The sequence below is a fragment of the Rhinoderma darwinii genome, chromosome 1 (assembly GCF_050947455.1).
Source record: "Rhinoderma darwinii isolate aRhiDar2 chromosome 1, aRhiDar2.hap1, whole genome shotgun sequence".
In the NCBI taxonomy this organism is placed as follows: domain Eukaryota; kingdom Metazoa; phylum Chordata; class Amphibia; order Anura; family Rhinodermatidae; genus Rhinoderma; species Rhinoderma darwinii.
The window spans coordinates 633,571,768-633,637,363 of NC_134687.1; the positions used below are offsets into that span (position 1 = coordinate 633,571,768).

General features: G+C 44.2%; 1 protein-coding gene across 1 annotated transcript; it reads right to left on the reverse strand.

Annotated features, from left to right (window-relative positions):
- Positions 1–10,253: 10,253 nt before the first annotated feature.
- On the reverse strand, positions 10,254–55,035 carry LOC142658596 (uncharacterized). The gene is made up of 12 exons (XM_075834212.1): positions 54,946–55,035; positions 50,066–50,313; positions 42,084–42,247; positions 38,870–39,055; positions 38,674–38,740; positions 34,961–35,028; positions 34,761–34,839; positions 34,559–34,656; positions 34,369–34,474; positions 32,609–32,706; positions 30,753–30,864; positions 10,254–11,864 (listed from the first exon to the last, which is right to left on the reverse strand). Exons 2-12 carry the CDS (start codon positions 50,127–50,129, stop codon positions 10,642–10,644), a joined length of 2,265 nt encoding a protein of 754 aa, XP_075690327.1. The 5' UTR covers positions 50,130–50,313; positions 54,946–55,035; the 3' UTR covers positions 10,254–10,641.
- Positions 55,036–65,596: the final 10,561 nt, after the last annotated feature.

Here is a 65,596-nt window from a genome sequence, read left to right on the forward strand (position 1 = left end):
TAGGGGGTGTGGCACTATCTACGGGGGGATTATGACATGATCTACAGTGGGGTTGTGGCATTACCTACAGGGGGTGGCACTATTCACAAGGGGCTCTATTGGGGCACTATCTCTAGGGGCTCTGAGGTGCATTATCTACAGGGGGCTTTATGGGGCACTATCTACAGGGGCTCAATCTACAGGGGGCTTTGAGGGGCACTTTCTACAGGAGGGCTCTTAAGAGTGTCACGGCTGTGGGGTATGTGGACCCCTTAGACCGCTCTGCCGTATCGGAGAAGCAGCTGGTCAAAAAATAGTCAATAACAGTCTCTCAGACAAGAGTACCTGGGAGGATGTTCAGGCAGATTCTCTGAGTAGCAGGCATGTGGCACAGGTGATTCTTGGCGTGGCAGATGACACAAGACGTGGGAAATGATACCAGACATCGCAGATGACACCAGACGTGGCAGATGATACCAGATGTCATGGCAGATGAGGCACACACGACTCCAACAATAAGTTTAGGAACAGAAACGAAACACAGCAACAGGAAAGGGGAACACTGGGAGCAGGATACAATTAAGGGACCATTTTCATAGATGAACACAGGAAGTCTAACAACACTCAGGCAATGAGAGAAAGGGCAGAGCCCTTTTTAAAGTCTAGGGTGCCACTGCATTGATTGGTTTACTTTAGACAGGTGCGCACTGGCCCTTAAAGGCCTGGAGTGAGCGTGGGCGCACCCCACGGGACACGAGAGCACTGCAGCACGTGTGTCGGTGTCTCAGAGGAGGGAGACGCCAACATGAAGATATAGTCATGCAGTCACGGCTGTCGGTAAGTGGGACGTGCCCCCTCTTCTTAGGTACAGAGCGTAAGAGGAATTTTTGGATGAGAGCAGGGGCACTGATGTTCTCCTCTGGCTCCCAGGACCTCTCCTCAGGACAAAACCCTTTCCAGTCCACCAGATAGAATGTCTTTCCTGCTACCCTCTGGTAGTCCAGAATATCTTTCACCTCAAATATGTCAGAAGAACAGCTGGGAACAACTGCAGTACAAGGAGACTTACTGTAGTGGTTCGGAACCACGGGTTTCAGGTAGGATACATGAAATGAGTTGGGTATTCTGATGGTAGGAGGCAGCCAAAGTTTATAGGACACAGGGTTTATTTGTTGCAAGACTTCAAAAGGTCTGAGGAACCTGTGAGTTTTGTAAGAGGGGATCTTTAAGTGGATGTTTTTAGAAAATAACTAGACATTGGTTCCAGGGGGAAAATGAGGAGGTTCTCTTCTTCGCCTATCCGCATTCCTCTTCATGCAGTTAACCACCTGTAGGATAGTGTCATGTCCGTGGCTGCGGGCCATCAGGTTCACTCTCATCCTGACGGCTGCACCCATGGGTCTGTGAGCGCTGGCCCCAGTCTCCTCAGGAGACGCCGGCGCTCACTTCCACTCACCTCGGCCGGGTCCCATAGGGTGCGCGCACACGCTTGTGCCTGCTCTTAAAGGAGCAGCGCGTGCACCGGACTTTGATATGTATCAGCCCATGAGTGCCCTGGACTATGAGGGGCCCAGCCCCTTGCTTCTATGCCTGAGAGTTGTTTGTCATAATGTTCTCCCAGTGTTTCCTGTATCCCGTACTATCCTGGTCAAGTGCCGTGCTGTGCTGTAGTCGTGCTGTGCTGTATTCAACTCCTGTCCTGCTACTCCACGCCTGACGTTTACCCGCTGCCTAGTCTCAGCCGAGCCTGCCTTGCTACTGTCCGAGCTGCCACAGGTACCCTATACGAACTATAGACTGTGACCTGCGCCCTGTTGGCCAGCTGCCATACCGCCAATGCGGTACTGCCCAGTGGGTCCACGAACCCTATGTGATAGATAACCTGATCAGCTGCCAGATGTGAACAAAGTCCCCAAATGCAGAGTTAGCTGCGGGTACCTGAGATTTAATAGGAACTGGAAAAGGGGCCCATGGAGGTTGGCTCTAAACGATGAAGAATGGAGTAGAGGCAGTAGATTCACTAGTGTGCTTGTTGTACGAGAACTCGGCCCAAGGAAGAAGCTGCACCCAGTTGTCATGCTGAGCAGAAATGAAGTGACAATGGTAATTCTCCAATATTTGGTTAATTCTCTCGACTTGGCTGTTAGACTGAGCATGATAGGCAGAGGAAAAGTCCAATTTTATATATTGAGGAGTTTACAGAGGGTTCTCCGGAACTCTGAAGTGAATTGAACCCCTCGATCGGACACAATAATAGAGAGGTAAGCCATACAGACGAAAGATATGTTGTATGAAGAGGTTAGCCAGAAGCAGAGGGTAGATCAGTTAGTGGATTGAAATGTATCATTTTTGAAAAAACACCACCACCCAGAAAGTAGTGCATCCAGCCGAAGGAGGAAGATCCGTAAAAAAGTCCATTGCAATATGTTGCCAGGGAGCATCGTGCACTGGTAGCGGTTGGAGCAGGCCGGCAGGTCTGGAATGAGCAGGTTTATTAGAGGCACAGACAGTGAAGGAGGAGACAAAGTCCACAATATCTTTAGGCAGCATGGGCCACTAGTATTGGCGTGCAATTAGGTCCCGAGTTTTACGGATGCCAGAGTGCCCGGCTAGTGTGGCACTGTGTCCCCTGTCTCCTATCAGCAAGATGGACGAAGGTCTTCCCAGGAGAAATGTCTCTAATTTTCAAAGGATTGACGGGAATAGCACTGGAAGGATCTATAATATATTGAGGGGTCTCTTCAGAGTCTTCTGTCTCAAACGACCGGGACAGAGGGTACAAACTGGAATCGGGCGAAGAACAGCAACCATCTGGCTTGACGAGGATTTAACCGTTGAGCAGACTGGAGATAGGTAAGATTCTTGTTGTCCGTAAAGATGATGATAGGATGTATGGCACCCTCCAGCAAATGTCTCCACTCCTCCAAGGCCAATTTGATGGCCAGAAACTCCCAATCCCCAATTGAGTAATTGTGCTCTGCGGGGTAAAAAAAAAAGTCTCGAGTAGTAGCCACACACCACTGCTTTACCCTTGGAGTTTCTTTGGAACAGAAGTGCACCTGCACCAAGACAGGAGACGTCAACCTCCAAAGAGAACTGTCGGGATATGTCTGGATGATGGAGAACAGAGCCTGAAGTGAAGGCACTCCTGAGGCTGTTAAATGCGATCTCTGCATCCGGGGTCCATACTTTAGTGTTCACACCCTTTTTAGTAAGGGCAGAGATAGGAGCAGTCAGCGATGAGAAGTTTGGGATAAACTTCCGGTAGAAATTAGCGTATCCCAGAAATCACTGTATGGCCCTGTGGACGTGGCCACTCTGAGACGGACTTCACTTTCACTGGATCCATTTTGAGACCTTGATCTGAGACCATGTACCCCAAGAAAGGCAGAGAATTTTTCTCAAAGATGCATTTCTCTAGTTTAGCATACAAACGATTCTACTTGAGCCGCACCAGGACTTGACTAACATGCTTTCAATGCGTTGTCAAATCTGGTGAGTAGATCAGGATGTCGTCCAAATACACCACCACGCAGACGTAGAGAAGATCCCGGACGATATCATTCACAAATTCCTGAAATACTGCTGGAGTGTTGCACAGACCAAAGGGCATCACAAGATTCTTGTGTAACACCCATGGCCACGGGCCGTCAGAATTACTCACCTACCGATGGCCGCAAACATGGATCTGTGAGCGCTGGCCCGCATCTCCTCAAGAGACACCAGCACTCACTTCCGCTTCATTCTGTGGTGTCCAGTAGGCTGCGCACGCACACTCGTGCCCGGCCTTAAAGGGCCAGCGCGCTTACACATTAATTTAATATGTAATTAGCTCAAACTCACCCGGGACTATAAGAAGGGTCCTGCCCCTTTCCTTATTGCCTGATCATTGTTATGTTTACCTGTGTTAGTCTTTGCAAATGGTCCATTAGTGGTTTCCAGTTCTCAGTGTTCCCGTACCTGCTACCTGTATCCCGTGATACCTTGTTCCTGTGCCATAGAGAGTTGGAGTCGTGTGTTATTGTTGTATACTATCCCTTCTGTGTTACACTGCGCCTGGTGTCTGCCTGCTGCCAAGGTCCCATCTGAGCCTACCATCGCTACTGTCTGAATTACCACAGGTACCCTTATTCTAACTATAGACATTGACTTGGTATCCTGTTGGCCAGCTGCTATCCCGCTATGGCGGTACGGCCCAGTGGGTCCACATACCCACAGATCGTGACAACTCGTAGTGTCTGTCTCTAGTGTTGAATGCGGTCTTTCACTCATCACCCTGACGAATCTGGACCAGGTTGTAAGCCCCACGTAAGTCCAATTTAGTAAAAATCTTGGCTCCACGTATGTGATCAAAGCGCTCAGAGATTAGCGGCAAGGGATACTTGTTCTTGACCGTGATCTGGTTGAGACCGCGGTAATCGATCCAGGGTCGAAGAGAGCCGTCTTTATTCTTTGCAAAAATGAACCCGCCTGTGGCCGGAAGAGTAGACTTCTGAAAGAATCCCCTCTTTAGGTTCTCCTTGATATAAGCCGACATGGCATGGATCTCTGGCACGGAGAGCGGATATACCCATCCACAAGGAGGTGACGCATCTGGAAGCAGTTCTATTGGGCAATCAAAGGATTGGTGAGTTGGAAAAACCTCAAGTTCCTTTTTGCTGAAGATGTCCGCGAATCCATCATAATGTGAAGGTAGTCCTGAGAGTAATTGAGGCAGGGAAAGCTGGATAGGACAAACCTGTGGTAAGCAGCTGTGGAGACACTTGGAGCCCCATTGGAGGAGAGCTCTGGAGCTCCAGTCGAGAACCGGTGCATGTAAACGAAGCCAAGGCAGGCCCAGCAAAATAGGATTTACGGCTTTAGGCAGGACAAAGACAATTTGTTCCGCATGGAAGATTCCGACTTGAAGTCTCAGCGGTTCAGTCCTGAACAATATAGGATCGGGCAGAGGTTGCCCATTCACCGAGGCAACAGCCAGGGGTCTCTCTAGAGGAACCGTTGGCAATTGGAGATGATCTTCTAGATCCTGTTGAAGTTTGCCGGGGATCCGGAATCCAAGTAGGCAGCGACATTATGCATTTCTTCACAACAAACAATGGTCATAGGAATGGACAGTTTGGAAGAGGATTTGGCAACCAGAGTAGTTTCACCTAGGGTTATCTCTCCAAATCCTAGGCGCTGGAGTTTCCCGGCTTTTGAGGATATTGATGCACAAAATGGCCTCCGAGGCTGCAATACAAAGTTTGACCTGCGTCTACGCTGGTTTTCCCGAACGGACAATTTGAGTCGGCCCACCTGAATGGGCTTCTCAGGAGGAGCAACAGTAGAGGGTAGCAGGTTTCACTGAAACGTGGGTGCCAGTTTAGGCTACTTTCTGTCTGGATGAACCTCTTGGACCCGTTCCTGGATTCTCATGTCGATCCGGGTTGCTAACAAAATGAGGGTGGATGGAAGGACACGGGCAGCAAGCTCATCTTTTATTTGCGAAGACAGTCCTTGCCAGAAGGTCGCAACTAAGGCCTCATTGTTCCAGGCCAGTTCTGCTGCCAGGGTGCGGAACTGAATTGCATATTCTTCAACCGTGGTCGCACCTTGACGGAGGGTGCAGCTGCAGAAGATGACCGACCAGGTTCCTCAAAAACAGTGCGGAAAGCTGGTAGGGACAATTGCAGGTTGGAGATTTCGGGACCCTCACGTTCCCAAATAGGATTAGCCCATGCCATGGCCTTGCCAGTAAGGTGAGAGATAATAAATGCGATCTTCGTCTCTTTGTAGGGAAACAACCTTGCGTGCAGCCTGAAATGGAGCTGGCATTAATAAATCCTCTGCAGGTCTTCGCATCCCCGTAGCGAGGTGGTAGCGGCAGGGAGATTCTGGAGTCAGCACTGACAAGAGGAGGTACTGTGGTGATTGCAGCAGGAGCATCCAATTGATGCAAGATGGAGTTCACTGCCTGAAGAAGCTGATCCTGCCATGACTGAAGGTCTCGCATGTCAGCTTGGAATGCTGTCGTGGTCTTAAGCTGATCAGCGGGGTCCATGGCCTGAGCGTACTGTCACGGCTGTGGGGTATATGGACCCACCAGACTGCTCTGTCGTAGCAGAGAAGCAGCTGGCCAAACAAAAGTCAATCAAAGTCTCTTAGACAAGAGTACCTGGGAGGATGTTCAGGCAGAGTAGCAGACCCGTGGCACAGGTGATGCTTGGTATGGCAGATGTCACCAGACGTGGCAGATGATACCAGATGTGGCAGATGACACCAGACTTGGCAGATAAGGCACACACGACTCCAACAATAGAATTAGGAACAGGAACTAAACACAGCAACAGGATACAGGAACACTGGGAGCAGGATACAATTAAGGGATCATTTGCAGTTTAACACAGACTAAAAAGGGCTCTGCCCTTCCTCTCCTTGCCTGTGCATTGTTAAAGTCTAGGGTGTCAATGGGTTGCTTGGGTAACCTTAGACAGGTGAGCTGGCCCTTTAAGGCCGGGAGTGACTGCGCGCACATACCTTATGGGACACAGGAGAGCATTTCAGCCGTGTGTGTTGGCGTCTCTGATGGAGATGCCGACATGAAGATACAGTCCTGTGGTCGTGGCTACTGGTAAATGGGATGTGCCGGCGCTCAGCGAGAGCGGGCATATCAAGGAGCACTATCTACAGTTGGCTTTATATGGGGCACTATTTAGAAGAGGCACTGTGAGTAGCGCTATCTATAGGGGGCACATGGGTGTTACCATTCCCCTTGTCAGGAGGATGTGTTCCTACATAGTGTGATGCTGCCAGCGATGGTTGGAGACTGTCAGTATGTTGGCCGGGGCGGCGGTGACGGGGGGCCCATGATTGGGGAACAGCCCAGGGCCTATGGTCTACTTAATCTGCCACGGCTGACCCATCATCCATCCCGATGTGCTCTGTGACAATCACTCCATTCACCTCCTATGGGGCTGCTGCTCGGCTATCTGGCATGTCCCTTTTCTGAGGAATCCAATCCCTACCATGTGCCCTCACATTATTGCCTTGTATAAATAGACAGACAGCTCCTTTTAGGTCAATTCACATAATTTAATTCACCAAATTCCGTGGATACCAAAAAAGATTTAAACAACGTGAGAAAAAAAAGAACTTTATTAAAAAACAATTCTAAAAACGTTATACATAATGTTCAGAGCAGAATGACGGGAGACCATTGCGCGGCTGTGTCAGGAAAGGAACGGCAGTTCATGTAAAAACCCTGCTCTGTGGATGGTAACATGACCATAACTTTTTTTTCATGTATAAATTAAAACACCAATCTCATTCTAGGTTTACTTACATTCTCCTAACCTTCAAAATGACATGTTTAGGCTGGAATCGTAAACAGTTTTTGATTCCTTTTTCTAACCCAAGCCACAAGTGGATCCAGCAGTAAGTCGAAGTATGAGGTTTAATTCAAACATGGCAGATTTGGTTGCAGAAATTTTTGACTAGAAATGGAAGTTGCAGAAATCCATGCACCTGTTGTAGAAACAACCCCATGTAGATGAATTTAACTTATTTCCAGCCACTGAAATGACTGCAACAAAATCTGCCACGTGTAACTGCAGCCTAAAGTGGATCCAGCAAGAAATATGCACTGCACACGACCGAGTGCCACTTCACCGTTTTTTTCAAGGCATCCGATAGTTTTCACGAACCCGTTCTCTACAGTGAGTGAATCGGGTCTGCGAAAATGGACCCGACTCTCCATTCCGTGAAGAGATAGAACATGTCCAACCTTTCCACGGATCACGGAAGGGACTCGGGCGGAACGCACGGTGTGAAAGAGCCCTTAGTCTTTCCTTCATATTTTTCCACTTTTGGCTGTTTTAAAAAAAAATAAAATACACATGTAGTTTTTGATGCAGTTTGTTTCCAGCCTTCAGTGCCTAAGCTTCTGACTACAATCATATAAAAATGTAAGGACACCCCATGTAAAATATTTTTTTTAACATATATGGACCGATCAATATTTGGTCTTCAAAAGAGAACGGTGGTAAAATTTAGCAAAAATACTAACATTGTTTGCAATGATTAACTAAATGAAAAATTCACAGATCTTTTCTCCACAGAAGTATATTTATCACTACCTTAGGCCTCATGCACACGAACGTAAAAACACCCATAATTACGAGCCGTAATTACGGGCCGATAGACTTCTATTGGCCACGGGTACCTTCCCATATGCTTACGGGAAGGTGCCCGTGCCGTTGAAAAATATAAAACATGTCTTTTTTCAGGCCGTAATAACGGCACGGGCAGGCCCATAGAAGTCTATGGGGCTCCCGTAATTATGGGTGGCTACGTATGTGCACCCATAATTACAGGAGCGTCGCTAGGCGACGTCAGGGGATAGTCACTGTCCAGGGTGCTGAAAGAGTTAACTGATCGGCAGTAACTCTTCAGCACCCGGGACAGTGACTACCGCTGGAGTTAAAAGTATTAAAAGTTAACTTACAAGCCTATCACAGGCTGCAGCGGTCACATGGACTGCCGCATCATCCAAGGAGGTCGAACTGGATGTCAAAAGAGGGACGCGTCACCAAGACAACGGTATGTATGAACTTTTTACTTTCAATCGCTGCAGAAACTCTGCCCGAAACGGCTGCCCCTTCTCTCTTTCCAGCACTGATAGAGAGAAGGGGCTGCCGATTAGTGCAGAGAAAACGGGTCCGTAATTATGGGTGGAATACTGGTGACACCGGACCCGTATTTACGCCAGTATTTACGGGAGGAAAAAAATAAGCTCGTGTGCATGAGGCCTCAGAAATCTAAAACTAGATTTAGGTTCTCCAGATTTGGTAAAAAATGTTTAGAAGATTCTTAGGCTGGGTTCACACGACCTATTTTCAGACGTAAACGAGGCGTATTATGCCTCGTTTTACGTCTGAAAATACGGCTACAATACGTCGGCAAACATCTGCCCATTCATTTGAATGGGTTTGCCTACGACCTGTCATTTACGCGTCGTCGTTTGACAGCTGTCAAACGACGACGTGTAAATTGACTGCCTCGGAAAAGAAGTGCAGGACACTTCTTTGAAACGTAATTTGAGCCGTTCCTCATTGCATTCAATTAAGAGCAGCTCAAGATTACGAGCTTCAAAGACGCCTTGCAAAATGCGAGGAGCTTTTACGTCTGAAACGACGCAGCTGTTTTCTCCTGAAAACAGTGTCATTTCAGACGTAAAAGGCAGCTTGCGTGTGCACATACCCTTAGGGTGGATTCATACACGGCAGATTTGTAACAAAAATTTCTGCAACTGCAAATTGTTCCATATATGAGTGGGGCTGTTTCTGCAGCATGCACATGGATTCAGCAAGCCCCATTCAGATGTAGGGAATAGTCAAAGACATTTCTGCAACAAAACTGCTGTGTGAATTGCTTAGAAATCTGCAGTTTATTACAGTAGCAGCAAAGTGGATGACGTTTTAAACAAATCTCAGTCACAAGCTGCAAAAAAATTCTGTGCAGAAATTGACCGTGGTGCTAACTTTTTTTAATCCATAGAATTACAATTTATGCTGTGCAATGGTTGCATATTTGTTGCAAATTTTTCTTAGTGAGTTCAACGGGAAAGTAAAAATCTGCATCAAATGCCAAGGGTACTTTAACGGCCAAGTCAAAGCCTGGTTCTAAATCCCAGCAAGATACGGGTGCGGGGGGACTGCCTATGCATGCTCTCCAGGGAAGAGTAAGAAAGTCTCCCATATAAGAGGGTAGTAGACAGTAAAGCCTCATTTACATTTGCATATTTTGATCAGTATCGTCCATCAGTAGAACATAAACAGAAACAAGTATAATAGAAAGATTTACAGGTCTTTCATATTTAGATTGTTATGGTTGTTGGGTTCAACTCCATCTATTTATACAATTTGAATGAAAATCAAATACGGAGATGTCCACGTAATTTTTTTTCCCGCTAGGTCACTGGATTATCTGTCGGTGAATTTATGAATACAGTAATAAGAAGCAAGGTTCGCGGTGACAGTTCAGCTTTAGGCCGGATTCACATGAGCGTGTTCAGTCCGGGATATACGGTCTGTATATCGGCAGTATTTCCCGGACTGAGCACACAGCATGGAGCTGGTCTCCTAGCATCATCGTTATCTATGACGCTAGGACTCGCTGCGAGAAAACTGTCCCGTACTGAAAACATGTTTTCAGTACGGGACAGTAGTTCCGCAGAGAGGCAGAGACTCCTAGCGCCATAGATAACGATGATGCTAGGAGCCCAACTCCCTGCACTGTGTTCGGTCTGGGAAATGAGGCCGACCTGCGGACCGTATATCACGGACTGAACACGCTCGTGTGAATCCGGCCATATTGTTTTTTTTAAGTAACCAAGACTCTTCTCTTCTTCCTTATATCTACAATACTTCTATTCCATGGATACTGGTCACAGGTAAACATAATTTGGTTGTTTTTCGCAGATCCAACCAAAAAAATAAACTCTCCTATTGGCTGTTTTAATGTTGGTGAATAACCTGATGGTTAAAAAAAACAACTTGTTCTGCTCTTATAGCATTTCCCACATTCCAAACAAGAATATGCTGCTTTCTCCTCTAAGTAAATTCTCTAAATAGTTTCAAGATTTGATTTTCTTGCAAAACATTTTCTACATAAAGAACATCAAAATTATTTCTCCCCTGTATGACTTCCCTGGTGATCCCTAAGCTTGGCTTTAGTAATAAAACAATTCCCACATTCTGAACATGGATATGCTTTCTCTCCTGTGTGAATTCTCTCATGTTTAACAAGAGTGGATTTTTGTGTAAAACATTTCCCACACTCTGAACATGAATACGGCTTTTCTCCTGTGTGAATTCGCTCATGTGTAACAAGATTTGATTTATTAGTAAAACACTTCCCACATTCTGGACATGAATATGGCTTCTCTCCTGTGTGACTTCTCTGGTGATCCCTAAGCTTGGCTTTAGTAATAAAACATTTCCCACATTCTGAACATGAATAGATCTTCTCCCCTGTGTGACTTCTCTTATGTCTAACAAGATGTGATTTAACTCTAAAACATTTTCCACATTCTGAACATGAATATGGCTTCTCTCCTGTGTGTATTCTTTCATGTGTAACAAGATTTGATTTATCTGTAAAAAATTTCCCGCATTCTGAACATGAATACGGCTTCTCTCCTGTGTGACATCTCTCATGTGTAATAAGACATGATTTATCTGTGAAACATTTCCCACAATCTGAACATGAATATGGCTTCTCTCCTGTGTGAATTCGCTCATGTTTAACAAGATTCGATTTTTGTGTAAAACATTTCCCACATTCTGAACATGAAAATAACTTCTCCCCTGTGTGAATTCCCCTATGCTTAATAAGATTTGATTTATATATAAAACATTTCCCACAATCTAAACAGGAGTATGGTTTCTCTCCTGTGTGACTTCTCTGATGTGTAACAAGACGTGATTTATGTATAAAACATTTCCCACATTCTGAACATGAATATGGCATCACTCCTGTGTGACTTCTCTGATGTCTAACAAGATTTGATTTATGTGTAAAGCACTTCCTACATTGTGAACAGGAGTATGGTTTCTCCCCTGTGTGACTTGTGTGTGTAAAACGATCTGAGCTTTTTGTAAACGGTTTACCACATTGAAACCTTTTACCTCCTTTCTCAGCTGTACTTGTGGTCATAATTTGTGATTGGTCAGTTGAAGGTTCCTCATAATTTGGGGAAATAGATGATAGATCTGTACTGTGAAGTCCTGGATTTACATGAAAGGTAGTGAGGTTTTCTCCTGAATAGTGCTGCATGATTTCTTCATCTTCTACTTTATAATTAAGCGAGAACATAAAGTTTTCCTCGTAGTTCTTACAGGAATTTTCTGTTAGGATTAAAATGAATTTAGTTTTTGGGTTTTCCTTTTTTTTTATTTTTAAACCACAATGTATACAAATTTGTAACATTCCTATAAGGCCAGGAAAACACACACACACACACACACACACACACAAGTGGATACAAAAAAAAAAGAGCTGCATCAGTCCATGATTTGTACCTTTTCTTCCATCTGGATCTACTTCTGGCTTTAGAGCCAAAGACTGCATCAAAGCCGTGTGCGAGATCCTGGCCTTAGGCTTAAAACAGTGCAATATTTGATGAGGTTTTTTTTAGCCAAAGCCAGAAGTGGATCAGCAAAAAGGAGAAGTATAAGTCCTTCCTTTATATTTCCCATCCCTGTTAAATTAACTATTGCCATTGGCTAAAAAAAACTGCACCAAAAACTGCATGTGTAATTCCAGCCTTATAAAGCTTTTTCATTGATACATTTTTAAGGGTTAGGGTATGTGCACACACACTAATTACGTCCGTAATTGACGGACGTATTTCGGCCGCAAGTAGTGGACCGAACACAGTGCAGGGAGCCGGGCTCCTAGAATCATACTTATGTACGATGCTAGGAGTCCCTGCCTCTCCGTGGAACTACTGTCCCGTACTGAAAACATGATTACAGTACGGGACAGTTGTCCTGCAGAGAGGCAGGGACTCCTAGCATCGTATATAACTATGATACTAGGAGCCCGGCTCCCTGCACTGTGTTCGGTCCGGTACTTGCAGCCGAAATACGTCCGTCAATTACGGACGTAATTAGTGTGTGTGCACATACCCTTATACAAAGTCCAGGATTCTCATCTGCACACAGTGACCACTTTGATTACATAAGCCTAGAGTTGATAAAAATGTAAAAAGTTCAACCTTGTTAGGCAATCAAACATTTGGTGCTTCAATACAACAACTAAGCTTAATATTGTAAGACTGTGTTCCCACATAGCGGACACTGGCGTGGCTAAAGTGACCAAAACCTGAGCCAAATAGTGCTATTACCACAAAACAGAGTAGATTTCAATTTGATTTTAAATGGCCGTGCAGATTTGCAGGTAAATAGCAGTTTTACTCGCAAAACCGCGGGGCCGTAGCCGCTACGTGTGAACAAAGATTTGACAATCTAATCAGGTCCACAGTCTAAGGGTATGTTCACACACACTATTTACGGACGTAATTCGGGCGTTTTTGCCCCGAACTACATCCAAAATAGCGGCTCAATAGCGTCGGCAAACATCTGCCCATTCATTAAAATGGGTCTTTTACGATGTTCTGTGCAGACGGTCATTTTTTTTACGCGCCGCTGTCAAGAGGCGGCGCGTAAAAAAGACGCCCGCGTCAAAGAAGTGCCTGTCACTTCTTCAGACGTAAATGGAGCCGTTTTCCATGGACTCCATGGAAAAACAGCTCCATTTCATGTCCGTAATGGATGCAGCAAAAAGCGCCTCAACATGCCATTACGGCTGAAATTACGGTGCTGTTTTCTCCTCAAAACAGCCCCGTAATTTCAGCCGTTACGGACGCCGCCGTGTGAACATACCCTCACTTTAAAGGCTGGGCTTCCACACTGCAGATTTGCTGCAGATTTTGCCTGCATTTTGTAAGCCAATACCAGAATTGGATCCAGGAAAACAGAGCTATAAGGCCTTTTTTATAATATATAAATATATATATATATATATATATATATATATATATATATATATATATATATATATATATATACACATATATACTTACATATACTTCTACTGTTCAGGTTCCATTCCTGGTTTTGGCTTTAAAAAAAAACCAAAAAAAACACATGCAAAATCTCAGTGAGCTCAGTTATTTCCGTAACTCCCAACCAGCTCATCAGGAATTGGTCGGACCAACGGGAGCCGAAAAAGGTAGAACGGGGTTCAGGGAGCCCATTCTAGAGATAGGTGTGGGTCCCACATCTATCGGACATTTATGACATATCCTGGGGAGAAATCTTTGTGTTGGGAATACATCTTTAATCTATCCAAATCAAAATCCATTATACAGTTAAAGTCTCTGCTACCATAACTGAACAGCTGCCCTAATCGGCAACTAATATAAATTAAATTATTCATGACTTTGAATTAATACAGTGGAAATAGAAAAATGCCAGCACAACGCATGCCAAAACTGCAAACAGAAAAAAATATCATCCTTCACAATCTGAACTAAAAGTAATAGACACAAAACTCAGTTTTATGAATGGGAACATTATTGATTGAGTATGACGTTTGGTAGGAATGATATTCCTGTCCACTCAATTTTTATTTTTTTTTAACACAATGTACCTCCTGCAAGATGAATTTCTAAAAAGCATAACATTCCAGGAAGATATCTGGATAGAAGATCAAACGTGGCGAAACATTTTCATCTATCTTCCAGTCCCCTAACATTCCAGGTCGAAACACCCACCTCCATCCAAAATCATTAATAAAAACCCAAAAAACACACACACACACACACACACACACACACACACTCTCCCTCTCCCTGCCAGGATCGCCCCACATTCCCCCCTTTAATCTGTATATCCCTCATTCCAGAAACCCGCAGAACTCTAACTTCTGCACAACTCCAAACCCCCCCCCCCCCCCTCTAACTGCCAACCAAAAATAAATGCATTGCATCAGAGCAGGATAATACAAGTAAATTCATTCTGCTACTTCCTCATTTGATGAGAATAAAAATATTACCATTTCTTGATACACAATATGTAACTTTCCCGGTATGGCAAGACCTCCTAAGATCAGTTATTTTTTGACTTCTCTAAAGCTTTGTCTTTGTAACAGAGTTACTTTGACTAGTCAGGAAAAAAGAGATCTGGATATTATTATAAGAGACGTCTAATTTTTCTCTAGCTTTTTTCAGGATTGTGTCCCGATCTTTAGGGTAGGAACACACACCGCGTGTTCAGGGCGGATACGCTACGTTTAGCTGCACTGTGTATCCGCCCTGTACACCGCAGTGAACGCCATCCGAAAAACCGCACCATATTGTGGTGAATTTTTTCGGGCGGAATTTCCGCTGCAGAAAGCAGCGCCGGAAATAAAATTAAAAAAAGCATTCATACTTATCCCTTCCCTCTCTTCTGTGCGCGGTCTGGCCTCATGACCACTGCAGCCTGTGATTGGAGAAGAAGCAGGGAAATCTAGGCAACTTTTTTATTTTTCTTACTTGCGATTTTTGCATAGAAATCGCTGCGATTCCGCCGCATGTGTCGCAACACACACCACTTTGTTGCAGGTTTAAGCACCCCATTGAATTCAATGGGGAAAACCCACAACACAAGAGCAGCGATTCCGCATCATTAATGGACTTTTTTTTTCCACTGTGTGGAGATGACATTTGTTGAAATCTCACCCACATTGCTGCTACTGTATTACGCTGTCGATTTTCGGCAATTTGTTGCGGAAAATCCGCAGTGTTTACCCCTAGTGTGTTCCTACCCTTAGAGCACAAAATTTTAACCAACGTAGGTCTTGGGAGGCCTCCAGGAACAGGTTTTATACCTGGAGTTCTGTGCGCGCTTTCTACTCCAAATAATGGTGACCGGGACTGTATACCGAAGGCTCAGCCAGTTCTGGGAGAAGGTTACTGCGCCATTGTTGTCTACTCCAATAATATCCAGCATTTTATTCTTGACCTGTCCTTAAGATTTACTACACGCCTCAACATTGAAATTGCAACAGCAAGAAGGAAAAGTTTTGGAATTGTGGAAATCACAGGATCGATAGACATGTTAAAGATATGCAAATCATAAAAAAAATTGAAGGAAAATATTCCAAACATCTTGATTTATTCAGTATGGAGTATGAGTGCCACGCGCAGAAATACACGCACTTACACGCCTTGGCATGCTATCAAGAAGGTTATTAATGGTTGCCTATGGAATGGTATGACATGCTGATTGAATTTGGGCATGTAAATCATCAAGATTGGCTACTGGCAGCTCCCTTTGCAATTGCCGACCAATGACTTCTCATATGTGCTTGATGGGAGACAAGTCCGGAGACAGTGCAGGCCATGGTAGTACATTTAAGGTCACACAGGCGGCTCACAGTAGCATGAGCAACATGCGGCCTGGCGACCTGTTGAAAAACTGCTTCTGGGACACTTCGGAGAAATGGCAGTACCAATGGTTCCACGACCAAATCAATGTAACGCCGAGAAAAGTGTACCTGAAATGAAGACTAGAGGGGTCAGACTACCATAGGTCTGGTGTAACGTTCCCTTGTGAAGGCCTCTTCATGGCATTGCCCACGTGGTCTCCAGACCAATCTCTGGCTATCACTGCATCAGAAATAAAAGCGGAACTGATCCCTAGAGAGGATAGACCTCCATTCCAGTCTTGCTGTGCACCACGATAGCCTTCGAAAGCGGTGGAGTGTGGTCAATGGAACACCTGTAGCTGGACGTCTGGCTCGTAGTCCAGTGTCGTACAAACGCCTTTTGATGGTTTGTGTCGATACTGGTTGATGCACTAGACGGAATATGACATCCACTCAGCCAAATTCTCACCTATAGTGAACAACCCACTTTTAACGCATCTTAAACCCCAGGACACGGAGCCAATTTTCTCTTTCATTTTAGTTTTTCCATCGTCGTCGCATTCCAAGAGCCATAACCTTTTTATGCTTCTGTTGACATAATCATACGACAGCTTATTTTTGAGAGATGAGTTGTAGATTTTCATGCCACCTTATATTGTACCATATAATGTACTGGGAAAATGCTAAAGAATTCTTTGAGGGTTGGAATAAGAAAAAAAACCGAGCAATTCTTTTGTTTTTTTGGGTTTGGTTTTAACGGCGTTCCCTGTGTGGTAAATGCTGCATGTTCACTTTATTCTGCAGGTCTGTACGATTACAGCGATACCAAATTTATTTTTTATGTTATCCTACATTTACAAGGGAAAAAATATATTTGTTAAAAAACAAAATCTGTTTTGTCGCTATATTCTCAATGTAGCGGTGTGAGGGCTTGTTTTTGGCGCGGCGAGGTGTCGTTTTTATTGATACCATTTTGGGGCACAAAAGACTTTGATCACTTTTTATTCCATTTGTTTGGGGAAGCAAAAAAAACAGCAATTCCTGCATTGTAAATTTTATTGTCCTAAGGTGGTTACCCAGCGGACTATATAAAGGTGATACTTTCACTATCAATATATTTTATTACATTTTTACAATAAAAAGAACAAACGGGCAAGAAGTCAGAACCGATGCTTCTGCATTGTAGGAACAACATCACGTTATATTTTAATAGTTCAGACTTTTACGTACGTTAGGATACCAATTATGTTTATTTTGTTTTCTACACCAATTTAGGGTAAAAAAAAAAAATCTATGTATCCTCTGTACATAATCTATAAGCTGTATCGTTCACTAGGAGTCAATTCAGTCCGTTTAGCTGAACTGAAGTCTCGGCTGACAGTGGGTCCTGTGCGTCTCTAACACACCGGACCACAATAATATCCATCACATCTAAGTTAAAAAAAAAAAGCTGTGAGGGAAATACTAAGAAATGTATTCAATAAAAAGTTCAATTTTAAAAGAAAAGTTTAAAATCACCCAAAATATTAATTTAACCCTTCCCGCTCCTGGACATACTATTAGGTCATGGTAGCTGTATCTTTCGCGCTCCATGACCTAATAGCACAACATGGGAGTAACGGCCGTTTCGGCCGTCTTCCCGACACATACAGGAGCTGTGACAGCTGCTGTCTCGTACAGCAGTTGCCGCAGCTCCTACAGATCGCTGTGTCCCCACTGATTAAGCCCTTAAAAGCAACGTTCGATAGGGATCACGGCTTTTTAGGGGTTAAGCTACCATCGCCGGCCTACTATACGATAGCGGCCGGCGACGGTGACTATGGCAACCGGACGCCTAACAATGGCGACCGGCTATGCCATTGACGGAATCCTAGTGGGTCCTAACAAAGTACGCATGTAGTGCAGTGTATTAGAATTGCGATCAGGGCCTCCTGCCCTCAAGTTCCCTAGTGGGACAAAGTAATAAAGTAAAAAAAAGATGTGTAAAAATAAGAAAATAAAAGTTTTAAAAGTAACAAAAGTAAAAATCCCCACTTTTCCCTTATCAGTCCTTTATTATTAATAAAAACAGATAAACAAATAAACTATACATAATTGGTATCGCCGCTTCCGTAACGGCCTGAACTACAAAACTATTTCGTTATTTATCCCGCACGGTAAACGCCGTAAAAGAAAATAATAATAAACCGTACTACAATCACAATTGTTTGGTCACTTCACCTCCCAAAAAATGGAATAAAAAGAGATCAAAAAGTCGCTTGCACCTAAAAATGGCGCTGATCGAAACTACAGTTCGTTACGCAAAAAATAAGTCCTCGCACGGATTTCTTGATGGAAAAATAAAAAGTTCTGGCTCTTAGAATATGGCAACACAAAAAGTAAATGATTTTTTATAAGTATTTTTATTGTGCAAACGCCATAAGACATAAAAAAAACTATAAACATATGGTATCGCCGTAATCGTATCGCCCCGCAGAATAAAGTGAATGTCATTTATAGCGCACGGTGAACGCTGTAAAAAAAATAGAAGAAAAACAACAGTAGAATTGCTGTTTTTTAGTCACCACGCCACTTAAAAATAGAATAAAAGCTGATCAAAAAGTCGCATGCACCCCATGAAAACTACAATGAATTCCTCAAGGAGTCTAGTTTCCAAAATCTGTAGGAGAAGGTTACCGCAGTAAATGAGAACAATTAAAATGAACTAAAAACAATACACATTTTCATGTGTAAGAGGACCTAACAGTAGCGCCTCTCTTTTGGTCCTCTTACACATCAAAATGTGTATTGTTTTTAGTTCATTTTAATTGTTCTTAGTTTCCAAAATGGGGTCACTTTTGGGGGGGTTAAGACCTCTTCAAGCCAGACATGGTGCCTAATAAAAAAAAGAGGCCTCAAAATCCACTACGTGCTCCTTTGCCTCGGAGGCCAGTGCATTACCGCACTAGTTCCACATGTGGGATAATTCTCAAAACTGCAGAATCTGGGCAATAAATAATGAGTTTCGTTTCTCGGGTAAAACCTTTTGTGTTATAGAAAAAAAAAAATGTATAAAAAAGGATTTTCTGACAAAAATAAATATGTAAATTTCACCACTACTTTGCTCTAAATTCCAGTGAAACACCTAAAGGGTTAATAAACTTTCTATATGCTGTTGTGAATACTTTGAGGGGTCTAGTTTCTAAAATGTGGTGTTTTATAGGGGTGTCTAATATATAGGCCCCTCAAAGCAACTTCAGAACTGAACTGGAACCTAAAAAAATAAATAAATTAGGCAATACTTCACTTCTCCTAATGAGCAGCTCCTGCTCCGAGATGACCCCAGTTTTGACAGTTTGTATAAACGGAGACCCCTATTAGACCGTTTCAGTGCCCGGTTTTCCCAAGCATACACCTCCAAGAATTGTATTTCTATTGATGATTCCTTGGTACATTTTAAAGGGAGGCTTCAATTCCGCCAGTACCTGCCGGGTAAGAGGGCAAGGTATGGCGTGAAGATGTAGAAGGTGTGCGAGAGTGCATCAGGGTATACCTACAAATTTAGGATATATGAAGGGAAGGACAGCAGTATTCAGCCCCCAAAAGGCCCACCCTTACTGGGAGTTAATGCAAAAATTGTGTGGGATTTGGTGCACCCACTGCTGGACCAGGGTTACCACCTCTACCTGGATAATTTTGATACCAGCGTCCCACTCTTCACGTGCCTCGCTTCCAGAAGTCCTGCGGCATGCGGCACTGCTAGAAGAAATCTGAGAGGCCTCCCTAAGACTCTGCTTGGGCAAACAAGAAGGGGTGATAGCAGGGCACAATCTAGCAACAACATATTGTGTGTCAAGTACAAGAGATATGTCCTTGTATTGACAACAATACATGGTCACACCAGTACCCATGTACCTGTACGAGGTACCAGTACAGAGACCCCCAAACCAGATTGCATCCTGGACTACAATAGGTACATGGGAGGGGTGGACTTGTCAGATCAAGTCCTGAAGCCCTACAGCGCCATGCGGTGTGGTATAAGAAGCTGGCCGTGCACATCATACAGATGGCATTGTACAATGCGTACATGCTACGTCGATGTGCAGGCCAGAGGGGAACGTTCCTGGAATTTCAAGAGGTGGTTATCAAGAAACTAATTTTTAGGGACCAAGAAGGGGGGGGGGGCACCCAGTACTTCTGGAAGCGAGGCCACACGCATCGTACCAGGGCAACACTTTCCAGGAGAAGTTCCCCAAACTGGCAAGAAGGGAAAAAGTCAAAAGAGGTGCAAAGTCTGCTATAAGAGGGGGATAAGGGAGGACACAATAGATCAATGTGACACGTGTCCCGAAAAACTAAGGCTCCGTATGAAAGAGTGCTTCAAAATTTATCATACATCCCTTGGTTTATAATTTACTCCAATTTTACTTACCCTGATGTACTCCGCACAGCATATCCCCCTCATCTTTCCCTTCTGAGCCCTGCTGTGTGCCCAGGCAGCTGATAACAGCCACATGTAGGGTATTGCCGTACCCGTGAGAACCCACATTACAGTTTATGGGGTGTATGTCTCCGGTCAAAATGCTCACTACACCTCTAGATGAATGCCTTAAGGGTGTCGTTTTTAAAACGGGGTCACTTCTTGGGGGTTACAACTGTACTGGTACGTCAGGGGCTTCTGCATACATGACTTCGCACCAGAAAATCTCCAGTAGGCCAAATGGTGGTCCTTTCCTTCTGAGCCCTCCCATGGGCCCAAACGGCAGTTTATCACCACAAATGGGGTATTGCCGCACTCAGGACAAATTGGGCAACAAAATAGGGTATTTTATTTCTTGTGAAAATAAGAAATTTTCAGCCAAAACTACATATTATTGGAAAAAATTATAATTTTTTTAATTCCCAGCCCAATTCAAATAAGTTCTGTGAAGAAACTATGGGGTCTAAATCGTCAGCTACCCATAAATGCATTCCTTGAGGGGTGTACTTTCCAAAATGGGGTCACTTCTGGTGGGTTTCCATTGCTTTGATAACGCTGTGGCTCTGCAAATGCGACATGGCACCCGAAAAGCAATCCAGCAAAATCTGGACGCCAAAGAACAAATAGCGCTCCTTCCTTTCTGAGCCCTCCCATGGGCCCAAACGGCAGTTTATCACCACAAATGGGGTATTGTTGCACTCAGGAGAAATTGGGCAACAATTTTTTCCATGTGAAAATAAGACATTTTGATGAAAAATGACATCTTATTGGAAAAAATGTCATTTTTTTAAATTTCACAGCCCAATTCAAATACGTGTGGTGTAAAAATTGTAACAAACATAAATTTATTCCTTGAGGGGTGTAGTTTCCGAAATGGGGTCACTTTTGGGGGATTCCTACTGTCAACACCTCTTCAAACCTGGCATGCTGCCTAAAATAAATTCTAATAAAAAAGAGGCCTCAAATGCACTAGGTGCTTCTTTGCTTCTAGGGCTTGTGTTTTAGTCCACGAGCGCACCAGAGCCACATGTGGGACATTTCTAAAAACTGCAGAATCTGTACAATACATATTTAGTAGTGTTTCTCTGGTAAAACCTTCTGTGTTACAGAAAAAAATGTAATACAATTGAAATTCAGCACGAAAAATGTAATTTGCAAATGTCACCTCTAGTTTGCTCTAATTTCTGTGACATGCCTGAAGGGTTAAATAAACTTTCTAAATGCTGTTTTGAATACTTTGAGGGGTCTAGTTTTAAAAATGGGGTGTTTTATGGGGTTTTCTAATACATAGGCACCTCAAAGCCACTTTGGAACTGAACAGGTATCTTAAAAAAAAGGCTTTTGAAATTTTCTTAAAAATATGAGAAAGTGCTGTTTATGTTCTAAGCCTTGTAACGTCCAAGAAAAATAAAAGAATGTTCAAAAAATGATACCAATCTAAAGTAGACATATGGGAAATGTGAACTAGTAACTATTTTGGGTGGTATAACCTTTTTTATTTTTCAGTCGAAGTAGCTGTAGGAGGGCTTATTTTTTGCAGGACGAGTTGTAGTTTTTAACCCCTTAATGACCAGCCTACGTTTTTCCATCGTCTCATTCAAAGAGCTAGAACTTTTATATTTTTGCATCTACATAGATGTATAAGGTCTGTTTTTGCGGGACAAGTTGTAATTTTTAAAAGCGCCATTTTGGGGTACATAGAATTTATTGATTAACTTTTATGAACTTTTTTTGGGGGTGGAATAGGAAAAAAAATGCAATTTCGCCACACTTCTGTAGAAGTATTCCATAGAAGACACCTACACTCGGCGAATCTTATCGTCGGGTGCCGGTGGGATGAGAGGGAGCTCCCTCTCTCCCAAACCACTCAGATGCGGCGCTCGCTATTGAGCGCCGCATCTGAGGGGTTAAACAGGTGAGATCGATACGGATATCGATCTCACCTGTTCAAGAAGGGATGCCCCCAGCCGTAAAAAGGCCTATGCATCGGAATAAAGCTCATTAGTGGCCGCCGCAAAAACACTATGAGGCGGTCACTAACGAGTTAATGTCCTCTTTTCCGTAATATATAACGTACCGAGAAAATAAAAGACAACGACGTTGTGAAGTGGAATGGGAAAAGAAACAGCAATTCTTCCATTGTTTTTTTGTGCTATGTTGTTACGGCGTTTACCGTGTGGTAAAAGCAAATATTAAACTTTATTCTGCGGGTCAATAAGATTATGGTAAAACCAAAATCGCTAAAGTTTTTTATGATGTACAAACTGTATTCTGCAGATGATTTGCACCTAAATGGAAGGGGGTCCGCTGTGCTGGGGGAGAGAATTCTAGCTGGGGTGGCGGAGTATTTAAACTAGGGCTGAGGAGGGAGGTCAATGTAGAAAAAAAAGGGGTAGCCAGGTTAGAGAGGGGTCAGACTATATTGGTGGGGGGAGAAACAGAATGTGGGGAGAGGACTAGACAACAAGATAAGGAGATCCTTTCGTTACAAAACATCAGTGTAAATAAAAAGGACCGATTAATGTCAAATCACATTTCTGATAATAAAAGTGAAAAACTGACAGGCAAGTTAAAGTGTATGTTCACAAATGCCAGAAGTCTAGCAAGCAAAATGGGGGAGCTGGAGGCCTTGATACTGGAAGAAAATATAGATATAGTTGGTGTTGCTGAAACATGGCTGGACTCTTCACATGACTGGGCTGTAAATCTACAGGGTTTTACACTTTTTCGGAAAGACAGGACAAATAGGAAAGGTGGTGGTGTAAAAATGTAATAAAATTAGCAAAAATACAAAATGAAAGGCAGGTGGCCAAGGATAGTAAAACAAATCCCAAAAAATTCTTCATGTATATAAATGCTAAAAAGCCAATGTCTGAACATGTAGGACCCCTAGATAATGGTAATGGGGAGTTGATCACAGGGGATCAAGAGAAGGCAGAGTTACTAAATGGGTTCTTTAGCTCTGTGTACACAACAGAAGAAAGAGCAGCTGATGTAGCCGTTGCCAGTGCTGTTAATATATCCGTTGATATACTGAATTGGATGAATGTAGAGATGGTCCAAGCTAAATTAAATAAAATAAATGTGAACAAGGCCCCGGGACCAGATGGGTTACACCCTAGAATTCTTAAAGAGCTTAGTTCAGTTATTTCTGTCCCCCTTTTCATAATATTCAGAGAATCTCTAGTGACTGGTATAGTGCCAAGGGACTGGCGCAGCGCAAATGTGGTGCCTATTTTCAAAAAGGGCTCTAGGTCTTCCCCGGGTAATTATAGACCAGTAAGCTTAACATCCATCGTGGGGAAAATGTTTGAGGGGCTATTGAGGGACTATATACAGGATTATGTGACAATAAATAGTATTATAAGTGACAGCCAGCACGGTTTTACTAAGGACAGAAGTTGTCAAACTAACCTAATCTGTTTTTATGAAGAGGTGAGCAGAAGTCTAGACAGAGGGGCCGCTGTGGATTTAGTGTTTTTGGACTTTGCAAAGGCATTTGACACTGTCCCCCATAGACGCCTAATGGGTAAATTAAGGACTATAGGTTTAGAAAGTATAGTTTGTAATTGGATTGAGAATTGGCTCAAGGACCGTATCCAGAGAGTTGTGGTCAATGATTCCTACTCTGAATGGTCCCCGGTAATAAGTGGTGTACCCCAGGGTTCAGTGCTGGGACCACTATTATTCAACTTATTTATTAATGATATAGAGAATGGGATTAATAGCACTATTTCTATTTTTGCAGATGGCACCAAGCTATGTAATATAGTTCAGTCTATGGAAGATGTTCATGAATTGCAGGCAGATTTAAACAAACTAAGTGTTTGGGCGTCCACTTGGCAGATGAAGTTTAATGTAGATAAATGTAAAGTTATGCATCTGGGTACCAACAACCTGCATGCATCATATGTCCTAGGGGGAGCTACACTGGCTGATTCACTTGTTGAGAAGGATCTGGGTGTCCTTATAAATCATAAACTCAGTAACAGCATGCAGTGTCAATCAGCTGCTTCAAAGGCCAGCAGGATATTGTCGTGTATTAAAAGAGGCATGGACTCACGGGACAGGGATGTAATATTGCCACTTTACAAAGCATTAGTGAGGCCTCATCTAGAATATGCAGTTCAGTTCTGGGCTCCAGTTCATAGAAAGGATGCCCTGGAGTTGGAAAAAATACAAAGAAGAGCAACGAAGCTAATTAGGGGCATGGAGAATTTAAGTTATGAGGAAAGATTGAAAGAATTAAACCTATTTAGCCTTGAAAAAAGACGACTAAGGGGGGACATGATTAACTGATATAAATATATTAATGGCACATACAAAAAATATGGTGAAATCCTGTTCCTTGTAAAACCCCCTCAAAAAACAAGTGGGCACTCCCTCCGTCTGGAGAAAAAAAAGGTTCAAGCTGCAGAGGCGACAAGGCTTCTTTACCGTGAGAACTGTGAATCTATGGAATAGCCTACCGCAGGAGCTGGTCACAGCAGGGACAGTAGATGGCTTTAAAAAAGGGTTAGATAATTTCCTAGAACAAAAAAATATTAGCTCCTATGTGTAGAAATTTTTCCTTCCCTTTTCCCGTCCCTTGGTTGAACTTGATGGACATGTGTCTTTTTTCAGCCGTACTAACTATGTAACTATGTAGTACTTTTACAAAGAAAAAAAACCTATTAAAAATATATTATATTGTGTCGCCATATTCTGAGACCTGTAACTTTTTTAATATTCTGTCGATAAGGCGGTATGAGGGCTTGTCTTCTGCAGGTTGAGGTATGGTTTTTATTGCTACCGTTTTACAATACAAATGACTTTTTAACCCCTTTTTTGGGGGGGGGATCCAAGTTACAAAAAAAAAAAAAACAATTCTGTCGTGATTTTTTTTCCTACGACGTTCATCCGGCAGGTTAAATAATAGGTTTTTTGTCTCTCAAGTGATTACAACGGATGCAAAAACGTATCAGTTGCCATGAGGCTTTTTCATGATTTCTACTACAAAACCATCAGTTATCGTTAGTTGTCATCAGTTTTTACCATCCGTTTTTAACATCAGTTTTTACCATATTGGTCCACAAAATGGTAGTATAGGCTCTGAAAATGTGCCTCTGTATATAGTGCCACACACTCCCTGTAGATAATACCGCAGTGCCCTCTGTAGATAGTGCCACACCCCCTGTAGATAATGCCACACCCCCTGTAAATACCGCAGTGCTCTCTGTTGATAGTGCCACCCCTCCTGTATATAGTGCCACACACCCTGTAGATAATGCCACAGTACCCCCTGTAGATAATGTCACACAGCCCCCCTGTAGGTAGCGCCACACAGCCCCCCTGTAGGAAGCGCCACACAGCCCCCTTGTAGGAAGCGCCACACAGCCCACTTGTAGGTAGCGCCACACAGCCCTCTTGTAGGTAGCGCCACACAACACAGCCCCCTTGTTGGTAGCGCCACACAGCCCCCTTGTAGGTAGCGCCACACAGCCCACTTGTAGGTAGCGCCACACAGCCCACTTGTAGGTAGCGCCACACAGCCCACAGTCCGCTTGAAGGTAGCGCCACAGATCCCACTTGTAGGTAGCGCCACACAACACAGCCCCCTTGTTGGTAGCGCCACACAGCCCACTTGTAGGTAGCGCCACACAGCCCACAGTCCGCTTGAAGGTATTGCCACACAGCCCACAGCCCCCTTGTAGGTATTGCCACACAGCCCACAGCCCCCATGTAGATAGCCCCACTGTAGCTCCCTGAAGGAGCGAAATCCCCCTTTGTCTGGGGATTCCGCTCCTGGAGCACTCCCCTTCAGGTCTCTTTCCATATATGGACAGTCACATCAGGGGCAACTCCTGAAGCGGAATCCACAGACACAGCGTTGTCAACGCTGTGACCGGGGATTCCACTCCAGGAGAAGCCCCTGTCGTCTGTGTCCATTTATGGACAGTGACGTCACTGACTTATCTTGGAGTGGAATCCCTGGTCACAGCGTTGGCAATGCTGTGTATGGGGATTCCGCTTCAGGAGTTGCCCCTGATGTCACGGTCCACGGGGGTTCCGCTCCTTCAGGGAGCTACAGTGGCGCTAGTAGATAGCAGAGCAGGGAGATACCTCTCTGCTATAGTGGCATCGCTACCGCCGTAGCAACTGCTGCTAGCGGCACCGACAGCTACGGTGGGTCCCGTCCCCCATCCCGACGGGCGCCCTCACGCCCCCTGTCGCCGCTAGCAGCCGCTACAGAGGCAGCGATGCCACTGAGTGAAGAAGCGGCCAGGCGGAAAGGCGCTGGGCCCGGGCGCTTCTGAAACAAGCAGGTGAATGGAGCCAGCACAGCGCCCCCTTCCACCTGCTGGGGTGATGCACCATGTGCAATGGCACAGGTCACACAACCCTAAGGTCGGCCCTGGGTGGGAGGGTAGTCGTCAGGGTCTCTGCCTGGAGCGGAATCCCCGGCAATGCTACGACAGGGGATTCCGCTCCTAGCTCACATCCACCTTCCCGCCGGGTGCTGCCGGAAGGTGGATTCGGCAGCACCCGGCGTTCATTCAGCCAACATTAAAATAGATAAGATACGACGCCGGACCTCCCTGGGAGCCGGAACCAAAAACGCTGCATGTAAAGTTTTTAGATCCGGCTCCCAGGGAGGTCCGGCGCCACAACTGATGTCCTTCGTGCCAGAACAGATCCCACAGAAAACTATGGGATCCGTTCTAGCATCGGTTTGCCTCCGGATTTTCTTCAACACGCTGGAGGTAAACTGAAGCGGACGCCGTAAATATGTGAACGGCCCCAGTACCTTAGGTAAAAAATGGGAAAATATAAGTTTAACTTTTAATTTCTTTTGTACATTATTAAAAATGTTTGTCTTTTTTTTTAGATCCCCAGGGGAGTCAAACAGTCAAATGTTTGCTTGCTCGTACAATACTTATGTACTGCAGTGTATTATGTGATTTACAGGAGCAGAAAGATTGCAGCGGAATCGAAGTGGTTAAACGGCGAGTCCTCTCGGATCCCGGCCATTGCAGTGAGGTGTCCCATCACTCGTTTGTGCCAGTAAGGGACGTTTAGTCTACGTGAACAAGTTGTGGAATTTTATGCATATAAAATCCAAAACTTAATATTGCCTTTTTTGAAAAGAACACACAAAATAGGTTGTTCCAAACTATTATGCACAATGCAGTTTTAGAAAACATTCAATGGAACACAATGAGATTCATATAATTTCAAACAGAAATCTGTTATTTGCTGCATGGACAGATAATTTTCCATTAAATAAACGTAAGTAAAATCCAAAATACTATACTTACACATTCATATAGGAACCCACTTGAGAGGCCTTTAAGAACTATGCTATTTATTGAACTTGTAAGTCCACGTATAGCTTCTGCTCGTATTACCGTTGTGGATGCCAGTATTGCCTTCCGAGGTGCTGTTTTGAGGTATATCGATGGCCACGCTGATAGATCTTTCTTTCAAGGATGCTTCTCAGGTTCTCAATAGGATTGAGGTCAGTAGATGATGGTGGCCAAACCATGATTTTTTTTCTCTTTTTATGACCATAGCAACCAAGGAGTTAGGCCTCATGCACACGGCCGTGCCCGTAATCACGGCCCGCGATTGAGGGCATGGCCGGTCGCTGACCGCATTTTCGGGCCGTGCTCTGATACAAATTAAGGGAGCGTGGCCCGTAAAAAAAACTAAAAGTAGGACCTGCTCCATAATTTACGGCACGGACACCTATCCGTAGCGATAGGGAAAGGCGTCCGCGGCCTATAGAACTGGCCGCATTACGGTCGTGTGCATGGTGCCTCAATGGTGTTTTTTTACAGCATGGGATGGTGCATTGTATTGCATAAAAATGATTTTATTTTGGAAAGCACGATTCTTCTTTTTATACCATGGCAGAAAATGCTCAGTTAGGAACTCCACCACATATCATTCAGAGCTCATTTTGACACCCTCAGGGATCCTAAAGGGACCTACCATTTCACTTCCCAATATTCCAGCCCAAATGATCACTCCGCCACCTCCTTGCTGACGTCGCAATCTTGTTGGAACAGAGTTGCCTTTCACCAGCTATCCAGAACTCCATCCATCAGGACCATCCACTGTAGCACCGTTCATCGGTAAATAAAACAGTTTGAAAATTAGTCTTCATGTATTTCTGGGCGTAATACAAACGCTTCTCTTTGTGAGCTTTGTTTAGGGGTGGCCTAACTACAGGTTTAGGCACAACTGCCAGCCTGTGGAGGATCCTACATCGAGAGGTTGTGACACTCCGGAGACATCATGTAATGTCCGTGGCTGCGGGCTGTCAGCTCCAACCTTCCCCTGACAGCTGCAGCCACGAGTCGGCAAGCGCTGGCCCCAGCCTCCTCCTCAGGAGACGCCAGCGCTCGCGTCCACTCACCTCTGCCGGATCCCATCCGGAATGGATGGACGAACTTTGACCCGTGAGTACCCTGGACTATAAGAGGGGTCCAGCCCCCCTAGTTCTATGCCTGAGAATTGTTGTGTATCCCTTAGTCTGTCTATGCAAATGGTCCCCTAGGGTTTTCTGCTCCCAGTGTTCCTGTTCCTGTACCCCGATCTAGTGCCGTGCTTGCTATAGTCGTGCTGTGCTGGATACCACGCTTGCCTGCTTCTCCACGCCTGACGTCCACCCGCTGCTTCGTTCCTGCCAAGCTACTGTCCGTGCTGCCACAGGTACCCTATATACCATAGACTGTGACCTGCGCCCTGTTGGCCAGCTGCCTTACCGCCAAGGCAGTATGGCCCAGTGAGTCCACAGACCCTTCGTGACACACAAGCGGCTTCAAACGCCTGTTTGCTGCTCAACAGTGGCATTTTTACAGGTACCCTTTTAATGCAATTTATTTGTCTCACAGAAACTTTCTTTACTAGGCCTTTATCAGGTCATATTGACCTCTGATCGGAATCAGTCACATATCTTTTCACAGTTCAATGATCTCTCTTCAGTTTGAGAAATATCAAATTGTTTTCATGCCTTTTGCAGGACATTGAACTATTTCACGCTTTTCATCTTCAGAAAGGTCTTTCTTCCTCCTCATATTGCATGAGAACTGTAACTTGCCTAATAATATGGAACGATCTCTTTAAGTAAGGGAACTTTTACACGGCTCGACCTGGGCTATGTAAACGAGCGCCCATCAACGAGATAGCTCCTTGATCTGCGCTCATTTGCTCCTTTCACAAGGAGCTAGTACGGGGACGAGCGATCGTAGTAACATTTCTATCATGTTGGCACCACATCTCCCTATTTACACAGGGAGATGTGCTACGACAACGATAATATTGAAGGCATTTAAAACTATGCAATCAGCCAATCACGAGTGTTTGCCCATTCATCGGCTGATCATTGCCCTGTTTACATGGGGCAATTATCGGCAATGACCGTTCTGTGAACGCTCGTTTGCACGATAATTGGCCGGTGTAAAAGGGCCCTGACTTTTCCTTCAATAAAGATCACCTGCCAAATTAACAAATCGGTTTGAGATTGATACCAAACATCTAAAAAGCATATGAGAATGAAAACAAACAAAAACTTTATTTAAATAAACAAAAACAAAATTATAATTTAACTTGAAATCCTAAATCATATTTAACTTGCATAATAATTTGGAACAAGGTGTGCATGTCTTTGGGCTTTTGTTAGTCCATGAGATTCAGGAGAAATTAATCAGTCTTAGGCCGGATTCACACGAGCGTGTGTGTTTTGGTGCGCGCAAAAAAACGTTGTGTCATCAGCATATGGTGCGCGGTTGCGTGATTTTCGCTCAGCCGGCATCATGATGACACTCTGTTTTTATGTTTACAAACAGAAGAGCACGTGGTGCGTTTCTGTTTTTTATTCATAGTTTTTACTACTGTAGCGCGCATCACCCGGAAGTGCTTCCCCGTGCCGAGCGCGATTTGCACGCATCCATTGACTTCAATGGGTGCGTGCAGCGCAAAACACGGCCAAGTATAGGACATGTCGTGAGTTTCACGCAGCGCATATACGCAAGGCCTTATAGTATCAAGGCTGGAAGTGTGAAAGTGAGCCCGTATCGGCATTGATTGTGTGGCTTAAGTGGTTAAACCAAGTTCTCTCAGATCCCGGCTGATAGTGCAGCTGTTAATCGCAGTTCAACAACCCCCCCCCCCCCCCCAAAAGATTGATACTAAGCCTAGTGCATGACCGGATTGATAGAACACCTTGTAGAGAACTTCTATGTGTAGTCACAGCTCCCGCAGGTCCTGCACTATGTATAACACATTGTCTGAAGTGTTACTGTAATGTAGAACTAAGGAGGAACCTCACCTTAACAAACCTTCCAATTCACTTTCTAAATTCATTATTACTTACCTGTGGTAACACCTCCTGGAATTTCCTCCTCCACTTCACTCTTACACGGTGGATCGCCCCTCACCCACTCTTCTGCTTCATCCTCCACTTTAATATTAGTCAGATCTTCCCCCTGATTTCACATATGTAACAATTCAGTATAATACAGCAGAGTGCGCGAAGAATCTAACAGATCAACATAAGAAACCGCCAAAATCTATGACCACATCTATGACCGCAGGACTAAAAAAACCTCCACACCCCCTTAAGTCATTAGTCTCTTTGAATTTTTTCACATTTTGTTCTATAAAAATTCAAGTTTTCCCCCCATTATTCTGCACTCCATACCCCATGACAAAGTGAAGACAAAAAGTTAGTAATCTTTGCCAATTTATTGAAAAGGAAAATACTAAAATATGTAAGTATTCAGACCCTTTACTCAGGACTTTGTTGAAAAACCTATTGGCAGCGATAACAGCCTCCAGTCTTCTTGGGTATGATGCCACAAAGTTTCCACACCTGGATTTGGAGATTTTCTGCCATCCTTCACTGCAGATCGTCTCAAGCTCTGTCAGGATAGATGGGGACCATTGGTGGACAGCCATTTTCATGTTTCTCCAGAGATGTTCAATTGGGTTTAAGTCAGGGCTCTGGCTGGGCCACTCAAGGACATTCACAGAGTCCGTAAGTCACTCCTCTGTTGTCTTTGCTGTGTGCTTAGGGTCATTGTCTTGTTGGAAGGTGAACCTTCGGCCCAGAGCACTCTGGATCAGGTTTTCATTAAGAATATCCCTGTACTTTGATCCATTCATTTTTCCCTCAAACCTGACCAGTCTCCCTGTCCCAGCCGCTGATAAACACCCCCACAGCATGATGCTGCCACCACCACGCTTCACTGTAGGGATGGTATTGGGTCGGTGGTCGGCAGCGCCTGGTTTCCTCCAGACAAGATGCTTAGAATTGAGGCCAAAAAGTTCAATCTTGGTTTCATCAGACCACAGAATCTTGTTTCTCACAGTCAGAGTGCTTTAGGTGCTTTTTATACAAACTCCAGACGGGCGGTCATGTGTTTTTACTGAGGAGAAACCGGTTTCTGACCACTCTGCCATAAAGCCCAGATTGGTGGAGTGCTGCAGTGAGGGTTAACCTTCTGGAAGTTTCTCCCATCTGCACACAGGATCTTTGGAGCTCAGCTAGAGTGACTATTGGGTTCTTGGTCACTTCACTTACCAAGGCCCTTCTCCTCCGATTTTTTTGTTTGGTAGGGTGGCAAGCTCTAGGAAGAGTCCTGGTTGTTCCAAACTTCTTCCAGTTAAGAATTATGGAGGTCACTGTGCTCCTGGCTATTTCAGTGACGCAAAAAATTTTTTGTACCCTTCTTCAGATCTGTGCCTCCACACAATCCTGTCTCTGAGCTCTACAGGCAGTTCTTTCCTCCTCATGGCTTGGTTTTTGCTCTGATATGCATTGTCAGCTATGAGACCTTATATAGACAGGGGTGTGTATTTCCAAATCATGTCCAATCAAATGAATTTACCACAGGTGGACACCAATCAAGACGTAGAAACATTTCAAACATGATCTAGAGAAATGGAAGGCCTCCAGAGCTAAATCTCAAGGGTCATAGCAAAGGGTCTGACCACTTCTGTCCAGGTGAAATTTGAGTTTTTCATGTTTAATAAGTTTGCAAACCTTTCTAAAATTCTGCTTTCACTTTGTCATTATGGGGTATTGAGTGCAAATGATGGGGGGAAACGTGAATTTTTTTTCCATTTTAGCAGAAGGCCTCAACATAACAAAATATGAAATAATTGAAAAGGAAAATGAAGACTTCCCGAATGCAGTGTAGATCTGGTATAGGACTCAGCCTCATCTACCTGATGATTCTCTGGGACATTGTGACTTTCCTCTGGACACTCCTGGGAATACAGAGGACTGGGACATTTCTCTGGAGGATATCTCCTACTGGATCCATCTGTAGGAAACACACAGTGACGGAATAGATGGTTTACATGTGATGATGAAACGATGGGAGTAGTATCTACAGTGAAGGAAATAAGTATTTGATCCCTTGCTGATTTTGTAAGTCTGCCCACTGTCAAAGACATGAACAGTCTAGAATTTTTAGGCTAGGTTAATTTTACCAGTGAGAGATAGATTATATTAAAAAAAATAAAGAAAATCACATAGTCAAAATTATATATATTTATTTGCATTGTGCACAGAGAAATAAGTATTTGATCCCCTACCAACCATTAAGAGTTCAGCCTCCTCCAGACCAGTTACACGCTCCAAATCAACTTGGTGCCTGCATTAAAGACAGCCGTCTTACATGGTCACCTGTATAAAAGACTCCTGTCCACAGACTCAATTAATCAGTCTGACTCTAACCTCTACAACATGGGCAAGACCAAAGAGCTTTCTAAGGCAGTCAGGGACAAGATCATAGACTTGCACAAGGCTGGAATGGGCTACAAAACCATAAGTAAGACGCTGGGTGAGAAGGAGACAACTGTTGGTGCAATAGTAAGAAAATGGAAGACATACAAAATGATCTGGGGCTCCATGCAAAATCTCACGTCGTGGGGTATCCTTGATCCTGAGGAAACTACACGGGGGGAACTTGTTAATGATCTCAAGGCAGCTGGGACCACAGTCACCAAGAAAACCATTGGTAACACATTACGCCGTAATGGATTAAAATCCTTCAGTGCCCGCAAGGTCCCCCTGCTCAAGAAGGCACATGTACAGGCCCGTCTGAAGTTTGCAAATGAACATCTAGGTGATTCTGAGAGTGATTGGGAGAAGGTGCTGTGGTCAGATGAGACTAAAATTGAGCTCTTTGGTATTAACTCAACTCGCCGTGTTTGGAGGAAGAGAAATGCTGCCTATGACCCAAAGAACACCCTCCCCACTGTCAAGCATGGAGGTGGAAACATTATGTTTTGGGGGTGTTTCTCTGCTAAGGGCACAGGACTACTTCACCGCATCAATGGGAGAATGGATGGAGCCATGTACCGTCAAATCCTGAGTGACAACCTCCTTCCCTCCACCAGGACATGAAAAATGGCTCGTGGCTTGGTCTTCCAGCACGACAATGACCCAAAACATACAGCCAAGGCAACAAAGGAGTGGCTCATAAAGAAGCACATTAAGGTCATGGAGTGGCCTAGCCAGTCTCCAGACCTTAATCCCATCAAAAACTTATGGAGGGAGCTGAAGATCCGAGTTGCCAAGCGACAGCCTCGAAATCTTAATGATTTACAGATGATCTTCAAAGAGGAGTGGGCCAAAATTCCATCTAACATGTGTGCAAACCTCATCATAAACTACAAAAAACGGCTGACTGCTGTGCTTGCCAACAAGGGTTTTGCCACCAAGTATTAAGTCTTGTTTGCCAAAGGGATCAAATACTTATTTCTCTGTGCACAATGCAAATAAATATATATAATTTTGACTATGTGATTTTATGTTTTTTTTTTTTATATAATCTATCTCTCACTGGTAAAATTAACCTAGCCTAAAAATTCTAGACTGTTCATGTCTTTGACAGTGGGCAAACTTACAAAATCAGCAAGGGATCAAATACTTATTTCCTTCACTGTAGGTGATCCTCAAAACATGTTTTTGCTCTTACAAGAAATGAAAGTCTCCCCCTTCTTACACTGATGGTCGGCCCGTAAATCCGTTTCCTTTTCTGCTTCATCTAGAACCTCAACCTTAATATTAACCAGATTTTCACCCTAAACAGACAAGAAAATAAATTGTAAACGAATTGACCCCAATTCGTTTACAGTCATATGTGGATGAGACTTTAGCGTATCTACCTGATGATTCCCTGGGAGATTATTATTTTCCTCTGGACAGTCCTGGGAATACAGAGGACTGGGACAACTCTCTGGTGGATTTCTTCTACTGGATCCATCTGTAGGAAACAGTGACGGAATAAATTGTTTACATGTGGTGTCTAGGTGACCCTCAAAACAGGTTTTTCCTATTACAAGAAATTAAAGACTCCCCCCTCCTTACACTGCTGATCAGCCCGTAAATCCATCTCCTCTTCTGCTTCATCTAGGACCTCAACCTTAATATTAAGCAGATTTTCACCCTAAAGAGACGAGAAAAAAAAAAAAAAGTAAAAAGAACATGGGGTCAATTACTTTATGGTTATATTTTGATCAGACTTTAGCACCATCTAACGGATGATTCTCTAGGATATTGTGATTTACCTCTGGACAGTCCTGGGAATACAGAGGACTGGGACATCTCTCTGGTGGATTTCTCCTACTGGATCCATCTGTAGGAAACACACAGTGACTGAATACATGACTACTGTATATCTGTCTATATATCAGACATTTCTCTCTACACCTTCAAATTTGTATTTTTCGGCTTTGATAATTAAATATAATGTTGTGCTCCTCACTACCTGCACCAAGGTTTTATCGCTTAGTAGGCTGAAGGTCTGAAGTGGCCTATGAGAGGGTGAATGGTGGGGCAGGAAGCCGAAGGCTCTCTATTCTGACATATTATTCAACAGTACACATTTAAAATTGGCAGGGCGTCAGGATAACCTATTCTAGACCTAGATGAGGCAAAACAATGTTTAAACAGCTGTCCTCCATTGATGGTCTGCCCGCTGTCTTTATAATCATGTCGTCCAATGATTTCCGGTCCACCGTCACGATCATCACGTCCTCCATTGATGGTCTGCCCGCTGTCTCTATAATCAGGTCGTCCAATGATTTCCGGTCCACCGTCGCGATCATCATGTCCTCCAGTGATGGTCTCTCAGCTGTCTCGATCATGTCCTCCAGTGATTGTCGGTCCACCGTCTCTAACATCGTGTCCTCTCTTTATCTGAAACGGAATCTTTCTAAGGCCTTCTTTATACAAGCGTGATATACGTCCGTGCGACGCACGTGCTTTTCACGTGGGTCGCACGGACCTATACAAGTCTATGGGGCAGTGCAGACAGTCAGTGAGTTTTGCGCAGCGTGAGTCCGCTGCGTAAAACTCACGACATGTTCTATATTTCGCAGTTTTTAGAGCATCACGCACCCATTGAAGTCAATGAGTGCGTGAAAACTGCGATTCGCGCAACAGCTGTCAAACTCTGAATGTAAACAGAAAAGCCCCACGTGCTTTTCTGTTTACAAACATCCAAACGGAGTGTCATAATGATGGCGGCTGCACGAAAATCACGCATCCACGCATCATACACTGATGACACACACAGCTGTTAAGTGCCTTTTGCGCACGCAAAACGCCGCGTTTTTTGCACACGCTCGTGTAAATCAGGCCTAAAACTGAGCTCCTTGTGTTTCCATCATCTACTAACCTTCCCAAACCTGATGTCTCTATCTCAGTGTGGTTCAGTCCTCTGAAATGGGCTACCCCAGACAATGCGATTAATTCCCAACATTCACAGTTTTAAAGAAGAGAGAGAGAATATGAGGCCCCCCCACCTTCATATTTAAAAAAAAAAAAAAAAAGCACACACACACACACACACTTTGTGCCACTTTAGCTCCGGAAGAAGAGCTGGGCGTGAGGAGGGTAAGTTAATGGTCTGATCTGGAATCTGTTTTTTTTTTTTTTAATGGTCTGGGGTCTTATTAATTAAGTCGTCGGATCTGAGGTCTGGATAATTTTGGGGTCTGGTATAGCAACACTATTCTTTTACATGGGCCAATGATCGGGTGTAAACAGGGCCGGCATCAGCCAACGAACAAGCAAACGCTCGTTAATCGCATCTTTTATGCGGCCAAAAAACAAAAATGGTTGATAGTCGGCAGCACATCCCCTTGAGGCAAATGTAGATTTACGAAGGATTGTATTAACATTCATTCATGTACATACATTCCAATCATAGCTCCATGAAAATAACATGTGCCGATCGTCGTGCTGTATCATCAATCGCTTACCGGGCAGAAAATCTGCCTGTGTGACAGCACCCTTACTGTCAATCCAAATTGTAATGGCCATCCTAAACAGGACCTATTTTAACACTTTATTTTAGTGGAAATTCGCATTAATACTTCTGAAAAATACTTTAAATTTTAAAGGGGGAGAAGGGACACATTTAATTCTAAAAAAGGGAGGGAGCGTCACACAAAGAATTTCTGTCCCAGGTGAAGGAAAGCTTAGCCACAGCTCTATAACCGTACACATATATTTCACATAGATAGAATGAGTGGGTTGAAAATAAGTCCTAACTTAATCAGGTTAAACTTTTATACTTACAAACCCCAGTAGATCCAGAAGAAGGTAAAAACCAATCTTTACATGTTAGAAACCCAATTCTCCATAAAGTTTAAAATTCCTCCCTGCCCCCGGCGGACAATCGGACAGATCCCTGGATTTACATTCTACATTACTTCCAGTGACCCTGTATACGGTGTCTATCTACCCCCTTCTTGTATATCTCTCCACACTTTACCATTACCAAATCCGGTGGGAGCAGGTTCCATAACTTTACGGTTTGGACAGTGATGTGCGGCTTTAGGACTTTGCGATGAAATTGCACGTCCTTTAATAATAAGCAGTGACCCCGTGTTCTCTGCTGGGTCCATGAAAATAATAATCTATTACATTGTTTTATAGGGACATTTCCATATTTATATAAAGATATAACAACGCCCCCCTCAGCCTCCTCTTCTCTAGGGGAAATACATTTAGTCTTGACGACCTTTCTTCAGAACGGTGATCTTCCATAACTCGTAATATCCCCATATCCAAAATATCTCCCTCCATAAAAAACATGACAATCAGTTGATAAAAAACAAAACAAAAACAACGGATGGTAAAGTTTTTGAAGTTTTAGGGTAGGTTCACACGGCCTATATTCAGACGTAATTCGGGCGTTTTACGCCACGAATTACGCCAGAAAAAACGCTCCTAATACGCCTAAAAACATCTGCACATTGCCTGCAATGGGTTTTACGATGTTCTGTTCCCACGAGCCTTTATTTTACGCGTCGCTGTCAAAAGACGACGCGTAAAATGACGGCTCGTCAAAAGAAGTGCAGGACACTTCTTGGGACGTTTTTGGAGCCGTTTTTCATAGACTCTATTAAAAACAGCTCCAAAAACGGACGTAAAAAACGCAGCGAAAACCGCGAGTTGTTCAAAAAACTTCTGAAAATCAGGAGCTGTTTTCCCTTGAAAACAGCTCCGTATTTTCAGACGTTTTTTGTTAAGCGTGTGAACATACCCTTATTATTTCATGCATTTTCCTCTTAAATTGACGCTACATAAATTTTCCTTGAGGATGGTCCCTATAAAAATCTACAGCTCATCCTGCAGAAAACAAGATTTCACGCGGCTACAATCATGAAAAATAAAGTTATGTCCAACGGAATACAGGGGGCAAATAATTTAAATGTTTTTTACAGATCCAAATTATACAGTAACTATATTTACTTTAGACAAAAATTACGATTTTCCAATAGTATTGTGATTGTTAGGGGGTAAAGCAGCCCTCTGCTCTGACTAACAATGGGGTACCAAGCCGGGGATCCCGCTGGCCTGCCAGTAATCTATATATTTTATTAACTTTGAAATTGTAAGCGCAGAATTTAAGGGTCTACTAGCAGAACGACTCAATCAATTGTCCAGAATAGAAGATCTCACACTGAACCTGCAGAACATCTTTCCACAAGATTGTCATGTCCGCTGTTCCCACATGGTAGAACTTTACACTCCTCATGTTGGAGAGATTATAAGATCAGATCAGTCACTGGTAATACTGTATAAGACTATGTTCACACACGGCACATTGACCCCATGACATATCGCTGTTGTTGGCAGTTAGAACACTTTTTGGAGCTCCTACATTACATGTTATTGTACACACGTGTATATGTACTGCAAATGATGGTATTAAGGCTTCAACATGGATGCCGGTGCCCACAGTAATGGTCAACTAGGATCTTCTTACCTTGCGATGTGCGCGGCCAGTAATTTTCCATCATGACTTCCTCGTGTATGTCTTCATACTCCCACTCCTACATAGAGAAATAGACAGCGACATTCTGACACCTTATAGGAACCTGACACACACAATGATACAGTCATCACCCAGACACCTCGAGTGCTGTTACTGTAGAATTTCCCAGCATTCCCAGCAGTGTCACCTCTCCAGTCAGCAGCTCCGTCATCTTGTAGATCAATTCTAAGATCTTCTTCTTATTGTTCTTCCCATGTATCCGGGACTGAGGGGGAGGCTCTGTGATGGGGCTCGGACTACTGCTCCATCCTTCTGACTTATGGATGATGGGAGTCGTACAGTCACCCGATGTCTTCTTCACTATCGTGTACTCCTGCAAATGGAGTGGGACATTTAGCGGAAAGAATTCCTTCCCGACTCCAAATCTGGCGATCAGAATAAATCCCTGGATCAACAACCCATCCCCAGAAATCTAGTAAAAATATCTGTAATCATATTTCACTCAAGAAGGACATCCAGGGACATTCTGAACAGAGGCAGAGGATTCCATAGTGTGACTGCTCTTACAGTAAAGAAACCCTTCTATGTGGGTGTAGAAACCTTCTTTCCTCTACATGTAGTGGATGCCTCCTGCTTATAGTTACAGTTTAATATTTCCCCCCTTTCCATTCTTTCCTCCAGGAGATACAAATCACATTCTAGAAGTCTCTCCTGAGAAGTTTTATTCTTCAGACCTTCCACCATTCTTGTTGTAATTTTTGGCTTTGTTCAATTTTCTCAATGTCTCTTTGTAGGTGAGGTCTCCAGTATTACAGATGTGGGGTCACTAGAGTTCTGTACAGCGGGTCACAATCTCCCTCTTTCTACTGAGGGGGAAATACTGTGTTCAGTTCTCGAGACCTCACCTACAAAAAGACATTTAGAAAATTAAACGAGGCCAAAGACGGCTACAAGAATGGTGGAAGGTCTGAAGAATAAAACTTCTCAGGAGAGACTTAAAGAACGTCATTTACAGTGAAGGAAATAAGTATTTGATCCCTTGCTGATTTTGTAAGTTTGCCCACTGTCAAAGACATGAACAGTCTAGAATTTTTAGGCTAGGTTAATTTTACCAGTGAGAGATAGATTATATAAAAAAAAAAAACAGACAATCACATTGTCAAAATTATATATATTTATTTGCATTGTGCACAGAGAAATAAGTATTTGATCCCCTACTAACCATTAAGGGTATGTTCACACGGCTTATTTACGGACGTAATTCTGGCGTTTTACGCCTGGAATTACGTCCGAAAATACGGCTTGAAAGCGTTGACAAACATCTGCCCATTGAAAGCAATGGGCTGACGTTTGTCTGTTCACACGAGGCGTATATTTACGCGTCGCTGTCAAAACACGGCGCGTAAATAGACGCCCGCGCCAAAGAAGTGTCATGTCACTTCTTCAGACGTAAATGGAGCCGTTTTCCACGGACTCCATGGAAAATCAGCTCCAGTTACGTCCGTAATGGACGCGGCGTTCAAGTGCCCGCACATGCCGTTACGGCTGAAATGACGGGGCTGTTTTCTCCTAGAAACAGCCCCGTAATTTCGGCCGTTACGGACGCTGCCGCGTGACCATACCCTAAGTGTTCAGCCTCCTCCAGACCAGTTACACGCTCCAAATCAATATGGTGCCTGCATTAAAGACAGCTGTCTTAAATGGTCACCTGTATAAAAGACTCCTGTCCACAGACTCAATTAATCAGTCTGACTCTAACCTCTACAACATGGGCAAGACCAAAGAGCTTTCTAAGGATGTCAGGGACAAGATCATAGACCTGCACAAGGCTGGAATGGGCTACAAAACCATAAGTAAGACGCTGGGTGAGAAGGAGACAACTGTTGGTGCAATAGTAAGAAAATGGAAGACATACAAAATGACTGTCAATCGACATCGATCTGGGGCTCCATGCAAAATCTCACCTCGTAGTGTATCCTTGATCTTGAGGAACGTGAGAGCTCAGCCGAAAACTACACGGGGGGAACTTGTTAAATATCTCAAGGCAGCTGGGACCACAGTCACCAAGAAAACCATTGGTAACACATTACGCCGTAATGGATTAAAATCCTGCAGTACCCGCAAGGTCCCCTTGCTCAAGAAGGCACATGTACAGGCCCGTCTGAAGTTTGCAAATGAACATCTGGATGATTCTGAGAGTGATTGGGAGAAGGTGCTGTGGTCAGATGAGACTAAAATTTAGCTCTTTGGCATTAACTCAACTCGCCATGTTTGGAGGAAGAGAAATGCAGCCTATGACCCAAAGAACACCGTCCCCACTGTCAAGCATGGAGGTGGAAACATTATGTTTTGGGGATGTTTCTCTGCTAAGGGCACAGGACTACTTCACCGCATCAATGGGAGAATGGATGGAGCCATGTACCGTCAAATCCTGAGTGACAACCTCCTTCCCTCCACCAGGACATTAAAAATGGCTCGTGGCTGGGTCTTCCAGCACGACAATGACCCGAAACATACAGCCAAGGCAACAAAGGAGTGGCTCAAAAAGAAGCACATTAAGGTCATGGAGTGGCCTAGCCAGTCTCCAGACCTTAATCCCATCAAAAACTTATGGAGGGAGCTGAAGATCAGAGTTGCCAAGCGGCAGCCTCGAAATCTTAATGATTTACAGATGATCTGCAAAGAGGAGTGGGCCAAAATTCCATCTAACATGTGTGCAAACCTCATCATCAACTACAAAAACCTTCTGACTGCTGTGCTTACCAACAAGGGTTTTGCCACCAAGTATTAAGTCTTGTTTGCCAAAGGGATCAAATACTTATTTCTCTGTGCACAATGCAAATAAATATAATTTTGACAATGTGATTGTCTGTTTTTTTTTTTAAATATAATCTATCTCTCACTGGTAAAATTAACCTAGCCTAAAAATTCTAGACTGTTCATGTCTTTGACAGTGGGCAAACTTACAAAATCAGCAAGGGATCAAGTACTTATTTCCTTCACTGTATATATCCTGGAGGAAAGACGGGAAAGGAGGGACATGATGGAAACCTTTATATATGTTACAGGAGGGAAGAAACTGAACACAAGAACAAGGGGCACAATCTGACAGTTGTGGGGGGAACTAGATGGAACATGTGCTCTCCTCCTGCCGTCATCTTCTATGTTTCTATATAGATGTCATCCTGATCCTCCTGGTTCCTTGTCATTCTCATTGCTCTACAACATTACTATTGCTGCATTGGTGACATGACACACAACTGACCATGTTGGTGGCTGATCTTCAGCTTCTTGACGACGCTTGGAAGGTCTGGATGCTGTTATACAAGACACTGGATTCTTCCTATTATGTAATGTCCCTTCCCTATGTGTGACTTGTTCTATAATGTAGAAAAGTTTACCTCTCCGCTCAACAGGTAGATGATCTCCAAGGTGAAGTCTAATATTCTTCTGCTCATCTCATTCCTGTCCTTGTCCATCCTTGGTGGGTCATTCAGGAGAAGGAACGTTGTGGAGGAGAAGATGAGAAAACTGGAGGAACTGGAAGATCTAGTACTGCAGACGTCTTTATGGAGAAAGGAGAAGATGGAAATCATACCACTGGACAACAACACGTGTGAAATATAGAACCTCACTTATTGAGAAACATCTTCTCAGAGCCGTCACCACATGGAATAAAGGGGTATTCCCAACACGGACATTTCTCCCCAGGATATGCCAGAAATGTCTGATAGAATGCGGCTCCACCTCTGGCCGTGCTCGGCTGTTTCTGGACCACCTATACAAGTGAATGGAGAAAGTCGTTCACATATCTCACCATTCATCTCCACCTGGATGTAGTCATCACCTCACCAAGCAAGTCGGGGGACCCCCGTTCTCCACAGAGGTGGGACCCCCATATATCAGACATTTATGGCATATCCAGTGAATACATCATAAATGTTCTAGGTGCGAATAAAGTTACAACTGTTTAAAAGCAGAGAAACTCCAGCAAGCAAATGCCAAAATCCTTCTATAACACGTCAAAGATTCAAAGGGTAAATTTCTATACATGCCACAAGGGTAGATTATAGATCGCTTCTTAAAGAAACTCTATATGGAGAAAAGTATTGGGACAGTTCCACATTACACTATAGGAGTTTTTAGGACGTCCCATTCTACATCCATAGTCATTAATAAGGAGTTGGTCCCCCCTTTTTAGTAAAACATCTTCCACTCTTCTGGGGGCTTTCTACAAGATGTCAGGGTGTCTGAATTTTTGCCCATTCATCCAGAAGATCATTTGTAAAAATCAGACACTGATGTTGGGGAGGGGGCCTGGCTCGTAATTGTCCTAGTTTATCCCAAAGGTGTTGGATGGGCTTTAGGTCAGGACTCTTTGCGGCCAGTCAAGTTATCCACATCAGACTCCCCCAACCATGTCTTTATGGACCTAGTGTACTGGGGCACAGTTATGAGGAACAGAAAGGAGGCGAACCCCAAACGGTTCCCACAAAGTTGGGAGCTACAATTCTCCACAATGACTTGTATGCTGAAGCATTAAAATTTCACTTCACTGTTAGGCCCCATGCACACGACCGTGTTCGGTTCGCGATATACGGTCCGCATTTCCCGGACCGAACACAGTGCAGGGAGCCGGACTCCTAGCATCATAGTTATGTATGACTCTAGGTGTCCCTGCCTCCCCGCAGAACTACTGTCCAATGCTGAAAACATGATTACAGTACAGGACAGTTTTCCCGCAGCGAGGCAGGGACTCCTGGCATCGTATAGAACTATAATGCTAGAAGTGTTCCTCCCTGCACTGTGTTCGGTCCGAGCACGGTCCTGTGCATGGGGCCTAACTAAGGGGCCGACCACTGAAAAACAACCCCATATCATCATCCCTCCTCCACTAAACTTTACAGTGGGCACAATGCAGTCAGGCAGGTAACGTTCACCTGGCATTCACGGAACCCAGACTCATCCATCAGACTGCCAGATAGAGAAGCGTCACTCTACAGAACAGGTTTCCACTGCTCCATAGTCCACTGGCGGCAGCTTTACACTACTCCATCCGACGCTTGGCATTGGTGATGTAAGGCTGGCACGCAGCTGCTCGGCTCCCCATGCCATGAAGCTCCCGGCAGTTTTTGTGTGCATGCTAATACTAGGGGAGGTCGGTACTCTGCAGTTATGGAGTCAGTTGGTGATTTTTCTGCACAATGCTCCTTTGCACTCAGCGCACCCCCCGCTCTAACTTTACGTGGTCTGCACTTCGTGGTGGAGTTGCTGCAGTTCAGGGGCGTAGCTAAAGGTTCATGGGCCCCGATGCAAAAGTTCTTATTGGGGCCCCCCCCCCCCGCAAACTCCTCATGGCCGACGGTCCGCAGCTTTCAGCTGCATCGCTGGGTGTCCTAAGTGACCCAGCACTAGCAGCCGGGGGCGTCACTAAGGCTGGGTTCACACACCCTATTTACGGACGTAATTCGGGCGTTTTAGCATTGAATTACGTCCGAAAATGCGGCTCAAAGGCGTTGGCAAACATCTTACGACGTTCTGTGCCGACGGTCATTTTTTTTACGCGCCGCTGTCAAAAGGCGGCGCGTAAAAAAGACGCCCGCGTCAAAGAAGTGCCTGTCACTTCTTCAGACGTAAATGGAGCCGTTTTCCATGGACTCCATAGAAAAACAGCTCCAATTACGTCCGTAATGGACGCAGCGAAAGACGCCTGCACATGCCATTACGGCTGAAATTACGGTGCTGTTTTCTCCTGAAAACAGCTCCGTAATTTCAGCCGTAACGGACGCTGCCGTGTGAACATACCCTCAGGGCTTAAAATGTCAGGGGAAATAGCCCCAATACATATGTGTCCGCCCCAAAAAAAAATGTGTGTATAGGAGGCAGCATAGCATATCTATAGCACTACGACCCTATGAACTATGGATAGGATTAGATACATTGGCTCAGCAGACAGTATCACACATTATAGGATTAGATGCAGTAGCACAGCAGACAGTAGATACAGTGGCTCAGCAGGCAGTATCACACATGATCGGATTAGATACAGTGGCTCAGCAGACAGTATCACACATGATCGGATTAGATACAGGGCTCAGCTCGCTGACATTGCGGCTCCAGCGCTGGACCCAGGAAAGGTAAGAATAATAATTTTGCTTCTTTATGTGTTACTGATTATTTTTGTGTGTTTGTGTTTTTTTTTACAGGTTCGGTTGTTGGACTTCGGATACGAGGACTTCAATGTCAGCGTTTTTTTTATTCTCAATAAAATGGTTAATGAGGGCTGTGTATGTTTATTTCAATAAAATATTTTTCCTATGTGCTTGTATCTTTTTAAACTTTATTATCACCGCCTTAGTAATGGCCGCTGGCTGATTGACAACCTCCATTACTAAGGCGGGGCTTAATGTTAGCCGGTGCAGAGGCCAACACTAACCCCCATTATTACCCCGGTACCCACCGCCACCAGGGGTACTGGGAAGAGCCGGGTACGAACCAGTACCCGACCATCTGTAGTGACGGGCAGGCACCGGGGTGGCCGCAGACTGGTAGTATCAGGCTGGGGAAGGCCAAAAACAGTGGCACCTACCACCCTGATAATGCTGCCTGCCGCTGCTGTGTTGTATCTGGCTGGTTATGAAAATTGGGGGGGGGGGGGACCCCACATCGTTCTTTCCAATTATATATATATATATATATATATTTTTTTTTTTAACTGACGTGGGGTCCACCCCATTTTTCATAACTAGCCAGATACAATAAAGCAGCAGCAGCCTAGCATCACCAGGGTGGGAAGGGCCACTGTTTTTGGCCTTTCCCCTCCTGATAATACCAGCCTGCGGCCACCACAGTGGCCGACCATCACTACAGATGGTCAGGTACTGGATGGTACCCGGCTCTTCCCAGCACCGCCTCTGCATCGGCTAACACTAAGCCCCGCCTTAGCAATGGACACTGTCAATCAGCCGGCGGCCATTACTAAGGCGGTAGTAATATAGTTTAAAAAAAAACAAAGACATAGAAAAAATATTTTATTGAAATAAAAAAAAAAAAACACACAACCCTCATTAACCATTTTATTGATAATAAAAAAAAAAGCGGTCATCGAAGTAGTCCTGGAATCCGACGTAGTCCAACTACCGAAATTGTAAGAAAACACAAGAAAAACAATTAGTAACGCATGTGTTAGGCTTAGATACAGAGCCCATGTGTGATACTGTCTGTGGGACCCTGTATCTAAGCCTACCACAACGTAGGCTTAGATACAGGGTCCAGCAGACAGTAATCTTATACAGTATAAGATTACTGTGTGCTGGGGCCCTGTATCTAAACCTACAGTGTGGTAGGCTTATATACAGGGCTCATCAGACAGGATCACGCATGGGCCATGTATCTAAGCCTACCATGTGATTGGCTTAGATACAGGGCCCAGCAGACAGCATCACACAATCTGTGATCCTGTCTCATGGGCCCCCTAAGCCTGCTACATCGTAGGCTTAGGGGTTGTGCAGTCCCTAAACATTGATGGCCTATCCACAGGATAGGCCATCAATAGCTGATGTGCCTCCCGGGACCCGCAAATCAGCTGTTTTGAAGGGGCCGCAGCACTCGTACGAGAGCTGCTTCCCCTTCATTTCACTACTCGCTCACACTGTGAATCGCCGACACCGATTCACAGTGTGACCGGAATGAAGTGACCGGAATGAAGGGGAGCAGCTCTCGTACGAGTGCTGCGGCCCCTTCAAAACCGCTGATTGGCGGGTCCCGGGAGTCAGACCCCGCCAGTCAGAGCTAAGCTTACCTTCCTCTTCAGCCGCGGCGGTAGTTCTGTCTCGATGTCGATGCTGTGCGCGGCGCATAGCGCTGTGACGTCATGCGCTGCGCACAGCGCTTGACGTCAGGACCTCCGCTGCAATCTGGAACCAGGAAGGTAAGTAAAGTCTGTTACTATAGTAACAGGGGCCCGCGACCCCTATAGCTACGCCAGTGCTGCAGTTCCTTCTACTTTACAATAATGTCACTCACAGCTGATGGTGGAATATCTAGGAGGGAAGTAATTTCCAGAAATGACTTGTTGCACCGGTGGCGTCCTATTACAGGACCACGCGGGAAATAAACATTAATTTTTAAACAAAAAATGTAAGATCTGTTACAGGAGGCGTTCCTTGCGGGGACGATCGATGTGGTTCTAAAAAAAATTCTCTGATGAATAATTATCCACGAATACCGGGTCTATATCTACTGCCAAAGGTGCATAAGAACCTCCTAAATCCACCGGGCCGACCAATCGTGTCTGGAGTCAGCTCCATTTTGCAACCTTTGGCAGTACATTAGTTTTTGCAAAAAAATAGTGAGAAAGTTACATAACTGCCGATGTGACAAGTGATTACTTGGATAGTGTAACGTCCGTGGTCGCTGGCCACGAACTCCTTCCATCCAGTCGACGCCCTTCTCTCAGGAGATGTCTGCACATACGTCCGTCCTGCTCCACAGTGACCACCAGGGTGCGCTCGCGAGCTCAGTCCAGACTTGAGAAGCCAGAGCGCAAGCATGTTGGTGATTGAGCTAATTGGTCCAGAGCACCCTGGGCTATAAGAAGGTCCCAGCCTCATCCTCCCATGCCTGAGCTTTGTTGTTGTATTCCTAATCTGTCTTGCAAATGGTCCCCTAGTGTTTCCTGCTCCCAGTGTTTCCTGATCTAGTGCTGTGCTTAGCTGTAGCCGTGCTGTATACCACGCCTGTAGTGCTTCTCCACGCCTGACGTCTACCTGCTGCCTAGTTCCTGCCAAGCCTGCCCTGCTACTGCCTGAGCTGCCACAGGTACCCTATATGAACTATAGACTCTGACCTGCGCCATGTTGGCCAGCTGCCCTAGCGCCAAGGCGGTACTGCCCAGTGGGTCCACGAACCCTACGTGACAGTTAAGATTCAATAAATTGATACATCTGACATGATGCTATTATGTACTTTGGAAGCAAAAAGTCTATATACTAATACACCATATGGCAATGGTATGACAAGAGTTTGTGAGGATGCCACTCTTACTAGTGGTATTAGGTTTTTAATGACCTTATCGATCGCAGACTAACAAAAAATAATTTAGATTCGGTTCTGATGTTTACTTGCAACTGAAGGTGGGGTCCGGTGAAGCTTCCAGTTATGCAAATATTTAATTTGTATACAGAAAAGGAAAGTCGATGGCTAACCAGCTGGTACGGGACAAAAAGTTTCCACGCAAACCTCTCTTAACCGCTTCCCGATTGCTCAATGTAAATTCACGTTGGTGCATGCTGAGCTCTGTGCAGCGCCGACGTTAATTCAAAGTGGGTGTTAGCAGAGCGATCACGTGTCTCAGAGTGGCGCCAAAACCCAGATCGCTCTATTAACGCCTGCCTTTAGTCCTGGAGACATGATTGGTTCAGGTCCCAATCAGGTGACATCGCAGGGAAAGTTTGTTGTAGCAACAAACTTTCCAGGGATCGATCGTTGGTGGTCATGGCAACCGGGACTGCCATGCAGGGAAGCATATGACGACCAGCCAGAGTCTGGTCCTCATAGGCTTCCGGTCAAAGTGACTATCGGCGTCACGCTGACAGTTATAATACATTACACTACCTAGTTAGTGTAATGTATTATAGCAGTGATCAGAGCTGCAGGTCTTCCAGCCCCCCAAGTAAATAAAAAAGGTTTTATAAAAGTGTAAAAATAAAACCTGGCTTTTTTCCTATAGTAAGTGTTTTATTATAGGGAAAAAAATGAAAGTGTACAAAAAAAAACGACACCTATTTGATATTGCCGTGTTCAGAACGACCCAAACTATAATGTTAATTTTCCCGCACGGTCAACACTGCAAAAAAAAAAAAAAAAAACAATACCAGAATCGCTATTTGTTGGTCACCATCCGTCACAAAATATAAAATAAAAAAGTCACATTTCCCCTGAAATAGTACTAATAAAAACTACACCCCATCCCGCAAAAAACAAGCCCTTACACAGCTTTGACTGAAAATATTTTCTGAATATGTTGACACATAAAATAAATTTTGTAAAAAAAGTGATTTTATTGTGCAGACGCTGCAAAAAAACCGGTGAAAGCTGTAAAAACAAAATCCAAAAAACAATTGAGGAATCGCAGATTTTTCCCGTTTCAGCCCGCAAAGAATTTTATTTTCCATTTCCCAGTACAATATACGGTACTTTAAATGGTGTCAATAGAAACTACAACTCCTCCCGCAAAAAATAAGCCCTCACACCGCTCTATTGACGAAAAAGAAAAAAAAAAAGTTATGGCTTAGTGAAAAACTAAAATGGAAAAGCAAAAAAGCATCGGTCCTGAAAGGGTTAATTAATTTTGAATGAAAAACTATTTATGACCACATATGGGGTATTGCCTTAATCAGGCCAAATTGCTTTACAAACTATTGTGGTGCGGGTTCTCCTTTATGAAACGGAAAACTTTAACATTTTGGTGGACAAAAATGTTGATATTCATTTTCACGGCCTAATTCTACTAAATTCTGCAAAAAAACTGTGGAGTCAAATGCTAACTATACCCCTAGAAAAATTCCTTTAGGGGCTCAGCTTCTGACCCGGCGCCATCGTGCCGGCGGCTACGGAAGCCCTTTAGGCCACACCTGCGGTTGGAGGCTGAAAGTCTTCCGTACTAGACACACCGGGAGGCCAGTGTTAGGCCTCCAGTTGCCTTTTCAAACAATTTCATTGCTGGGGTGCCGATGAGCTGCAAACACCTTAAATGCAGCGATCGCTTTTGACCGCTGCATTTAAGGGGTCAATGGCGGGGATCAGAGAAAACTTTGGTCCCCGCCATTACCCCAGGGTGTCAGCTGTAACATGCAGCTGACACCCGGGGATGGTGGCATTGACTTCTGATCCGGTGTGCACAATATGTCGTATGGATACGGCGAAATGCGGGAAGCACTGGCTTTCCATGACGTATCCATATGGCAAATGTCGGGAAGGGGTTAAGATGCATCTTAATGAGCGTCGATCAGCGATCAAAACTTTTAAACAAAGAAAAAATGAAGGATAAAACGAGGGATGATAAGAAAGAGGAATCAGAAGCTAGAGACTTCTTCCAAATGGGCACAAGGTCTTTGATCTGAGACGTTGAAGGAATTGATGATGAACAAATTAGAACGCGGCTGCGGAAAAGGGAGGTCTATTGGATTTACATATTAGACGGAGTCCGAAAGGGTTAAACGAAAAGTACGCAGTTTGTGTATCTACAGGTTCCGGTCTTAGGGGTCGCATGGTAACCTGCGTTTTCCGAGTCCAGGCGGTCATGATAAAATATTTACTATGGGGAATCGGCACGTAGGTTTATAAAAACAGAGGCAAGTTTTGCACTTAATGATCGTCTTACCTTCCCGGAGACGTTGCGTGTTTTTAATTGATGTAATTGGACGATCTTCTGTGGCGTTGGGCATGTAATCCGGCGCTACGGAGCCCCACACATGCCTGAGAAGAGGCGGTCCCCCGAAACGTCGCTGTCAGTGTGAACCAACACCTGTTCTCCTCCAGCGACGTCTCCCCTTGTGAATATGGACTTTTATTAGAAATCCGGCGATATAACCCACCGCTCGGACCGCCGCGTCTACGGTGAATGTTGTACTGGAGAGATAAAAAAAAAAAAAATGTTTTACGTGCAAAAAGATCGCGTTTTCTCGTGTTCCGTCACTGAATGATTGACAGCTCCCTATACACACACACATTCTCCCACAACCTGTACAATATGCGGACCTCATCATATTAACCCCTTAGTGACCAGCCTATTTTAGGCCCTAATGACCAAGCTATTTTTGTTTTCGTTTCTCTATCGTCGCATTCAAAGAGCTATAATTTTTTAATTTTTCCGTCTACATAGCTGCACGAGGACTTGTTTTGCGGGATTAGTTGAACTTTTTAAATGGCACTATTTTCGGGTACATATTCTTTGATTAACTTTTTTTGGGTCGGGGGGAATAGAAAAAAAACCCTGAAATTCCACCGTTGTTCTATGCGGTTTAAAGTTACGCAGTTCACTGTGCGGCATAAATAACACGTTACCTTTATTCTATGGGTCGGTACGATTACGGCGATACCACATATGTAGAGGGTTTTTATGGTTTACGACTTTTGCACAATAAAAACTCTTTTGAACTCCAATTATTTGTTTTTGCATCTTCGCTTTCCAAGAGCCGTCATTTTTTTTTTCCCCATCAATGTAGTGATACGTGGGCTATTTTTTTTGCAGGACGAGACATAGTTTTAAGAGGTACTTTTTGGGGGTGCATGGGACTTATTGATTAACTTTTATTATGGCTTTTTGAGGGCAATGGAAAAAAAAGTTTCGGCGTTTTTTTTTTTTTACGGTTTCCACCTTGCGGTTTAAATTACATGTTAAGTTATAAGTCGCGGCGATACCATATATGTGTACTTTTATTTGATTTTTTGTAAACTTTTACTAAATAAAACCATTTATTATGGGAGAAAAATTTTTTCGTTTTTTTTTTACTGAAATCTTTATTAATCATTTTTATTTCACAATTATTACTTATTCTTTTAGTGCCACTAGGGGAAGAGCCACTTCAGATCGCTGCTATAATGCTTTGGTATACTTAGTATACCAGAGCATTATTAACTGTCAATGTTAGGGTATGTTCACACACCCTATTTACGGACGTAATTCAGACGTTTTACGCCTGGAATTACGCCCGAAAAAACGGCTCCAAACCGTCTGCAAATATTCAATGCGGTTACGGTGTTCTGTGCAGACAGGCGTAAAAAAACGGCCGCCTCAAAGAAGTGCCTGTCACTCCATAGAAAAACAGCTCCAATTATGTCCGTAATGGACGCCGCGAAAAACGCCTGCACGTGCAAAAACGTCTGAAATTCAGGCGCTGTTTTCGCCTGAAAACAGCTCCGTAATTTCAGACGTATTTTACGTGGCCGTGTGAACATACCCTAAAACTGACAGGCAGTCTATTAGGCCATGACTCTGGCACGTCCTAATAGGCAATAACCCAGGACAGACCTGGGGTGGCTGCCATGGCACCCCATCGGAGACGCGCGATTACATTTGCAGGCCGCCGATGGGTGAGGGAGGGATATCACTCCCTCTGCAAATGATTTAAATGCCGTGGTCACTATTAACCGCACCATTTAACGGGTTAAAAGGCCACGATTGAAGTAAACTTCGATCGCGGCCGTCATCAGACAGCCGAGCCCCGGCTCCAGCCTGCACGGGAGACCCGTGCATGTAGTTTATTAGGCCACCATGAAAAGGCGAAGGCCCCTTAGTGTCCGCAGTGAAAAGGAATATTGGTGGTCACTAACGGGTTAAATCCTGACTGATATCAGAGATAACACCCGACCAGCGATGCTCGATAATATACTAACCACTGGCTGATAACAGAGAACACCCGACCAGCACTGCTCGATAATATACTAACCACTGGCTGATAACAGAGAGAACACCCGACCAGCGCTGCTCTATAATATACTAACCACTGGCTGATACCAGAGAACACACGACCAGCACTGCTCTATAATATACTAACCACTGGCTGATAACAGAGAACACCCGACCAGCACTGCTCGATAATATACTAACCACTGGCTTATAACAGAGAGAACACCCGACCAGCGCTGCTCTATAATATACTAACCACTGGCTGATAACAGAGAACACCTGACCAGCGCTGCTCTATAATATACTAACCACTGGCTGATAACAGAGAGAACACCCGACCAGCGCTGCTCTATAATATACTTACCACTGGCTGATAACAGAGAGAACAACCGACCAGCACTGCTCTATAATATACTAACCACTGGCTGATAACAGAGAGAACACCCGACCAGCGCTGCTCTATAATATACTAACCACTGGCTGATAACGGAGAACACCCGACCAGCGCTGCTCTATAATATACTAACCACTGGCTGATAACAGAGAACACCCGACCAGCACTGCTCCATAATATACTAACCACTGGCTGATAACAGAGAGAACACACGACCAGCACTGCTCTATAATATACTAACCACTGGCTGATAACAGAGAGAACACACGACCAGCACTGCTCTATAATATACTAACCACTGGCTGATAACAGAGAACACCCGACCAGCGTTGATCTATAATATACTAACCACTGGCTGATAACAGAGAGAACACCCGACCAGCGCTGCTCTATAATATACTAACCACTGGCTGATAACAGAGAACACCCGACCAGCACTGCTCTATAATATACTAACCACTGGCTGATAATAGAGAGAACACCCGACCAGCGCTGCTCTATAATATACTAACCACTGGCTGATAACAGAGAGAACACCCGACCAGCGCTGCTCTATAATATACTAACCACTGGCTGATAACAGAGAGAACACCCGACCAGCGCTGCTCTATAATATACTAACCACTGGCTGATAACAGAGAACACCCGACCAGCACTGCTCTATAATATACTAACCACTGGCTGATAACAGAGAACACCCGACCAGCGCTGCTCTATAATATACTTACCACTGGCTGATAACAGAGAGAACACCCGACCAGCACTGCTCTATAATATACTAACCACTGGCTGATAACAGAGAGAACACCCGACCAGCACTGCTCTATAATATACTAACCACTGGCTGATAACAGAGAACACCCGACCAGCACTGCTCTATAATATACTAACCACTGGCTGATAACAGAGAACACCCGACCAGCACTGCTCTATAATATACTAACCACTGGCTGATAACAGAGAACACCCGACCAGCGCTGCTCTATAATATACTTACCACTGGCTGATAACAGAGAGAACACCCGACCAGCGCTGCTCTATAATATACTAACCACTGGCTGATAACAGAGAACACCCGACCAGCACTGCTCTATAATATACTAACCACTGGCTGATAACAGAGAACACCCGACCAGCACTGCTCTATAATATACTAACCACTGGCTGATAACAGAGAGAACACCCGACCAGCGCTGCTCTATAATATACTTACCACTGGCTGATAACAGAGAGAACACCCGACCAGCACTGCTCTATAATATACTAACCACTGGCTGATAACAGAGAGAACACCCGACCAGCACTGCTCTATAATATACTAACCACTGGCTGATAACAGAGAACCCCCGACCAGCGCTGCTCTATAATATACTAACCACTGGCTGATAACAGAGAACCCCCGACCAGCACTGCTCTATAATATACTAACCACTGGCTGATAACAGAGAGAACACCCGACCAGCGCTGCTCTATAATATACTAACCACTGGCTGATAACAGAGAACACACGACCAGCGCTGCTCTATAATATACTAACCACTGGCTGATAACAGAGAACACCCGACCAGCACTGCTCTATAATATACTAACCACTGGCTGATAACAGAGAACACCCGACCAGCACTGCTCTATAATATACTAACCACTGGCTGATAACAGAGAACACCCGACCAGCGCTGCTCTATAATATACTAACCACTGGCTGATAACAGAGAACACCTGACCAGCGCTGCTCTATATTATACTAACCACTGGCTGATAACAGAGAGAACACCCGACCAGCACTGCTCTATAATATACTAACCACTGGCTGATAACAGAGCGAACACCCGACCAGCGCTGCTCTATAATATACTAACCACTGGCTGATAACAGAGAGAACACCCGACCAGCACTGCTCTATAATATACTAACCACTGGCTGATAACAGAGACAACACCCGACCAGCGCTGCTCTATAATATACTAACCACTGGCTGATAACAGAGAGAACACCCGACCAGCGCTGCTCTATAATATACTAACCACTGGCTGATAACAGAGAACACCCGACCAGCGTTGCTCTATAATATACTTACCACTGGCGGATAACAGAGAACACCCGACCAGCACTGCTCTATAATATACTAACCACTGGCTGATAACAGAGAACACCCGACCAGCGCTGCTCTATAATATACTAACCACTGGCTGATAACAGAGAGAACACCCGACCAGCGCTGCTCTATAATATACTAACCACTGGCTGATAACAGAGAGAACACCCGACCAGCGCTGCTCTATAATATACTAACCACTGGCTGATAACAGAGAGAACACCCGACCAGCACTGCTCTATAATATACTAACCACTGGCTGATAACAGAGAGAACACCCGACCAGCGCTGCTCTATAATATACTAACCACTGGCTGATAACAGAGAGAACACCCGACCAGCACTGCTCTGTAATATACTAACCACTGGCTGATAACAGAGAACACCCGACCAGCGCTGCTCTCCACCTCATACACGGCAATAGATAAAGGACCTGTGATGACATCACCACCATGCGACCGGACGGGAGGGGCGGAGCTTATCAGTGGAGAGTAGTGGTGGATGAAGGACCTGTGGTAATGATCAGGTGACATGATGGGCGGAGCTCCTGTGCTTTGTGCAGAAATAATGGATTCCGTGTTTTCTTCTTTTATAGGTTGCCAGCAATTGTGTGAGATCTGGAGCCAGGGGAATGCTGGGAGTTGTAGTCCTCTCTTTCTATACCTCCTCCCTATAATGTCCTCTGATATCCTATATGCCTGGACATCCTGGGGGTTGTAGTCCTCTTCTCATACCTCCTCCCTGTTATACCCTTTGATATCACATAACAGCCTGGACATGCTGGGAGTTGCAGTTCTGTCGTCATATCTCCTCCATGTAATGTCCTCTGATATCCCATAACAGCATGTACATGCTGGGAGTTGTAGTTCTCTCCTCTTATACCTGCTCCCTGTAATGTCCTGTGATATCACATAACAGTCAGGGCAATGCTGGGAGTTGTAGTTCTCTCCTCTTATACCTTCTCCCTGTAATGTCCTCTAATATCCCATACTAACAGCCTGTACATGCTGGAAGTTGTAGTCTTCTCATTCCCCTCCCTGTAATGTCCTCTGATAGCCCATAATAACATTTTAACAACCCGAACAATACCCCAATTGATACTAGTGGTCGTAGTGACTAATATAACAAAACCAGAAAAAGAAGCGAGTCACGACCAGGTATTTGAAAAAATACAAACAGTCTTTATTAAAGTCAATTAGACACAGCGAAAACATATTAGGGTATGTTCACACGAGGGCGTCCGTAACGGCTGAAATTACGGGGATGTTTCAGCCTGAAAATATCCCCGTAATTTCAGCCGTAACGGCATGTGCAGGCGCTTGAACACCGCGTCCATTACGGACGTAATTGGCGCTGCTATTCATTGGAGTCAATGAGTAACGGCTCCGATTACGGCCAAAAAAGTGACAGGTCACTTCTTTGACGCGGGCGTCTATTTACGCGCCGTCATTTGACAGCGGCGCGTAAATTACGCCTCGTGTGAACAGACAAACGTCTGCCCATTGCTTTCAATGGGCAGATGTTTGTCAGCGCTATTGAGGCGCTATTTTGGGACGTAATTCAGGGCAAAAACGCCCGAATTACGTCCGTAAATAGGCCGTGTGAACATACCCTAACAGTTATACGTAGTAAAATGCCATGGACCCTCGAACGGAATCCGAACATAAAAGCAGAGCGGCCCCCAAGGTGTAAAAATGGTCAAAAACTCCTATATACGGCTAAAGTGCATAAATACATAATAATGAGCAGGTGCTCGGCGTGGTACGTTTGCTTCGTACACCTAACCACCCGATAGGAAACAGCTGTGGCTTCACCTGTAAACCACTAGAGAGGAAGGCATATTTAAAGGGAATGTGTTGCTAGAAAAAAAATTTTTTTTTTTTTTAGTTAAACATTTAGTGTGTAGGTGATTAACATTGTTCTAATTTTTTTAATTTTTTCACGAGTCAGGAAATATTATAAATTAGATTCTAATTTATAATATTTCCCAGCGCTGGTCACTAGATGGAGCAATTCCCAAAATTGCAGCATTGCATGTGGTAAAGCAACCACATTGCTTTATGCTGCAAAATTTGAGAAAACTCGCTCGCTCTAGTGAGCTCTCAGAATCCCCCCTCCTTTATCCTGGCTAGTGCCGGGAGAAACGAGGGGTTTGAACGGTCAAACCTCCTACACTGTGTGTAGCCATTTTTTGAGCTAACACACAGTGTAGTAGGTTTACATACAGTAGTAAACACACAGTAAAACACTTACATACACAGAAATAACTTACCTGCTCCAGCCGCTCCCTCCGGTCCGTCCGCTCCGTCTGCTCCCTCCGCTCCAAGTGCACAAGTCAGGAAGCCGCGACCAGAAATAGTAATCTTACTGTCCGGCCGCGACTTCCGGTCCACAGGAAAATGGCGCCGGACAGTTCAACTTGGAATGTGTGGGAGCGGCGCATGCGCTGTTCCCACACAGACGGCGTACACCATAGTGGATGGAACGGGCCCCGTTCGCATTCACTATGGGACTGGAGCTGCCGTATTCCATGTCTGTATGTGTCGTTAATCGACACATACAGAAATGGAAAAAAAAATGGCAGCCCCCATAGGGAAGAAAAAGTTAAAAAGTAAAACACAAACACACAAATAAATATAAAAGTTTTTAATAAAACACTAAAATCAAACTGGTGTAAAAAAATTTTTTTGGGTGACACTGGTCCTTTAAGGCTATTTGGGGCATTTGGACATCAACCCCTGACGAAGCACCAGCGAAACGCGCGTCGGGTTAAGCAGAGGTCCCCTCTCCCGGTCTTGATCTCCTATTCATCTTCTACTATGTAGGTGTAGGTATATTGCTCTGCATGTTATATGTACCTAGGACTGCACTTTATATTTTTTACATTATACATATGTGTCCATCTGTGCAAACGTACCACGCCGAGCACCTGCTCATTATTATGTATTTATGCACTTTAGCCGTATATAGGAGTTTTTGACCATTTTTACACCTTGGGGGCCGCTCTGCTTTTATGTTCGGTTTCCGTTCGAGGGTCCATGGCATTTTACTATGTATAAGGGTATGTTCACATGGCCTATTTACGGACGTAAATCGGGCGTTTTTGCCCCGAATTCCCCCCGAAAATAGCGCCTCAATAGCGCTGACAAACATCTGCCCATTGAAAGCAATGGGCAGACGTTTGTCTGTTCACACGAGGCGTATATTTACGCGCCGCTGTCAAATGACGGCGCGTAAATTGACGCCCGCGTAGAAGAAGTGACCTGTCACTTCTTTGGCCGTAATTGGAGCCGCTATTCATTGACTCCAATGAATAGCAGCGCTAATTACGGCCGTAATTGACGCGGCGTTCAAGCGCCTGCACATGCCGGTACGGCTGAAATTACGGGGATGTTTTCAGGCTGAAACATCCCCGTAATTTCAGCCGTTACGGACCCCCGCCGTGTGAACATACCCTAACTGTTATATGTTTTCTCTGTGTCTAATTGACTTTAATAAAGACTGTTTGTATTTTTTCAAATACCTGGTCGTGACTTGCTTCTTTTTCTGGTTTTTTTTTCCCCATAATAATATTCTGGGAGTTGTAGTCCTCTCTTATACCCCTCCCCAGTGGCTTAAAGAGGCTCTGTCACCAGGTTCTCAAATCCCGATCTCCTATTGCATGTGATCGGCGCTGCAATGTAGAGAACAGTAATGTGTTTTTTGTTTTTTTAAACCGTTCATTTTTGGCCAAGTTATGAGCAATTTTATATTTATGCAAATGAGCTTTGAAATGGACAACTGGGCGTTTTTTTTTCGTTATGTCCAACTGGGCGTGTATTGTGTTTTTAACTGGGCGTGTTTACGTGTATGACGCTGACCAATAAGCATCATACACTCCTCTACATTCATTTACAAGCAGCACAGCGTTCTTACTAGAATGATGTGCAGCCACATACACAAGTGTCCTGATAATGAATACACATGACCTCCAGCCTGGACGTCATGTGTACTCAGAATCCTGACACTTCTGACTCTTTTCTGTGAGATTTGCAGCAAGGGAAACGAAATCTCGTTTACCTCCGTAATCTCGCAAGATTACGCGTGGCTTGCGGGAATCTCACAGAAAAGATTCAGAAGTGTCAGGATTCTGAATACACATGACGTCCAGGCTGGAGGTCATGTGTATTCATTATCAGGACACTTGACTAACGTTAATCTCTGTTTATGTGGCTGCACATCACTGCTGTGTAAATGAATGGAGAGGAGTGTATGACGCTGACTGGTCACTGATTGGTCAGCGTCATACACGTAAACACACCCAGTTAAAAACACAATACACGCCCAGTTGGACATAACGAAAAAAACACGCCCAGTTGTCCATTTCAAACCTCATTTGCATAAATATAAAATTGCTCATAATTTGGCAAAAAATGAAAGCTTAAAAAAAACAACACGTTACTGTTCTCTACATTGCAGCGCCGATCACATGCTATAGGAGATCGGGATTTGAGAATCTGGTGACAGAGCCTCTTTAACTATAGGGATCGTAGTGATCGCAATTGCGACCGGGCTCCAAAGCCAGGGGGTGCCGATGCCCCCCGCACCACATATAAAACTACACGGCCCCTGTTACTATAGTAACTGACAGAATACTTACCTTCCCTGTCACGACGCTGGATGGATTCAGGACCTCCACCGCGGCCGGAGCCTAAGAGGAGGGTAAGTCGTCTGCTGGGGCCCGGGTTGTCCAGTCATTAAAAAATGTATGGCCTATCCTCAGGACAGGCCATCCATAGCTGATGGGTCGGGGTCCAACTGCCGGGACCCCCGCTAATCAGCTGTTGTGAAGGGGGTGCAGCATTCGTACGAGCGCCGCTTCCCCTTCACAGTAATGTAATAAACATTAGTCTCACGGGACAGCGGGTGGAAGGCTCGGTGGCTCCTGAATACGGTAAAGTGTCTACAGATAGAAACTCCAAAATATCAGACAAAACAGGAGAACAGAAGGCGTCAAAAACTATCGGTAATATGAAAATAGAAAACCTCAATCTTTATTAGTACACAAGACAGGATTACACAATTAGAAATTGTAGAGGATCCAGCATGATATTGGACTGCATAGGAGCCACTACAGACCAGTATAATTAATAGGGTATTACAAGACTAGTGCATACAGAAAGTATGGTCCAAAAATGATACCATGGTGGTGCAATGCACCTATCTGGGGAATATAATGTTTACTGATAGAAAAAGAATACCCAATATCAACAATGAGGGGACACTGTGTGGATATGAAATACATAAAAAACACAATGAATGAATAAGTAACATGTACATGCAAGAAGGAGATAAGCGGTATAATGTGTGGTGGAGATCAGGGTTACATGTAACGGAGACGGCCCAGATTAATTAACCAAAGAAAAAATTCCCCAAAGGAAATTATATGCAGCACAGAGTCCCGTCAGAGGCCAAGTGCCTTACCCATAAGTAAAATGTGGTCCGGACAGCGCAAGGAAGCGTCCCGATGTGTAAGCAAGGAGCCGGAATGAAGGGGAAGCGGCGCTCGTATGACCGCTGCACGCCCTTCAAAACAGCTGATTGGCAGGGGTCCCGGCAGTCCGACCCCGACCCATCAGCTATGGATGGCCTATCCTGAGGACAGGCCATACATTTTTAGGGACTGGACAACCCCTTAAAGCCTACCATGTGGTAAGCTTAGATGGTGTGATCCTGGCTGCTGGGCCCTGTATCTAAGCCAACCACATGGTAGGCTTAGATACAAGGCAATTCCGCAGAAACTAGCAGACATTGTGCTGCGGAAAAACCGCACCATTTCCTGCATTTTTTTTTTTACTGCAGAAAATGGTGCGTATTTTGTTGAGTTTCTCACAATGTTGGGAGATGGTGACATCTGCTCTGAAAAACGCAGTAATTCAGTCCACTTTCCGCAGCAGGAATGGACGTGCTGCTCTACGAAAAATACGCACCGCAGGTCAATCAATGTCTGCTCGGAATTTTTGCTGCTACTGTATTCTGCTGCGTATTTTCCGTATGCAATTCCGCTACATGTCGGCAAGCCCTAATACTGTATACTTTGGGGTAGGCTTAGATACAGAGTCCAACAGCCAGTATCACACATGGGCCCTGTATCTAAGCCTACCACATGTGTTAATAGTTGTTGGTTTTTTTGTCTTTTTACAGGTTCAGATTCGAGGGCTACTTTTGATTTTATTGAAAAAAAAAAAAAAAACACAATCCTCATAAACCATTTTATTGAGAATTAAAAAAAAATGCAGTCATCAAAGTCGTCCTCGAATGAGAACCTGTAAAACACAAACACACAAAAAAATTTGGAACACATAAAAAAGCAAAGCAATTCTTATACTTACCTTTCCTGGGTCCAGCGCTGGAGCCGCAATGTCAGCGAGCTGAGCCTTATATCTAATCCTATTGTGTGTGATACTGTCTGCTGAGCCGCTGTATCTAATCCTATCATGTGTGATACTGTCTGCTGAGCTGCTGTATCTAATCCCACCATATGTAATGCTGTCTGCTGGGCCCTATATCTAACCCTATAATGTGTGATACTGTGAGTATCAGAGTGCTACAGATATGCTGTCTCATATATATATATATATATATATATATATATATATATATATTTATTTATTTTATTTTTATTTATTTTTTGGAAGAAATCCTGCAGCACTCCAAAATAGCAAAAAAATTAGGTTTATTCAGTCAACACAATGATGCAACGTTTCTGTCCCACCATGGGGCCTTTTCCAAGCCTCCCTGGACCACCACCATCCTGTAATATACACACTAGGGGGTCACTCACATGGTGTATACAAGTATATCTGTAGAACCGGGGGATACACAAGTGTAATATGATGTAATTGTGTCTGTATTTCCCTCTGTACATGTATAACATCACAGACCCCCTTCACACATCCCCCTGTACCACCACCATCCTGTAATATACACACTAGGGGGTCACTCACATGGTGTATACAAGTATATCTGTAGAACCGGGGGATACACAAGTGTAATATGATGTAATTGTGTCTGTATTTCCCTCTGTACTTGTATAACATCACAGACCACCTTCACACATCCCCCTGTACCACCACCATCCTGTAATATACACACTAGGGGGTCACTCACATGGTGTATACAAGTATATCTGCAGAACTGGGGACACACAAGTGTAATATGATGTAATTGTGTCTGTATTTCCCTTTGTACATGTATAACATCACAGATCACCTTCACCCACCCCCCTGTACCACCACCATCCTGCAACATACACACTAGGGGGTCACTCACATGGCGGATACAAGTGTATCTGCAGAACCGGACACACACAAGTGTAATATGATGTAATTGTGTCTGTATTTCCCTCTGTACTTGTATAACATCACAGACCACCTTCACACATCCCCCTGTACCACCACCATCCTGCAATATACACACTAGGGGGTTACTCACATGGCGGATATAAGTATATCTGCAGAACCGGGGGATACACAAGTGCAATATGATGTAATTGTGTCTGTATTTCCCTCTGTATATGTATAACATCACAGATCACCTTCACACATCCCCCCCTGTACCACCATCCTGCAACATACACACTAGGGGGTCATTCACATGGTGTATACAAGTATATCTGTAGAACCGGGGGATACACAAGTGTAATATGATGTAATTGTGTCTGTATTTCCCTCTGTACTTGTATAACATCACAGACCACCTTCACACATCCCCCTGTACCACCACCATCCTGTAATATACACACTAGGGGGTCACTCACATGGTGTATACAAGTATATCTGCAGAACTGGGGACACACAAGTGTAATATGATGTAATTGTGTCTGTATTTCCCTTTGTACATGTATAACATCACAGATCACCTTCACCCACCCCCCTGTACCACCACCATCCTGCAACATACACACTAGGGGGTCACTCACATGGCGGATACAAGTGTATCTGCAGAACCGGACACACACAAGTGTAATATGATGTAATTGTGTCTGTATTTCCCTCTGTACTTGTATAACATCACAGACCACCTTCACACATCCCCCTGTACCACCACCATCCTGCAATATACACACTAGGGGGTTACTCACATGGCGGATATAAGTATATCTGCAGAACCGGGGGATACACAAGTGCAATATGATGTAATTGTGTCTGTATTTCCCTCTGTATATGTATAACATCACAGATCACCTTCACACATCCCCCCCTGTACCACCATCCTGCAACATACACACTAGGGGGTCATTCACATGGTGTATACAAGTATATCTGTAGAACCGGGGGATACACAAGTGTAATATGATGTAATTGTGTCTGTATTTCCCTCTATACATGTATAACATCACAGATCACCTTCACACATCCCCCCCTGTACCCCACCATCCTGTAATATATACACTAGGGGGTCATTCACATGGCAGATTTAAGTCCAGCACCAGTCTTGGGTCCAGCACCAGACTGGAATTTCTTAAAGGGAATGTGTCGCTAGAAATTATTATTTTTTTTTTTTTTAGTTAAACAGTTAGTGTATACATGATTCGACATTGTTATAATTTTCTTTAATTTTTTCACAAGTCAGGAAATATTATAAATTAGATTCTAATTTATAACATTTCCCTGTGCTGGTCACTAGAGGGAGCAATTCCCAAAATTACAGCATTGGCATGTGGTAAAGCAACCACATTGCTTTATGCTGCAAATTTGGTGTAAACACACACGCCCTAGTGAGCTCACAGAATCCCCCCTCCCTTATCCTGGCTAGTGCCAGGAGAAAGGAGGGGATTGAATGTTCAAACCTCCTACACTGTGTGCCGCCATTTTTTGAGCGAATACACAGTGTAGTAGGTTTACATACAGTGGTAAACACACAGTAAAACACGAACATACACAGACATAACTTACCTGCTCCTGCCGCCGCCGCTCCCTCCGGTCCATCCGCTCCGTCTGCTCCCTCCGCTCCTAGTGCTTGCTTCAGAACACATGTCCTGAAGCCGCGACCGGAAGTAGTCATCTTACTGTCTGGCCGTGGCTTCCGGTCCACAAGAAAATGGCGCCGGATGTCGCTTGGACGAAGACCTTCCATCTGGACTGTGTTCCCACACAGACGGCGTACAGCATAGTGAATGGAACGGCTCCCATTCGCATTCTCTATGGGGCTGTATGTGCCGTATTCCTTGTCTGTATGTGTCGTTAATCGACACATACAGAGATGAAAAAAAAAATGGCAGCCCCCATAGAGAAGAAAAAGTTTGAAAAAAAAAAAGTAAAACACAAACACACAAATACTTTTTTTTAAAATAAAACACTAAAAGCAAATTTATCTAAAAAAATTATTTTTTCGCGACACCCGTCCTTTAAGGAGCATTGGGGCATTGATGTACTCAGAAGGCTCTCAAGATCTTTTTCAGGACCAAATCCTTTCCAATCCACTAAATAAAATGTCCTTTTCACAATTCTTATACAGTCAAGAATGTCCTTAATTTCAAATTCAGACAGGAGCAGGAACAGAAGTGACAAAAGACTACCGCTGGACAGTGAATACCATGTGTGACTCTCACAATATTGTGTACAGTGTGAATGGGAACAGTTTCCTTTCGGAAACTAAAACACGGAAGTGTACACATAGTACACACGGGAAGCACACTGATCCAATCCAGGACACACGGATCCGTGAAAAACGGTGATGGAAGTGTGCACGAGGCCTTAGTATGTGTCAGTTAGTGTTACTAAGTGTTATAAAAATATATATATATATATATAAATAAATAAATTTGTGTTTGTTAGTGTTTTACGTGAAAAAAACAAACAACTTAGTGTGCCAGTGTTAGTGGTTTTAGTGTTACACAACGTTTGAATAGAGAAATGAATATAAGCGACACTCACCGATCCTTTTAAAACTGCTTTATTTAATTCATACCAGTGTATTGCACAGAAGGACAATTATTTATTTTCACATGATGTCACGCTTCCTTGGAGCCTTCTATATATACACACATTTATAAAATGTCAGCGAGATGTTACACCGCTGAAGAGGCGTATGCCATGATCGTGTCTGATACAGACTTTGCAAGCGGTGAGGAACTGGAGTTCATTTTCTCATCCTCCTTCAGTGACAGTGAGGAACCTCCTCGTAGTCGCAGGTGGGTTAGTGCCCAGGTTCTGCCTGACCCAGTAACTGCCGTTCTGCCTGACCCTGGTACTGCCAGCAGTTATAGGTCACCCCCAACCAATTACACCCACCAAATCCCAGAATTTACTGCTGTAGCAGGAATTCATGTGCAGACGGATGGGCTGCCTGTAATCGGCTTTTTCAAATTGCTCTTTACCGACAATTTAATACAGCTCTTGGTGGACCAAACCAACATTTATAGACACCAATTTATTTCCGAACACCCCAACTCCTTCTATGCCCAGCCCAATCATTGTCAACCAACGAATTGTTCAGAAATGCAAAAATATTGGGGGTTAGTACTCAACATGAGTCTCACTAAGAAGCCCAAAGTGAGATAATACTGGTACACAGACATTTTATATAATTTGTCCGCTGTACCGCAATACTATGACCAGACCCCGGTTTGAGGCCCTCCATAAATTTTTGCACTTAAATGATAACTCCCAATGCCCCCCCCCCCAGGATGACCCCAATTCAGACGGACTTTTTAAAATTAGGCCCCTCTTTAATATTTTCTCCCCAAATTTTTCAGACTCAGACTTCTACACCCTCGACAAAGAAATTTCAATTGACGAATCCCTGGTGCACTTCAATGGCAGGCTGATGTTTCGCCAATATTTTCCCAATAAGCGTGCCAGGTACGGGATCAAGGTCCACAAGCTGTGTGACAAAAAACAATGGCGTGTGGGTCGGTCCGAAAAAACCAGAGGCACCTTCCCAAGCTCATCAGCTGCAAATGGGCGAAAGCAGGGCATTGCTGTAGGATGAGGTCCTGTGTCTAAAATACAGGGACAAAAAAAGATGTCTG

Bases quoted from the DNA above. Each gene is read 5' to 3' on its own strand.
- LOC142658596 (XM_075834212.1), bottom strand. From the start codon at position 50,129: ATGCCCAACGCCACAGAAGATCGTCCAATTACATCAATTAAAAACACG. The intron at 30,865-32,608 runs GTAGATGAGGCT...ATGTGAAATCAG, and splicing joins ATGTCCCAGAGAATCATCAG to GGGGAAGATCTGACTAATAT. The intron at 11,865-30,752 runs GTAAGTAATAAT...TAATCCTAACAG, and splicing joins TCCAGGAGGTGTTACCACAG to AAAATTCCTGTAAGAACTAC.